Here is a 72,089-nt window from a genome sequence, read left to right on the forward strand (position 1 = left end):
TTAGGTATATGAAGGGAACAATTGACTATGGATTATGGTACCCATACAACAATGATTTCAATCTGAAAGTGTTCACAGATGCTGATTGGGCAGGTAATGTGGATGACCAAAAAAGCACAACCGGTGGTGCATTCTTTCTCGGTGGTAGACTGGTCTCATGGATGAGTAAAAAGCAGAGTTGTATCTCTCAGTCTACAGTGGAAGCGGAGTATGTTGCAGGCTTCATGAACTACACTCAAACAATTTGGATGAAGCATGTACTGGAAGGCTTCAAGATCCCTGTATCTGAACCGGTAAGTATATTCTGTGATAACACAAGTGCTATGAATATATCAAAGAATCTGGTTTTACATTCTAGAACCAAGCATTTTGAGCTTAAGAATAATTTCTTGAGGGAAAAGGTTCAGAATAAGGAGATTGCACTCGAACATGTTTCCAATAAGGAGTAGTTAGCAGACATATTCACCAAGCCTCTCCCAAAGACTACATTTGTGCACTTGAGAGGTGAATTAGGGGTATTGCTCCTTCAGGAGGTGAACTAAAAGTAATTGTTCCACATCAGTCAGGTATTGCAAAGTCAATTTTTTGTTGATTGATGTGTTGAAGGATGCTACTCCTCAGGGGGAGCAGTATGATGGAACAAATATGCTTGTGCCTCCACTTTGGCATTGTTGTCAAAGGGGGAGAAGGAGAGAAGCGAAAAGATATCTGCAACAAATGGGGAAGAAGATGTGAAGCAGAGAAGATATCTTTGTTTATTGCGATCAATGCCAAAGGGGGAGATTGTTGGCATTATGTGAACCAACATGAAGACATAATGATATTGTATGTTGTCATTAATGTCAATATGTGACATGGTGTGAACCAGCACATGTGATAGGTGAAAAGAGAGAGGAACTGACATATGTATGAACCAGTTTATATGCCAAAGTGAAGCGGCATATTTGTTCAAGATGAACCAGCATGCAGTTATGGGAACCGACACATGGAAGCATTGTGTTACTACCAGTTGGTAGGTAGTTTCCACTTCAGGATTTCCGGTTGGAGTATCTCAAGCCTGTGTGACTCAATCGGTGATCTTTTTGTGATGAGTTAGCAGTATAATGGAGAACAGATCGTGTTGCCACGTAAGCTCTGTGCACGTGAAGGATCTTGCATGAAGAAGACTATTCCTAACTACCTCAGGAATGTGCGAAGTTTGTCAAATGGTGATAATATGTGATGGGTTATCAGCCGCCATGAAATCAGTGGAAAATGGACGATGGAGAATGTCTTGAGATCGATTCAAGATTGTTGCATTTAATGCAGTATGATTCAACGGTCAGGATTGAACCGCTTGAATTGCTTAACCTAACAGGTTTAGGGTTTAGGGTTTTTGCTATCGACCTGTCTATTTTCTATAAGGTCGATGTTGTGTTTTTTTCTAAGGTTGTTGGCAAAAGTTGTGAGTGTGTATCCAAGGGAAGTGATACGTGATTCTTGCCAGACCGAAGTAGAGAAGAGATACCTGCAAAGTGAATGTCGAGAAGGAGAAGAGGAGCCAAAACATATCTGCATTAGCATTGAGTGTTGTTATCAGATCATTGTAATTCCTGTTGATCTCTAACCACTTCAACTGTTGTGAAATCCCTTAACAGGGTAGCCTTAACTGGGCTTGATGCAAAATCCCCTAACAGGGTAGTCTTAACTGGCTTGATTCAAATCCCTTAACAGGGTAACTCGAGGTTAATGAGTTCTGAGAAGCTATAGAGCTCTGGAGATCCTTTAGCTATTGAGTTCTTGAAATCCTCTAACAAGGTAACCCTAACTGGGTTTAACCCTTAACCGGGTATTATAGCCATCGCTTAACCGGGTGATCCCTAACAGGATCGATTCCTAGCAGAACCTATTGTAATTTCTTTAACCAGACAAGGCTCCTAACAGAGCAGACTTCAAAAGAGTTCAAAAGCAACTTCTGGGTATTCATCTCCACCATGGTTTTTCCCAGTTGGGTTTCCACGCAAAAAATATGTGTGTCATGTGTAATGCTTTTATCTTATGATGATTTGTTTTTACTAGTTGAGTATATGTTTTATGTTTGTCTATAAAACATATTGAACTCACTATTATGAAGATCTGATGTTATTTTTCTTGTTCATGCATGAGAGCATAATAGTACTATATGTTGGCATTATATTAGACAAGAAGAAGGTTGGAATTCCAATTACAATGAGAGATTGTTGGCATTTCAATAAGGATATTGAGAATGTTGTTGATGATAATGGATATAATTGATTAAGGATGATTGCTGTCTTAATATTATTATTTTGTCATTGATGTCAAGAAATTGATTTCCTAATTCAGTATGATGTAGGAATATCTACAGCTTAGATTGAACCGCAATACCCTAACACAAGTTCCAAGGTGAATATGCAAGTTCCAAGGCGGGGTAAAACATTTTCAGATCAAAGGATACATTGAACCTAGACAAGATTGAAGATCTAATCATGGGAAATGTGATCAAGGAGATTAAGCAGTTAGAAGATTGTTTATAAATAGGAAACTGTTGATAAACAATGTATGCAAGAAAGTGTATGCACAGGGATGCGACATAGTGATTACCGAGCACAGAAGCTTGAAGACCTGTTTTGATAACAGAGTATAGAGCCCAGTAGAGGGACAAGATAAGTCCTATGAATTGATTGTATTGAGCAAATAAGAATCTGCTTTAGCATTTTTAGATGTGAAGTTGTAGACATATTTTTATTACTGTTATTTTGAGAAGTAGCAGAAAATCTCTTAACCGAGTGGACTTAACAGTATTATTTGTAAAATCCTCTAGCAAGGTGACATTCTTATTGAGTGTTTGAAATCCTTTAACAAGGTCACTTCTAACAAAGTGAAGATCCTAACAGATCTGAGGGAAATCCCTTAACCGGGTCACATCTAGCAATGTGTTTGTAATCTTTAACAGGATTTCCTTTTAACCGAGTATACTCTAGAAGAGTATATTTCTTAGTGGGTCCAAAATCCCATAGTGGTTTTTCCCTATTTGGGTTTCCACATTAAATCTGGTGTTATGAGGTTTATATTGTTGATATGTTTTTGAGTTTGCATGTTTGACAGTTTTGGTTATATGACTAATATATATGTTATCGAGGTTGAGTCTGATGTTTTTATGGATGATTAAGTTTGTATGATTCACCCCCCCCCCTCTTATCTTGTTGGCTATTGGATCTGTACTTACATTAAGTATTAGAACTATCAATTGGTATCAGAGCTCTCGACTCCGGAAGAAAAGTTTAAAGGCACTTGAGTTAAAGATCCAAGATGTATAAGAGGGATGCATCGAAGCTAAACAAGTCAAGTTTCTCCACATGGCAAAAAAGGATGAAGCTACATCTATCAAGAATTAGAGAATATGTTGTCTATTATCTGGAGAATGATTTTATCACACCGAGTGCCTATCCATTGACAATGAAAGAGATAAAGGCAAAGCAAGAACATATTCAAGCAATGATTGAAATAACATCTGCATTGACCGACTCAGAGTTTAATGAACTAGAAGAATGTACTGATGTAAAGGCAATGTGGACCAAACTCATATCTATGTATGGTGGAGATGAACATGTTCAAAGAGAAAAAGTGGATACTCTAAGAGGACAACTTGAATCTATGAGGATGAATGAAGGTGAGAACATAACCCAGTATAGTACAAGACTAAAGGATATTGTAAATCAAATCAAAGGAGCAGGAGGAACTATTGAAGAAAAGGATGTAACAAGTAAGTTGTTAAGAACCCTTCTACCAGCTTATGCAATCCGAGTCTCTGCAATCAATGAATTAAGGTATATACCCAATATGCCAGTTTCTTTAGATGCTACTATTGGTAGGCTACATGCATTTGAGTTAAGTAACTTTGATAACAGTGGGTCATCGGTAAATAAAGTTGAATCTGCATTCAGTTCTTTTCATATTGATGAAACTGATAATTATAATGATAGAAAGTATAAGTACTCTGAAGTGAATCACAATGGAGCAAGTGAAAGATTTCACAAAAACATGGAGGAGGTACACAAACTATATGAGGAAATCAGAAAGCAAGAAGAGTTTGAAGCACTATTAGCCAGAAGGCTACCGAGAGGAAAAGGTAAGTATAAAGGAAAGCTACCTTTAAAATGTTTCAATTGTGATAAGATAGGACATATGGCTTCTAACCATCCTGACAAAGAATCTAGTGAAAAGAGAGATTACCGAGATGACAGACAGAAAGATAATCATTACAGAGGATGTCGAGACTTCAGGAGAAGAGATAAAAAGACATGCCTAATAGCTGATGAGGAATCTAATGATGATAAATAAGAAGAAACTGATACAAAGGAAGTTGTTTATGTGGCAATTAAAGATGGATTAGATGAAGAAAGGTATGAAGAAAAAGCTTTAATATCTCATATAAATACTAATTATTTTTGGATCATAGATAGTGGTTGCTCACATCACATGACAGGTGATAAACACAAGTTTATTAAATTAGATGATTATGATGGAGGCTATGTAAGATTTGGTAATGATGCACCATGTCTAGTAAGAGGTAAAGGATCCATAATACTTCTTGATAATGCAAGATGCAATGATGTTTATTGGGTTGAAGGTTTGAAATACAATTTGGGAGAGTGTAGCACAGCTAAACAACACAGGTTAGGAATAGAGTTTGAAAAAGGAATTGTCAAAGTTCATGACAAGCATGGAAAGTTAGCTGCTACCGGGACACAAACAAGAGGTAATACATTTCATCTTGACTCAACTCAGAATAAATGTCTATATGCAAGGATAGATGATACTTGGTCATGGCATAAAAGGTTTTGTCATGTTAATTTTGATAATCTAATCAAAATAAGTAAGAAGCACCAATTAAGAGGTCTACCGAGTCTTGAAAAACCTGAGAATGCTATGTGCCGAGGATGCCAGATGGGTAATATGACAAGATCAAGCTTTACAAGTAAGTCCTACACTTCTAAGGGAATTTTTGATCTTGTGCATACTGATCTTTGTGGTCCTATGAAAGTTCGGAGTTATTATGGTGATAAATATTTCATATTATTTATGGATAATTACTCAAGGATGATGTTAGTAATGTTTTTAAAAGAAAAATCAAAAGCTTTTCAAATGTTTAAATGGTACAAGGCTAGAGTTGAAAATGAAATAGGAAGACAACTGACATGTCTCAGATCAGATAGAGGAGGAGAGTTTACTTCTGATGAGTTCAACTTATTTTATAAAGATCATGGTATAAAAAGACAAGTCTCTGCACCGAGAACTCCATAGCAGAATGGGATAGCTGAGAGAAGGAACAGATCTATTGTGGATTGTGCCAAAACCTTGATGATTGAAAAGAAAGTTCCACAAACATTTTGGAGAGAAGCAATAAGCATAGTTGTTTACACCTTGAACCGAGTTCAATTGAAGAAAGGTACTTTGAAGACACCTTATGAAATCTGATATGACAAGAAACCTAATGTAAGTTATTTTGAAATCTTTGGGAGTAGATGCTATGTTCACAAAGATGATAGAAATGGTAAGTTTGATCAGAAAAGTGAAGAAGGAATGTTTCTAGGTTATTCTTCTAGAAGCAAAGCATTTAAATGTCTGATCAAATCATCTAACAAAATAGTAGAAAGTGCAAATGTGAAAATTGATGAATTTGCAGAAAGAAATGATGAAGGAAACTCCAAAGTACCAAGAGATTATGAAGGATTTGTCTATGTGCAACCGAGAAGTCCTACCGAGATAACTATTGAAGAAAATGAAGAAAATATCCAGTTACCGAGTGATGAAGAAGATCATACAGAGCCTACCGAGCCTGTATTAGCCAAGTATGTCAGAAGACATCATGCACCAAGTCAGATTATACGAGATAAGGATGATCCAGTGATGACAAGGAACAAACTGAGACAGAACACATGTCTAATATCTGAATTTGAACCGAGAATAGTGAAAGAGGCATTTAACAATGAAGATTAGATAAATGCTATGACAGAAGAGATTGATCAAATCTGACACATGGACATTGGTCCCAAGACCGAAGGATAAAAATTTAATCGGTACAAAGTGGATCTTCAGAAACAAGCTAAATGAAAAGGGTGAGGTCATTCGGAATAAAGCAAGACTAGTTTGCAAAGGTTATGCCCAAGAAGAAGGAATTGATTATGGTGAGACTTTTGCACCTGTGGCAAGACTTGAAGGAGTAAGAACATTGTTGGCATATGTTGCTTACAAGAATTTCAAGGTATATCAAATGGATGTCAAATCTGCATTTCTGAATGGTATATTAGAAGAAGAAGTTTTCACTGAACAACCTGAAGGATTTGTTGAAGGAGAAAATAATGATCAGGTATGTAAATTGAACAAAGCTTTATATGGTCTGAAACAAGAACCTAGAGCATGGTATGAGAGATTGCACTCATATTTGATCAAAATTGGCTTTCTAAGAACAAGTGAAAACAACAATATGTACATGAAGAATAATGAAAATGGAATACTGATCTCAGCCATATTTGTTGATGATATTATCTTTAGAGGAAATGACTCTCTATGCAAGAACTTTGGAAATGAAATGAGTAAAGAATTTGAGATGTCATTAATCAGTGAGATAAAATATTTTATAGGTCTGCAGATACTGCAAATGAAAGATGAGATTTTCATTACCCAATCCAAGTACATAAAGGAAATCTTGAAGAAATTTGGAATGGAGGATTCAAAACCAGTAAGTACTCCTATGACTACCAACTATAAACTATCAAAGAATGATGAATTTGCATATGTTGATGAGACACTTTACCGATCTATGATTGGAAAGTTGCAATATGTTGTTCACAGTAGGCCAGATATAGCACATGTAGTAGGTATTGTTGCAAGATTTTCTGCAGATCCTAAGGAAACACACATGACGACAATCAAAAGAATTTTCAGATACTTAAAAGGCACTAAAGATTATGGTTTAGTATATCAAAAAGGAAATGAGTTTGATTTAAAAGTTTATAATAATGCTGATTGGGTAGGCAACATTGATGATAGGAAAAGAACAAGTGGAGGAGCTTTCTTTTTAGGAAAAGACTAGTGAGTTGGCTTAGCAAGAAACAATGATGTGTTTCTCAGTCAACAATAGAAGCTGAATATGTTGCTGCAGCACTGAATTGCGCCAATATAGCATGGATCAAATAACTATTGGAAGGTATAAATGAGCAAGTTACCGAGCCAGTAACTATATTCTGTGATAACACTAGTGCCATTAACATTTCAAAGAATCCTGTTATGCACTCTAAGACAAAGTACATCTCTATCAAATATCATTATCTTAGAGAAGAAGTTCAAGAGAAGAAAGTGGTGTTGGAATATGTTAGTACAAAGGAGCAAATAGCAGATATCTTCACCAAGTCACTGCCAAAGGACACTTTTGAATATCTCAGAAGTCAGTTAGGGGTCCTACCCCTATCTTCCATTCACTGACCGAATTTGATGAAAGCATCAATTTGATGACTCTACATAATATCTTTTAGGAGTTGATGCTGATTTACACACTTTAGGAGGTTTTCTAAAGGTGTGCAGGAATTAATACAAAGAATATTACAGGGAATAGGAATTGAAGACAAATGCTCTGACTGAGACTCGGTTGATACACAACAACAGGAAATAACTTCTTACAGAAAGCAACTATGTTTTAGTTCTTTACTTTTTGGCATTGTTGTCAAAGGGGGAGAAGACCAATATAAGGGAGAAGACCTATCAGACCAATTTAGGGGAGAATACCTATGAAAAGGGAGAAGAGCAGACTACAGATTGGAAAGAAGACTGAGAAAATAGGAGAAGACTAATGTATGGGGGAGATCATTTCAGCATTTCAGAATTTCACAGCAATCTGAATCCGACTCAATAAAGTCAAATCAATTGGTTTTGCCATCAATGCCAAAGGGGGAGATTGTTGGCATTATATCAGACAAGAAGAAGGTTGGAATTCCAATTACAATGAGAGATTGTTGGCATTTCAATAAGGATATTGAGAAGGTTGTTGATGACAATGGATATAACTGATTAAGGATGATTACTGTCTCAATATTATTATTTTGTCATTGATGTCAAGAAATTGATTTCCTAATTCAGTATGATGTTGCCATATCTTAAGAAGTATGATTTGATGAGTATAAAGATGTTGGTAAAAGACACAGAAAGAATATGATGAATAAGGGGATAAGTTATTCAATGGGCAACTATTACCGAGTTAGGCAATGATGAGATCATGATGTTTAGATTGTTTTGATATCCTACATATGCTATTGTTTGAAAGGTTAATACTATACTATGTTACCGAGCAAAGAACCTAGTCGGTAAACCCTAAGGAACCTAGTCGGTAAACCCTAAGGTTATCGCTATCGGTTAATGAAGGCAGAATGTCTACCAAGTGAAGTTTAGTATTTACCGAGTTACAACCGAGCTATAACAGAATGCATTAAATATTTACATGTGATATTTAATGAAGGAAGCTGATGAGCTGGAGCAGATTAAATGATTGGTAAGCTGTGTATGAAGATTGTTAAAGAATTTATGGTAAAGAAAGATCGGTAGGAAGATCTATAGCTCAGATTGAACCGCAATACCCTAACACAAGTTCCAAGGCAGGGTAAAACGTTTTCAGATCAAAGGATACATTGAACCTAGACAAGATTGAAGATCTAATCATGGGAAATGTGATCAAGGAGATTAAGTGGTTAGAAGATTGTTTATAAATAGGAAATTGTTGATAAACAATGTATGCAAGCAAGTGTATGCACAGGGATGCTACATAGTGATTACCGAGAACAGAAGCTTAAAGACCTATTTTGATAACAGAGTATAGAGCCCAGCAGAGGGACAAGATAAGTCCTATGAATTGATTGTATTGAGCAAATAAGAATCTTCTTTAGCATTTTTAGATGTGAAGTTGTAGACATATTTTTATTACTGTTATTTTGAGAAGTAGCAAAAAATCTCTTAACTGAGTGGACTTAACAGTCTTATTTGTAAAATCCTCTAGCAAGGTGACATTCTTATTGAGTGTTTGAAATCCTTTAACAAGGTCACTTCTAACAAAGTGAAGATCCTAACAGATCTGAGGGAAATCCCTTAACCGGGTCACATCTAGCAATGTGTTTGTAATCTTTAACAGGATTTGCTTTTAACCGAGCATACTCTAGAAGAGTATATTTCTTAGTGGGTCCAAAATCCCACAGTGGTTTTTCCCTATTTGGGTTTCCACATTAAATTTGGTGTTATGAGGTTTATATTGTTGATATGTTTTTGAGTTTGCATGTTTGACAGTTTTGGTTATATGACTGATATATATGTTACCGAGGTTGAGTCTGATGTTTTTATGGATGATTAAGTTTGTATGATTCACCCCCCCCCCCCCCTATCATCTTGTTGGCTATTGGATCTGTACTTACATTAAGTATTAGAACTATCACTATAGTACTAAGCTAAGAGGAAAGCTTAGTGAGTGACCGGTTTATGACTGTTTGAGCTGTACTGGAGGTTACCAGTTGCACTCTGTTTTTATCAGTATCCCTGTTTGTCAATCATTTGGAGTATTTGCTGTCAAACCGATTTTGGACTGTATTTGTGTTTGTACTGATTCACCCCCCCTCTCAGTACCGGTTTGGTACTAGTGGTTCATCATTGAGTTATCAACCTCAAGTAGGCTCTCCCTACCAGAGACCAATTCCATCCCAATTTATCTGAATGGAAGGAAACCCAATCTTAGATACAAAATTAACATCATTTAAATTTTTTTGTCAACAAGTGGACCAACTACCTCCCTTTGACACAATAAGAAAACCACATCTAGAGCTTAAGAAAGTGACAACTCTAGCTAATCTCGATGCTTTGTGGGACATTTCCTTCCATTAGAAGACCTACAAACAATTGTAGAATTATTTTATTTTACTTTAGAGCTATTAAAGAATGATTTTATTTTATTTTGAGTATTCTTTATATTTATTTAAAGAACTAATTTAATTACTTAAGAGTTGTTTTATATGCTTTAGAACTTTTTAGAAGCATTTTATTCTATTTATATTGTTTACTTAATTCTTATTTGAAGAATTATTTTTATTTATCTAAGAGATTTTTTAAATTTTCTTAAGAGTTTTTTATTATTTTACATTAGCCCTATTTAACAATTATTTTGTTTTATTACATTGTTTACTGAAGAACTTGAGGAAATACAACTTCAGAGATCCCAAGAACACCTACATGCAAATACCTATCACACGAGAAGAATGGAGGCACATAAAGCAAAAAAGCATAAATGCTCTGAAGAAGAAGATTATCATTCAGAAAGGGAATCAATTGAATGAACAAGTACAATGCAATCCTTATAAAAGGATAATAGAAACCCTAAAGATATGCAACCCTAAAGGGATAATGTGTATTTAATAATTAGAATAATTATTAAATGCCTAAGTTTAGCTTAAGCATAGAGTTTAGTAGACTAATAATTAAATAAATAATTATTAGCTAATACAAGATAACTCTAACACCCCCCTCAAGATGAACTTAGGGAGTAGCTAAAAAACTAAATGCATGAAGCAAAAAAATGCAACTACATGATGAAGGCAAATTTGGGTCTCGACAACAAGGCCCAATGAGGCACCCAATCACAACCAAATCTCTATGAACTGAAGAAATAGAGAAAACCACGTGGGAAAAAAACTATACTCCAAAAAGAGATGGAAAAGAAAGAAGAATACCACTGAAGCATGAAATAGATGCAAACACTGTCGAAGAGTAGTTGCTGATCTGAAGAACCTCCACTGAAATAGCACATGACTAGGAAGAGAAGACAGTAATCTACATGAGTGCCCTCAAATGACACTACTCGAATCAGATGGCAAACAAGGGCAAACAACTAAACTCGAAGATACAAATGGCATGAGACACCAAAGCCTGAAGAGTTGATCAATCAAACCATGGAAGCATTGGAACCAACATAACAAACCTCCCCATAATGTTGAAGAGGGAGAGGGACATGTACACTCAAAAGAACAACCAACAAGAGTTGCATGACAAAGAACCACGAACATCGAAGGTGCTGAGAAAGTACATAGTGTCGTGGAAGAAACACTCACTCGACACACATCATGAAGCAAATGTCGTGGAAGGAACACTCACTGGACAAAAGTGGATGGCAAACAAAAGGCAAACATCAACCCCCCCATGGCACTTTAAAAGTAGTGCATGTACAATAAGGCACAAGATGTGCAAGATCCCAAGTAAACAATGCATGATGACACTTTATCTCAGTGTGTTTGCATAAATGAAATGCTATAATGATAAGAAGAGACAGAATTGATAGCAAAAAATGCCAACAAAAAAACAAAATCAAAATTTCAAACCTCCAGATCTGAAGAGAGCTCGAAAAGAGCTTTCCGACGATATAAAGTTTTTGAAAAAGCGCCTTCGTATGACCAAGTTACGACAAAAAAAAAAAAGCCCTCTTTTAGGACACAAAAAGGGTAAAACAAATTTATTTATTTTTTTTGACGAAAATTTTTTGATGCATTTGTAGGGACAACCGTATGGATTTTGTGCCTCGTAAAGCATACCAGTGAAAAAATCATGGCCCAGATGCACTTGTCACCGAAATAGGTCGAACTATATATCAAAATGACTGGAAACGCCCTTCGGAAGCCAACGGTGAGGTTTTTTTTGCCCAAACTATTCTATTTTTTTTTTAAATGATTTTTTAACAAATTTCTCGAAATTCATACCAAAAAAAGGCAAAACCAAAGAAAAAATTTCAGAACCCAAATTTGTCAAAATATGACAAATTTTATATGGAAATGGGGATTTTGGGGTGTTCTGAGCTCAACGGTGAGGTTCGTTTGAGCCCAAAAATGATCAGAAACAAAAAATCTACCCCAAATCCAATAAAAAACTCTGAAAAAACTTGAAACCCTCCTCCAAAAAGTCTACTGAAAAATCAGGAACAAGTAGCAGCAAATGTAGGCTCTGATACCATGAAGAAGTTGAGGAAATACAACTTCAGAGATCCCAAGAACACCTGCATGCAAATACCTGTCACAAGAGAAGAATGGAGGCACATAAAGCAAAAAAACATAAATACTCTCAAGAAGAAGATTATCATTCAGAAAGGGAATCAATTGAATGAACAAGTACAATACAATCCTTATAAAAGGATAATAGAAACCCTAAAGATATGCAACCCTAAAGGGATAATGTGTACTTAATAATTAGAATAATTATTAAATACCTACAATATTTATTAAATGCTTAAGTTTAGTTTAAGAGTAGAGTTTAATAGACTAATAATTAAATAAATAATTATTAGCTAATACAAGATAACTCTAACATTTACTTTATTGTTATTTTCAGAACTATTTTATTTAGTATCTAAATTTAATTTTTAATTATGAATAAATTATCATTCATCTTTTTAAATTCTTTTATTTTATTTTTATTTAAAAAATGTGGTAAATCTTTTTATATGTTACTTTTTTAAAACATTAATTTTCTTTTATCTATTTAAAAAAAAATATGTGAGTTGTGTTTTAGTTTTTATACATATGATAATGACATTAGACTCCTTGATTCCATTATTAAACATCTCTACACAAAATATATTTTCATCGTAGTGTATAAAATATGTTTGTTTGTCCATGGTTCTTTGAAGTATGTTGTATCTTTGATGTTGTAATATTATGGAGTTCACATGTAGAGCCAAACTTATATGTGTGCATGCAAATATAAGTCCTTGACCTCATCCCATTGCATTCCATATATATTTTTCTCTCGACCTTTCAAAAATCAACTTCCTCACCTTATGAAGATCGAGGCAAAAATCTACAAAACTTTACACACACACACACACGCACACACACACACACACAAATATAATGTATTCACATCAAAATTAGAATCAGCTTTTCCCACCAACTTTGAAGGTGTTTAAGGTTGAATGAATCAGTGCATGGCTTTGCATAGCTGTTTCTCTTACCAATTTGCATAGAGTAATTATCATTTACAAATACCATATCAGATATAAGTAAAAATTCTTAATTTTCATGTACACTTTGTATATCTAATTGAAAGGAGGTTATAATTTGAAACAACTTTGAGGCATACAAGAGTCATAGAAGTCTCACTATACCGTAGAGCATGCTTTAATTTTTGATGTAGCTATATATTACTATTTATCTTTAGTTGTCATGGATTTAACATTAGTAATACCCCTTAGGCTAGTAGATCCTAAAGAAGTATAGAATGATCCTCTTTTATGCATTGTCCTATTATTGCTACTATTTGATTGTAAGTGTGGTCTACTATCGTAAGTAAACTTAACTTAGGTTTTTTTTGGGTTCAATATGATTTGTAGAAATATAACCCTAAGAGAAGGAACAAGTGACATCCTTGTGACTTCCAAAAAGTATTCTTTAAATTTTAGTTTCTCCAAGGAAAGCATTTATCCTATCTTCAAGCATCTTCATGAAAGATCAATTATTTGTCAAATCTTGATCAAATGTATTTTATCAAAAAGGTTCATAGAAAAATAATTTATAGAAAATTAAACTCTATCAAATGTGGACTTCCTTATCTATGCTTGACAAGGGTTTCTTTCTTGCCAATATGTCATAATTTATGGTCTCTAGATTTATATGTGCTTAAGGAGGCATTTTTTCAACCTCACAGTAGAGGTTTTTCCATGTGTTCCTATTTGGATTCACATTTACAATTTTCTTACACAAACGAATTTTTTTAAGGTGCTATAAATATTATCCATGGAGATTGAAAATTTGTCAAATTAGATACAAATTAGATGATGCCTATCTCACTTTTTCTAGAGCTTCTATTTTAGTGAGTCTAGCCAAATGTCTCTTTCATTCCATTAGGATCCTTTTGAAACTTGTTCTCTAGCATCAATCTATAAATTATGAAGGAGTTTCATTTCAAAAAAAATTGGTGCACCCACATTGCGTATAAAATGTTTGAATGAACATCAAGGACTTATTCTCTTATAAAGATGTATCTTCAAAAGTAGATCCTGGAATTGAGCAAGCCCAACATTGATTTATTTGGAAAAATCTTATCTATTGCATTTAGACATGAATGGTATAATTTTAGTAAAACTATATAGAGAAATGAAATTTTAATTTTGAAGGTTTATAATACTATATAGTTTTGACTTTATTTCTAGCATTTTGTAGTTTCATCTACTTATGTCAAGGTAATATGGATATCCTTTTGAAGCCAAATTTTTATTATAGGGTAAGGAGGGTTGTCTCAAGATCTTAAGAAGAAGAATTATGGCTTGTTTATAGTGGATGATTTGACCATTTCTATCCCAAACAATGAAACATATAAAGAAAATTATATGACCAAACAAAATAAGGGATGAAAATCTCTATTGAAAAAATTGCAAGATGATTCTTTCATTGGAGATGGCATTGATTTTTCAACTAAAGAAGGATCCAAGGTTTACTTGATAGTAGTTGGTCAAAAAGTAACCATGGAGATGATTGAAAAGGAAATAGAGAACCTCCCTATGAATGGGGTTTTCTTGGAAAAACTTCTTTCATGTTTTCGAGAACCTCTCATTTACTTTTCTCGCAACAAGTATCATGAAGATTGAAAATCAGAAGAAAATAGGCTATAGAAGGAAGCAAAGGAGACCATTGGAGTTAGTTACCAATAGACTAAGTAGGTTATCCTTTCTTGAAGTAGAAGGACACGAGCACATGTAAATTTAATCTCTTTTTTCTCAAAAATAACGATTTTGGTGTACTCTTCCTTAAGAACCATAAATTTGCAATTTTGAAAATAACTTTTATATTATATCCTTTCTTAATTTTAAAGATACTTTTTAACTTTTTACATTAGATATTTACTAAACTTTTCAAATATAAAAGAAATTCCCAATAATTTCTTTTTAATGATCATATCTATATATAACAAGAGACACAAAGTGTCAAGTTCTTGCCATTAGTGTAGTTAGCTTAGAGTAGATAAAAGTAGAGATGAAGATAGAGGGGGATCGAAATAGGGAGAGAAATAGATAGAGAGATAGAGATAGATAGAGGGGGAGATAAAAATAGAAAGATATAAATAAGGAAATACAAAAGGATGATACAAAGACCTAGTGTGAAACTAAGGTTTTTGAAAACTTGTTGTCAAAGGGGTAATGCATTCACATGCAAATATAGCATGAAATTATGATAGAAGTGAGATGAATTTTGAGAGTAACTCAACTAGATAAGGAAACCTCTATAATTTTGTATGATAGATGGATGATAGATTGTAGATCCCAAATAATAAATAATCCTAAATGAGGGGGAGGAAATGTCTTTTATAATTGACTTAACGCATAAATTTAATAGTTTGATGCAAGAAATAGACAATGATTAGCTTGAAAGGAGTCAGATTGAGCCTATATTAAGATTTTAAATTTGAATATTTAAAGGTTGAATTTTGTAGGTATGAAAATAATTGGGTCAAATTCACCAGAGTAGTATTTTATGACATTTTGCATTTATGATAATCTTGATGTGTAGTTTAAATGTGGAGTACAAATGATGTTTTTGAAGAAGCATTGCTTACATTGTGTTTGTCTGAAGATGAGATGTTAGAAAAATTAAATTGCCACTTTATTGTTTTCTCATGATTATATACTTGTCTTAAGTAGAAAATAATAATAATAATAATAATACTTATATTATTTTCAATTATGAAATTTTATTGGTTCTATATGTAGAAAAATTATATATTTAATTATTTCATAGATATATATTAATATATAATATAAACATATTTAAAAAATACATTAATATTTTAATTTAAAATACTTTAATTAAATTCTACTTATTACACTTACTATTTTATTTTATTATAAAAAAATGATTCTTTTTCTTTTTAAATAAAAAATATTTGTTTTTCAAATAATTATTTTTTTGAACAAAGGGGTAAAAACTTTATTGATAATCAGAAACCAACATTACACTAGAAAGCTAGAGCCATAAGGCCCCATAAGAGAAAAACAAACCCAACCATAAATCATCCAACTTCATAACTATCCATATCCTCAACAAAGATCTGATGCAAGTCCTGACAGTAATTAGGGGAAAGATGCTCCCAACCCTCAACTTTCCAAGCATCACCATGTTCTGAAGTCCACTTAGCCAAACAATCCACAACTCTATTCCATTTACGAGGAATGTGGATGAAAGACACCCTCTCCATCATAGCACTAATTTTCAAAATCTGGTGCACAATCCCTGCCAACTGCCAATTAATCCCACTCACCTCCTGCTCAATCAACAGATTAACAATAAACTACAAATCTGATTCATAGGTAACCTTATGCCACCTCAACTCATATGCATGCTCTAGGGCATAGAAAATTGCAAGTCCCTCCATAAAATTATTGGACTGTTGCCCTTTATGAAGTAAAAAGAAGAAAACCACAACCCCCATACAATCTCTACCAACATCCCCAATCCCAACAGGACCTAAATTACCCCGAGAGGAGCTATCGATGTTAATTTTAATGGAATCATCATGAGGAGGTAACCATCTTCCCACCCTTTGAACCTTCTTCTTAGAACGTCTACCTCTTCTGACACAATCAGAAACATGAGACATCTCCTGCAAACCCAACCTACTCACAATATTAGCCTCTTATCTATCCAGAGCAAAACTCACCTCACATTTAGCTTCCATTGTCTCCTGGATCATGCCAATGATTCTATTCCACTTTTGTTGAACTAACAGTTTGACTTCCCTAAAAATCCTCCTATTCCTCTCTAGCTAGATTTGTCAAAGTATGAAAATGGGCCCAATGTGCCAGACAATTTGGAGAAAAGAGGACAAAATAGGAGGCTTGCCCAAACTGCTCCAAAACTCCAACAAAGAATCCACGTGAACAAAGGGGTGCTTCCACACCCCCCACCAGTAATGCCAGAGAAGCAATGAGAAAGGGCATCTAAAGAACAGGTAAGATGAATCCTCCTCTCCATTACCACACAAAACATAGATGGAAGGCTCGTGGAACTCATACTTGTGAATATTGTCCCAGGTTAGACATCTATTCAAATCCAAAGTCCAAGAAAAATAGTTACACTTCAGCCAAGAGACATTGAACATATTTCCACCAGTGCACCTCCCTCCCCTCCAAGCGATGGAACAACAGCTCCTGGTATCCCCTAGCAACAATAAAAACACCCTTAGGATTCGGGGACCAAGCAAGTCCATCCCTATCCTTAAGGGAACTACAATGTCTACTAGCCAAAATGCCATGAAGCTCAGCGTAGTCTTCCTCCATATCAACAGCTGACCATTCATTAGGAACCTTCCACCGCACCATCTCCATTTTCCCACACCTATAAACAAACTTAAAGTCACTCACTCTAGACCACCCTACCTCCAGGAACCTCTGGCAAAGATTCAGTAAATTAGGAAATTGATCAATAATGGGGGGATAACCATCCCAAGAATCGAACCAAAAAGGCATCTCTTCCCCCCTCTTACAAATCCAAAAAAGGCCATCTTTTCTTAGTGTATCCCTTTCTTGCGAGTACTCCAAATCGTAGAGCCCTTTCTCGCAAGTGGATATCTTGATATTTCCTCCTTCGAGATCCTTTGCATATACTTGAAAGACAAAATCCTAGCCCAACCTCAATCCTATTCAACACACCACCTCCAGTATAGTTTAGCCACCAAAGCCTCCCCAAATAAAGAAGTCTACCTTAAGCCAAGTCCACCCAACTACTTCGGGCTACACACCAAATTCCATTTCACAAGACTCCATTTATAGGAGGATAGATATCCTGCCCATAAGAATTGCCTTGCCAAAGAATCCAATTCCTTCACAAACCACCTTGGGGCCACTTGGAGCATACACCTATAAATCGGAAGAGCATGGACCACCGACTGAATTAGTTGAAGTTGCCTAGCAAATGATAACCATCTATGAGTCCAATGTTCAGCCTTCATACAAAATTTGTCGAGAATACCTTGCCAAGAGTCCCTACAAGGATTACCAGTAGAGATAGGAATACCCAGGTAAGTCAAGGGAAGAGAACTGACCTGGAATCTCAAGATATGATCAATCCTCAACTGAATAGTTCCAGGTGTGTTGAAGAAGATAATGGAAGATTTATCCTCATTGATCAGCTGGCCAGAAGTAATAAGATAGACATCCAATATTTTATGTAGATTTATAGCTTCTTTGATCCTAGCCAGTCCCATCAGGATCATATCATCCACAAATTGCAAATGGGACTGAGGAGGTATGACATTACCCCAACTCCAACCATGAATAATACCGAGTCCCACATTATACTTAATCAATCTCCCCAGACCCTCAGCTAGAAGAATGAATAAGTGCAGAGAAAGAGGGTCCCCTTGATGAAGACCCCTGGACGCACCAAACAACTCAGTATGATCTTCATTAATTAGCACAAAGAATGAGTTAGACAAAACACAACTCATAACCCATTGGATCCATTCATCAGCAAAACTAAAGGCCCTGGGAATTTTCTAGAGAAAGGACCATTAGACTCTATCATAAGCCTTTGCCATGTCCATCTTGATAAACATAACTTTTTCCGTGGAAGCTGTTATAGAATGAATGGTCTCAGTAGCGATGACCACTCCATCCAAGATTTGATGGCCCTCCACAAACCCACTCTGCTCTTTAGAAATGAGCCCCCCAAGCCAATTCTTTAGCCTTTACACTCTCAGATTAGAAATAATCTTATAAATCACATTACAAAGAGAAATAGGATGAAACTGGCCTAACCAGACAGCCCCATCATACTTGGGGATGAGCGCAATGAAAGTCACATTCAAAGCCCAAAGCATTTGCTTACTCCTCTAGGACTCTTGGACCACCTCCAATAAGTCTAATTTGATAATATCCCATAATTTTTTATAGAACTCAATTGGAAACCCATCTAGTCTAGGAGCCTTCCCCTTCTTCATGTGAAATACAATCCTCTCAAGTTCATCCAACAAAATAGGTCCCATAAGCTATTCATTCATCTCCCTAGTAACTAGAGAAGGAACACAAGCAAGAACTTGATTTTCCTCTTCCGAATCCCCTTGAGAATCCTCACTAAAGAGGGATTGGAAATACTACATAGACTCCCTAGAAATCTCTTGCAAGGATAAACACTGCTCAACTCTATCATTAACCAGCATAGGGATGAAATTGCCATGTCTTCTTGCTTTCACTGAATTGAAAAAGAATGCAGTATTCTTATCCCCCGCTTGAAGCCAATCAATACGATCTCTCTGTTTCCAGTAGATTTCCTCCCTAAGCTCCCACCCCTCTAAATCCTCGACTGTACTGACTTCCTCCCCAAGCAAGGCTTTTGACAATCCATGCTCTCTAATCTCTCTAGTAATTCCATTCAAATATAATTGAGCCATTGTCTTAGCATGAAAAATATTACCAAAACACTTACAATTCCATCATTTATTCTGAAACTTAACAAATTACAGTTTCTTGGAAAAAGTGTACATGGTAGTGCCAAAGGCTGGCCTCCCTTTCTTCCACCACTCTACAACATGAACCTACAAAGAAGAATCGTGTAACCGCATAAGCTGGATTTTGAATGAAGGAATGCAAGTGACTCAAGAAAAAGAGGACACCAATTTGATGGGTCAGTGGTCCGAACCTTTCCAATCTAAAATCTTAGAGCATGTGGACCATCCCCCACCAACCCAAAAACTAGAAACCAGGAAGCGATCCAGCCTCTCCACAATCCAATACTCCCCTAGACTCCTATTGTTCCAAGTGAATAGACCATTACCAAGCTTGATGTCAACAAAATTCAAGGCTGATATACTATCCCGAAGAAGGAAGGAAGAAGGCTCCGACTACATAACACCACCCTTCTTCTCACTCAATTCTAAGATGGCATTGAAATCACCTGCCATAATCCACAGATGAAAAGGAAAAAGCCCTCGCATAAAATAAATATGAGACCACAAATTCTGCTTACCTTGAATATTAGTGGGGACATAAATGTTAGTAACAAGATATATTCCCCAATCTCAAGACTAGAGGCAACCCCAGATAAAGATGATCTGGAAGAAACCCACCATATAGGACGAATCCTCAAGGGGTTCCAAAGACAAGCCACACCTACAGAGGAGCCAAATGCCCCAATACACTAACATTCGCCTCTCCCCCATAGCTTCGGCACTAGACCCAACATACTTTCCATAGATAATTTAGTTTCCTACAAGAAAAGGACATCTAGAGAATGACTACTAATCAATTCCCAAACAAATTTTTGTCTAGGGCCACTGTTCAAGCCCCTCACATTTCAAGAAAGCACAATAATTTAGGGGGATTAGAAAAATGAGAATTTAGAGTCTTTACTGACCTTGACTCAACCAGGTTCTCCCCCATCAATTTAATCTTATCCAAGTCCTTCTTTCTGCCAACCTTTGAACTCTTCTCCATTGCTCCTTTCTTAATGTCTATCTGAAGAAGACCCAGATGTAAAGAGATCTTATTACTTTTAACCCCAGCAGAGTCCAATTTTTGTGTTGCAGGAGAAACATCCCCACCAGCCATCTTCACTTCAGCACTAGAGATGGGTTCCTTCTGAGCCAATACCTATTGATCCATCTCCATATGTTGAATTCCAACCTCCTCCAGAGCCTGGGTAGGATCCAAGTTCACACTATCAGGCATCAACCCAACTCCACTATGATCCAAAGGAATCATCCCCGGATTCACCTCCTATTGGCTAAGGTCATCTAGGGCTTCAAATTTGTTAAAGGTGTCCCCCTCCCGACTCTCCTGCAAAGACCTCTTCTGACCTCGGTTTCAATTCTTTGTCTTAACTAGGACAAAACCATCATCACCCACAGCCACACCAAAAATGGGAGATTTTCCTTTATCAACCCCATCAAGGTTACAGGATGGCTGTTGAGGCTGATGCTCAGCTGATTTAGACCTAGGGCACTTGTGCTGCAAATGACCATACTCATGACATAGATGACACCAGAAGGAAAAGTCTCGTAATCAAGCTGTTGGACCCAAGAGTAAGAGCCTACACACATATCTATAGCATCTGGAAAAGGCTTACTAAGATCAATTTCAACACAAATGCGAGAAAAAGTCATTAGATTTCTCCCCAAGGTTTGCATTGAGGATCCAGTAGGCTTCCCAAGTAGTGAGGCTAGCATATGCAACACATCCTCCTGACAACATTCCACTAGAAAACAAGGTAATCAAACTCACAATGGGACCCGATTCAGGAGCTCCTCCAGAGGGTTAAATCCCGTATGGCAAGGTTTGATAAATAACCCCACCTGGTTATAAAAATAAGGGCCTCCCTCAAAGATCTGATTGCGATCATCCATGCAATTAAAAGTGACCATGAAGTAATTGTTTGCCAACAACATAACATCCATTTCCCCTTCCAGCGCCCAAGTCCTCTGAGCTCAATTCTCCAAAAACTATAAAGAAACCCTCATCCCCAAAAATTTGGAGTATAACAAGTGCTTAGAGAAATATTCAACATCTTCAACAATCATCTCAGGTAGAATTACCAATTTCGGTCACTCTTTGCATCTCTCAAGACAACCATTAATCTTTGAAATCCGAGCTCCATTGGACAAACTAGCATTCACGATACTCGGATCTAGATCAAAAAGATTATTATCAAAGGCCTTAGAACCTTTAGATGGTGATTTCAAGCCCAACGCTGCTTGAAAATCCATACTGGGTGAAACCCCCGAGGCATCACTGCCAGCAAAAGACATCGCACCCAATTGCCAAACCTCAACCCTAACAAAACAAGCTCCCCCCACGCTGCCGCAAATCCAACCCAGCCCCCCCCGCAGCCACCAGAATCAGACACAACCACCAAAGGATCCGCCTCACCCTGCAACCAACCCCACTTTCCTCCCCACCACACACAGACCAAGAACAACTCTCACGAGCTAGGGCTCGGATGCCCTAGCTTGACACCAACAGCCTCCCTAAAATGCAACACCATTATTCCCCCGTTTTTAAAATATTATTAATGAAATGGTTTTATTTTATGAAAAAAAATACATGACACAATAACAATAAAGTAACTAATAATAAAAGAGTAAAAATGAACACGTCACAATACATGTTTTTATCTTCAACCAAAAAAAAGACCATTGTCTTATTAAGGATGCTTGAAATTCAATAGGTTTGGTAATGCAATCAATACTATTTGTTGAAATTCAATAGGTTTGGCAATGCAATCAATACTATTTGTCTTATTCGAAAATGACACAAGGAGTTTTAATACTGAAAACTCTTTGTAAGATAAACTAGATGTGAGTTGAGACTTCACATAAATAGTTGTCATTATGTGAACCATCTATGTGTGGTAGCATTCAATCATTTAGATATGATATTCTCAACAACTATCTTGATTATTGATGATAGATAGTTTTGTTGTTATGTTATATTTTTATTGTTATGTTAGGGTTGTTTCAAGAATTTATATTTGTTTTGAATAAAAAATATGTAGTAAATTCATGTTAGTAGTTGAAGTGTGTATCTTTCGATACTATGAAAAGGTAAGATTCAGTCGTTGATCTCTTCATTTCTTTTCATTGTTGAATCTATATTTCAATTTGCTTTTAACACAATAAGTCATAATCTTGGTCAAAGTCATCTCGCGTGATCATAGCAAAGATATTTTAGTGAGCAACATTTAATGCAAATCTAATAATCCTAAAAAGATCTCAACAACACTTTACATTTAAATTTAAACTTTTTAAGTTGTGAAAATTTTACTTGTCAAAATATAAAATGATGGAATAATCCTAGCTTAAGAATGATCTACATTCTATAATTAACTAATAGTTGAAATATATGTATATTTATTTTACATCGTATTAAATCGAAATCTTATTTTGAAAATAATCAAATTGATTTTTATAAGACTTATTGCAAAAATATTTTTAATTTCAATTAATATTTTTTATTAATTAAGTTGATGTATAATAAATGTATATTTGACAATGCTACAAAGAGACACAATCAAATTGCGTAACATAACTTGCTCAATAAATTTTTAAAACAAGGAAAGCATACCTATTATTTTGTGCTGCAAATTGATAACAACATCTAGTATTATTAGCTAAGAGACAACAAGGAATCTCATATCAAATTTACATATATTTAAAAATAAAATAATTATAAAGTAAAATAAAATAATTGTTAAACAAATTATAGTTTATATGTTCATATATGTATATAGTAAATTAGATGGTTTTAAGTAAAATAAAGTAGGCTTTATGTAAATTATGTGTATAAATAATGTATCTAACAATAATATCAGTTTTGAATTATTTTAATTTATTTTAAAATCATATAATTTTATTTATATTGTTTACTTTATTTTTGAAGAGCTATTTTTATTTACTTAAGAGATTTTATCTTATTTATTACAAATTTTATTATTTCAATAATTCATTTGTTTTTTACTTTGAAAATTGTAGTAAATATTAGATGTTTATATGTTACTTTTCAAGAGTTTAATATATTTTTTTAGATAAATGTATTTAAAATATATATTTTAATTATTATTATTTTTTTCATATTTGAACAATCAATAAAAACTTTAGAAAAAGTACATGTCATTACTTTCTCACATAAATATTATAGTATTTTTTTTCTAAAAATCTTATTATATTAACACTAATAGTTATAGTTAAGGGAGCCTTAGTAAAACCCTTGTGCATGTGAAAGACGTTGGCCTTTTTTGTCATGGCTAAGGTTGGAATGTTGGTTTTTTATGATTATTTATCTTGGCAACGTTGTATTGTGGGTTCTAGATACTGGTAAAATCTGAGGGTTTCGGGTCCCTCCAAAACTTTTTGCATGGGGTTTTGAGTCCCCTCGAAACCTGTTTTAGCCTTAATAAAAAACACTAATAGTAATAGTTTTGTTTTTACATATAATCATTATAATATTAGTTCTAGTAATCTTAGCATCTATCACATAGAAAGAATAATATTTTTCATCTAAAATTTGAATAGAAAACTAAGTATGGAACAAATATTGAAAAAATAGATGGAAAAAGGGTGAAACGAGTGAAATAAGCATTAAAAAGCATATATTGTAGTAGAATTATGGAGGTATCATTAGAAACTAAAAGGGGTGTAAAGGAAAAAAGAAGACAAATAAGATGCAATAATCTTCCATCAACATCGTAGGTCAAGAGGAGGGAAGGAATGTAATTAAGATTCATGCAAATACCAAGAGCTTTGAAGATTATTGATTCAGTGGATCAATAATCTTCAAAGCAATATAACAAGGAAAGGAAGTTGCATGAACCTAGATGCAAGAATTGCAATATATTAGTTTTCAATGTTACTGTGGAGGTGGAACTTGGCATTCCTTGCATCAATATCCTAACTATTTTTTATGCAAATAATGGATAAACTAAATAAAATAGTTGTGATCACATAGTTAATTGGTATTAGGCCTTAAATAGAAAGAATCGAGGCTTGGATCAAGTTGAAATGTTTGAACTGCTCCATAGCTAAGGTTAATTTTTGGCATTAGGTTTTATTCAAACTATTTATAGTTAGAAATATATTAGAACAAAATTCTTAAAGGATGTCGTTGGTTCATGGGAAACACGTGGCTTTATATTTAGACACATTCACTTGGATTTGAATTGACCAAGGAATTGATTAAGGAAGCACAATTATAGATTCATATGTACAAATTGCCACATGAATTGTGTTCTTTAAGATATTTTATGATGATTAAAGATTCGCTAGGGAAAATTATCTAGAACTCCTTAGCCATAAAACAGAGGCAATTGGCTATGTATATAATAGGATTTATGTGAAAATGGATTTGAGTAAAAATATTAAACAAGCAATTAAATTCAAGTATATTTTAGGGGATTGGATTCAAAATTTGGATTACAAGTGCCTTCCTATAAGGCATTTTAGTTGTTGGAAGGTTGGTCATATTAAAAAATTATGTGCAATAAATCTCGAGGAAAGGATCCAATGAATCCATAATTTAAGAATAAGGATGTGAGAAATAACATTCCTTGTAATTAATCATCACCATGGAAAATAATTGGAGATATGTCCCCTCATTGACTTGAAGGGGATACAATAAAGTTGGTTACTTCTCCTTTCTTGCAGAAAGAAATTGATCTTAAAGATGATGTGCTATATGTTATGGAACTAATAGAAATTGCTAATGGTAAGGAGGTCCCATAGATAAGGGAGGATGAGGCTAAAAGTATCAAGAAACTAGTAAATATTGATGGATATTTGATAAAGGATACATATGAGGATAAAAAAATAAATTTGGACCAGTGTATAGCCACTAGAAGGGGCAAGAGGAATGGAAAGAAGAATCATAAAGGTCATTCAATGGATATAGGGAATAAAATAGACATGTGAACACCTAGAGAATGGTTTGTGTCCATCTATCTAAATATTTTTCAAGAATGGAGATGAGCACCTCCCTACATTCAAGGAATCATGAAAATTATTAGTTTAAATATTCAATGTCTTGATTCCCCTAAGAAACCTAATTTTATTAAGAATATGATCAAATTTAAAGCTCTACATTTCATTTTTCTATATTCAAGAAATATAGATTCAAATGTACAAAAGAGGAGAAGAGTTTGTAGATATGCCAATTTTATGGCATGAAACTATAGTGTTATGTAGGCTTATATCTCACTCCTAAAATTGCATGAATGTGTTGATTAGTGATTTACAAAGGAACATATCTATGGTTGTGTCCAATGTCTATGGGTTGAAACTAGAAGCAAATAGAGTAAGATCCTAGGAGGAAAATAGAAAAATAAGGAAGACTAGAAGTGGATTTTAGGGGAAATTTTAATGCCATTTTGTGTCTAGTGAAAAAATTTATGGGGAAAAACCATTTACAATTGAATCTCCATCCCTTAGGGTGTTTTGTAGTGTCCTCTCACTATTGGATATGTTACCCAAACTTAGCTAGCTTATTCACATTGAGAAACAAATACACTAGGTGAATGCATTATAAGCAGAAAATTCAAATTCTTGCTTATGATCAATGAATCCCATCACTTTTTTATTTACAATCATTCATTTTGGTGGCTTGAATAATCGGCATATAGAGGTGGTAATGCATAGAGATAGGAGACTAATGGGAAACCCTTTTCAGATGGATTTGTTTTCTATTTTAACACCTAGATTTTTAAAATACATTGAAGAGGTGGTGGGTGTTGAATATAAGAGGTTTACATAGATTTAGGATACAAAAGAAACTTTCACATTATAATAGAAGATCTTGAGATTTAAACAACATAGACGCAGGCTTCATATTTTTACAAGCAGTAATAAGGAGGTAGAAGTAGTAATTTCTCAAGAGGGTCTCATTAAGGAGAATGGGTCTACTACAAACAACCTAATGAAGGAGGTGAACACCATCTTGAGAATGGAATAAATTTTCTTGCAGCAAAAACCAAGGGTGAAATGACTATAAGAAGGAAATAATATGTAATACTAAGTTCTTTCATCTCTTTTCAAAAATAACGAGGCATTAAAAACTAATTGTGAATGTACAAATCCCTTTCAGCTCAATGGTGAATGATATCGAAGCTATTAGGAAAGAAGAATTAGATTTATTTAGTGGGGGTTTAGGCACAAGCTCTATTGAGGATATGTAGGTTCAAGAACAATTACCTTAGAAAAATCCTTTAGTTATGGATGCATAAAAAGAGGACTTATTAAAACCTCTCACTTTGGAAAATATTTGAGGTATCACATTTTTGCTAGAGGTGAAGAAGGCTCGCAACCCAAACAGTCTCTAAGTTTGGTTTCTTCCAAAATATTTGGGATTTTATCAAGGAATATATTTGATGAGTACTTGATGAATGTAAGACAAGGAGGTCAATTGTGAAAGGGTGCAACTCAACCTTTTTATCTCTCAATTTTTGAGTGAAATAATTTAATAAAGTTAGACTGGTTTCCCTTTGCAATACAATATATAAAAAATAATCACTATGATAATGGTAGTAAGACTAAAGAAATATAAATGAGATATTACAAAAGAAATAGGTGGTTTGTTAAAAGGAAAACATCTCCTTAATGGGTCAATTCAATCAAGCACAAGAAGAAAGAAGGAAGAATATTGAAGTTGGATATGAATAAGGAACATGATAGGGTGTATTAATAATTTAAGTATTGGGAGTATTTGGTTTCAACATTAAGTGGTCTAGATGGGTTTATAGTTTTTTGGCTTCTTTTTTGTGTTTTCGTCAATGATTCTTCAACCAAGTTCTTTCAAGCTAAGCATATCCTCAAACATGGAGATCCTTTTTTGTTTATAATTATGGTGTAATTCTTGTGAAGATCCTTATAAGTAGAAGTGGTTTTGGGGAATCTAAAAGGAACCTAGGTTTCTCCTTAGGTAGGGAATTTAACCTATTCAAAATTCATAAATGAAAACATTATATTTGTTGAGTCCTTGGATAGGAATTATATAATTCTAAAGGGTACTTTGGAGAAATATGAGGAAATTGATCAAAAGGTTAACCGTCACAAATATAAATATTTTTTTTTGAAGGGTCATTTTTTGGAAGGTTTTGAAATCCAAAGAAATTGAGTGATGTTGTGGATAAATTGAGAAAATATATGGGGATGCCACTTTTGGATAAAGGAAGCTTGGACATAAAATGAATATCAGTGGTAGAAAAGATTTTAAGTAATATATCTATGTGCAAAGGGAAATAGATTTTCCTTGCTAGTACACTTGTTCTCATCAAGCCTCTTTGGCTATTATTTTAGAATATTTCATGACTATTTTCAAAATTCTAATTAAGGTCACAAGATGATGGAAGCCACATGGAAAAATTTCCTCTAGTGTGGATTAGTGGTAACTTAGAGAAATTGTTTGGTCAAATGGGATGATGTTTGTAAGATTAAGTAGATAGGGGGATTGGGCTTTAAAGATTATAGATTGATGAATAGGGTCGACTACACTCATAAGAACACATCATAAGGGAGTTTAAGGTTGAAGGAATCATTATGGATTTGCATATATATTTCTTTTACAAGTGTTCATAGAGTGAAATTCTAATGTACAAAAATCACATGGCATATAAGTAAACACTTCTTAAGTTGCATGAACACTTTTCATATCTACTTGAAAGGGGATTATGATATAAACCAACACTGAGGCCTTCTTGAGAGTCATAGGAGTCTCACAATGCAATAGGGAATGATTTACTTATTGGAATTGTTTGACATTGATGTCAAGATGGATGAGCAAGATGATTATTGAAATTTGTCATTGATGTCAAAAGGTGAATTGTATTTGATGTGATATGAAAGTTATGGATGAAATATTTTAGAATAGATGCAACTATGACTGTAAATCATTCAATACTCATGAACAAATACACTTAAAACATCATAACACATTTAACACCAGCTTTAATGTGGAAACCCAAATAGGGAAAAACCACTGTGGGATTTCAGACCCACTAAGAAATATACCCTTCTAGAGTATGTGCGGTTAAAAGCTAATCCTTTTAAAGATTACAAACACATTGCTAGATGTGACTTGGTTAAGGGATTTCCCTCAGACTTGTTAGAGTCTTGCACTTTGTTAGAAGGGACCTTGTCAAAGGATTTCAAACACTCATTTAGAATGTTACCTTGCTAGAGGGTTTACAAATAAGACTGTTAAATCCACTCAGTTAAGAGATTTCTTGCCACTTACAAAATAAATAACAGTAATAAAATATATTTGCAACTTCACATCTAAAATGCTAAAGCAGATTCTATTTGCTCAAAACAATCTTGTCATAAGACTTATCTTGTCCCTTGTTGGGCTTGCTGGGCTTCTCATTATGTTCTTCAATCAGATCTTCAAGCTTCTATGCTTGGTAAACATTATTGTAGCATCATTGTGCATACATTTGCCCACATACATTGTTCATCAACAATTCCTTATTTATAAACAATTTCTAACCGCTTAATCTCCTTGATCACATTTCCCATGATCAATCTTAGCCATCAGATCTTCAAACTTGACTAGGTTCAATGTATCCTTTGATCTGAAAAATGTTTTACCTCGCCTTGGAACTTGCATTCCTTCCTTGGAACTTGTGCTAGGTTATTGCAATTCAATCTGTGCTGTAGATCTTCCTCTTGATTTTCCATGTCATTGATCCTCAACAAACTTCTTGCGTGACATACCAATCATTTATTCATCTCTTGCTCATCAGCATCCTTCATTAAATAATGCTTTTATTCATCCAATACGATCTATTATAACTCAGTTGTTACTCAGTTAATACTAAACTTCACTCAGTAGACATTCTGCCTTCTTTAACCGATATTGATAACCTTAGGGTTTACCGACTAGGTACCTTAGGGTTTACCGACTAGATTATTTGCTTAGTGACATAGTACAGTATTAAACTTATAATCAACAACATATGTAGGATATAAAAACAATCAAAACAACATGATCTCATCATTGTCTAACTCGGTAATAGTTTCCCATTGAATAACTTATTTCTCCCCTTCATTATCACATTCTTTTTGTGTCACTTACCGACCTCTTAATACTCATCAAAACATACTTCTCAAGATATGGCAACATCATATTGAATCAGAAAATCAATTTCTTGACATCAATGACAAAATAATATTATTAAGACAATAATCATCCTTCTTCAGTTATATCAATAATCTCCAACAACCTTCTCAATATCCTTATTGAAATGCCAACAATCTCCTTTCTATTGTAATGCCAACAATCTCCCCCTTTGGCATTGATGGCAATACCAACTTTAAATGGCAATACCAACTGATTCGGATTCAGATTGTTGCTTAGACTTCTCCAGTTATCCTTGAGTTGTTTAAACCTTCTCCCGAAGTCTTCTCCCCTTGTCATTAGTCTTCTCCTAGCTTCTTCATTTAGTCTACTCCATTTAGTCTTCTCCCCCTTTGACAACAATGCCAAAAAGAAAAACTAATTCATGATTTCTTCCTTTGTGAAGTAATTTCCTTGCAGTCTCATTCACGGTCAGAGCGTCTTTGTCTTCAATCCGTTTTTCTTTGTACAACTTTAGGCAACCTCCTAAAGTGTGTAAAGCAGCATCAACTCATAAACAGTTATCCTTTAGATTCATAGAATTGATGCTTTCACCAAACTCTGTCAGTGAGTACTAGATAGGGGTAGGACACCTAACTGACTTCTGAGATACTCAAAAGTGTCCCTTGGCAATGGCTTTGTGAAAATATCTGCTATTTGTTCCTTTGAACTGATATATTCGAGCACAACTTTCTTCTCTTGAACTTCTTCTCTGAGATAATGATACTTTATAGAGATATGCTTTGTCTTAGAGTGCATTACTGGATTCTTTGAAATGTTAATGGCACTAGTATTATCATAGAATATAGTTATTAGCTCGGTAAATTTCTCATTCATACCTTCCGACAGTTGTTTGATCCATGCTATATTGGTACAATTCAATGCTGCAGTGACATATTCAGCTTCAGCTGTTGACTGTGAAATGCATCCTTGTTTCTTGCTAAGCCAACTTACTAGTCTATCTCCCAAAAAGAAAGCTCCACCACTTGTGCTTTTCCTGTCATCAATGTTTCCTGCCCAATCAGCATCAGTATAGACTTTCAAGTCAAAAAAATTTCTCTTTTGATACACTAAGCCATAATCTTCAGTGCCTCTCAGGTATCTAAAAAATTCTCTTGATTGCTTTCAAATGAGTTTCTTTGGGATCTGTAGAAAATCTTGCAACTATACCTATTGCATGTGCTATATCTGGCCTACTATGAACCACATATTGCAGCTTTCCAATCATAGATCAGTAAAGTGTCTCATCAACAGATGCAAATTCATCACTCTTTGATAGTTTACAGTTGGTAGTCATAGGAGTACTTACAGGTTTAGAATCCTCCATTCCAAATTTCTTCAAGATTTCCTTTATATACTTGGATTGAGTAATGAAAATCTTATTTTTCATTTGTAGTGTCTGTAAACCTATAAAATACTTTATTTCACCGATTAATGACATCTCAAATTCTTTCCACATTTCATTTCCAAAGTTCTTGCATAAGGAGTCATTTCCACAAAAAATAATATCATCAACAAATATGGCTGAAAGTAGTATACCATTGTTTTCATCATTTTTCATATACATGTTGTTTTTGTTTGTCCTTATAAATCCAATCTTGATCAAATAAGAGTGTAGTCTTTCATACCATGCTCTAGGTGCTTGCTTTAAACCATATAATGCTTTGTTTAGCTTACATACTTGATCTTTATTCTTGTCTTCAATAAATCCTTCAGGCTGTTCAATGTAAACTTCTTCTTCTAGTATACCATTCAAAAATGCAGATTTAACATCCATTTGATATACCTTGAAATTTTTGTAAGCAACATATGCCAACAATGTTCTCACTCCTTCAATTCTTGCCACAGGTGCAAAAGTCTCACCATAATCAATTCCTTCTTCTTGAGCATATCCTTTGCAAACTAGTCTTGCTTTATTCCGAATGACCTCTCCTTTTTCATTTAGCTTGTTTCTGAAAATCCACTTTGTACCGATTACATTTTTGTCCTTCGGTCTTGGGACCAATGTCCATGTTTCATTCTTCTTGATTTGTTCAATTTCTTCTATCATAGCATTTATCCAATCTTCATTACTAAATGCCTCTTTTACTATCCTTGATTCAAATTCAGATATCAGACATGTGTTTTGTCTCATTTTGTTCCTTGTCATTACTAGATCATCCTTATCTCCTATAATCTAACTTGATGCATGATTTCTTCTGACATATTTTGATAATATAGGCTCGGTAGGTTCTGCATGATCTTCTTCATCACTCGGTAACTAGATATTATCTTCATTTTCTTCGGCAACTTTCTGTTAGAGTATTCGGGTATTTACTTGATTAATTAAACATTCTTTGTTTAATTATTTAAGTTCCCTTTATCTCTTTTACACTTAAGCTAACTTTAGGTGCATATAATTAATTATTATGTCCAAACCTAGGTTTTCCCTTTTTAGAGTTTCTTGACCTATTAAAGGTTGAGTTCTTTCTTTTCATTGTAAGAATCACATTACATATTTTTGTGAATATTGAGCTCTCTCTTTTTGAGCATATTCTCTGTGTTTTGTATGTTCTTCAGATTTTGCTTCATTGCTTCTCCTTGTAACAGGTTATTCGGCTTGCAGAAGATCTTCAGGCTCCTATGGTGTTGTATTTTCTCAACTCCTATATGGTATCAGAGCTTCAGATCTGTAGCTACTTGTTCTTGTTTTGAGATTTTTGGCTTTGGAAGCAGATCGGGGGATTCAAGAATTTTTTATGTACCTAGGGTTTGAGATTTTTTTTCTAAGAACTTTGGGCCTAAACAGACCTCACCATCGTGCTCAGAAGGCTCGAAAACCCCTATGGTCATATAAAATTTGACCTATTTTGGTTCTTGAACCTCTGGGAGCAAATTTTTTCTCAGATCCAGGGCATACGGCCTTGGCACACAGATCGAGAAAAAATTTTAAAAAAACTAAAAAATTTGCCTTTTTACGGCATGCAGTCCGAAATTTGCTTTTAAAAAAATTCTTTCAAAAAAAAAACCATTGTCTTATTAAGGATGCTTGAAATTCAATAGGTTTGGTAATGCAATCAATACTATTTGTCTTATTCGAAAATGACACAAGGAGTTTTAATACTGAAAACTCTTTGTAAGATAAACTAGATGTGAGTTGAGACTTCACATAAATAGTTGTCATTATCTGAACCATCTATGTGTGGTAGCATTCAATCATTTAGATATGATATTCTCAACAACTGTCTTGATTATTGATGATAGATAGTTTTGCTATTATGTTATATTTTTATTGTTATGTTAGGGTTGTTTCAAGAATTTATAGTTGTTTTGAATAAAAAATTTGTAGTAAATTCATGTTAGTAGTTGAAGTGTGTATCTTTCGATACTATGAAAAGGTAAGATTCAGTCGTTGATCTCTTCATTTCTTTTCATTGTAGAATCTATATTTCAATTTGCTTTTATCACAATAAGTCATAAATTTTTAAAACAAGGAAAGCATACCTATTATTTTGTACTGCAAATTCATAACAACATCTAGTATTATTAGCTAAGAGACAACAAGGAATCTCATATCAAATTTACATATATTTAAAAATAAAATAATTATAAAGTAAAATAAAATAATTGTTAAACAAATTATAGTTTATGTGTTCATATATGTATATAGTAAATTAGATGGTTTTAAGTAAAATAAAGTAGGCTTTATGTAAATTATGTGTATAAATAATGTATCTAACAATAATATTAGTTTTGAATTATTTTAGTTTATTTTAAAATCATATAATTTTATTTATATTGTTTACTTTATTTTTTAAGAGCTATTTTTATTTACTTAAGAGATTTTATCTTATTTATTACAAATTTTATTATTTCAATAATTCATTTGTTTTTTACTTTGAAAATTGTAGTAAATATTAGATGTTTATATGTTACTTTTCAAGAGTTTAATATATTTTTTTAGATAAATATATTTAAAAGATATATTTTTATTATTATTATTTTTTTCATATTTGAACAATCAATAAAAACTTTAGAAAAAGTACATGTCATTACTTTCTCACATATATATTATAGTATTTTTTTCTAAACAATCTTATTATATTAACACTAATAGTTATAGTTACGAGAGCCTTTGTAAAACCCTTGTGCATGTGAAAGACGTTGGTCTTTTTTGTCATGGATGAGGTTGGACTGTTGGTTTTTTATGATTATTTCTCTTGGCAATGTTGTATTGTGGGTTCCAGATCTTGGTAAAATCTGAGGGTTTCGGGTCCCTCCAAAACTTGTTGTATGGGGTTTTGGGTCCCCTCGAAACCTATTTTAGCCTTAATAAAAAACACTAATAGTAATAGTTTTGTTTTTACATATAATCATTATAATATTAGTTCTAGTAATCTTAGCATCTATCACATAGAAAGAATAATATTTTCCATGTAAAATTTGAATAGAAAACTAAGTATGAAACAAATATTGAAAAAATAGATGGAAAAAGGGTGAAATGAGTGAAATAAGCATTAAAAGGCATATATTGTAGTAGAATGATGGAAGTATCATTAGAAACTAAAAGGGGTGTAAAGGAAAAAAGAAAACAAATAAGATGCAATAATCTTCCATCAACATCATAGGTCAAGAGGAGGGAAGGAATGTAATTAAGATTGATGCAAATAGTAAGAGCTTTGAACATTCTTGATTCAGTGGATCATGAACCAAACAAGGAAAGGAAGTTGCATGAACCTAGATGCAAGAATTGCAATATATTAGTTTTCAATGTTAATGTGGAGGTGGAACTTGGCATTCCTTGCATCAATATCCTAACTATTTTTTATGCAAATAATGGATAAACTAAATAAAATAGTTGTGATCACATAGTTAATTGGTATTAGGCCTTAAATAGAAAGAATCGAGAGTTGGATCAAGTTGAAATGGCTGAACTGCTCCATAGCTAAGGTTTATTTTTGGCATTAGGTTTTATTCAAACTATTTATAGTCAGAAATATATTAGAACAACATTCTTAAAGGATGTCGTTGGTTCATGGGAAACACATGGCTTTATATTTAGACACATTCACTTGGATTTGACTTGACCAAGGAGTTGATTAAGGAAGCACCATTATAGATTCATATGTACAAATTGCCACATTAATTGTGTTCTTTAAGATATTTTATGATGATTAAAGATTCTCTAGGGAAAATTATCTAGAACTCCTTATCCGTAAAATGGAGGCAACTGGCTATGTATATAATAGGATTTATGTGAAAATGGATTTGAGTAAAAATATTAAACAAGCAATTTAATTCAAGTATATTTTGGGGGATTGGATTCAAAATTTGGATTACAAGTGCCTTCCTATAAGGCATTTTAGTTGTTGGAAGGTTGGTAATCTTAAAAAATTGTGTGCAACAAATCTCGAGGAAAGGATCCAATGAATGCATAATTTAAGGATAAGGATGTGAGAAATAACATTCCTTGCAATTAATCATCACCATGGAAAATAATTGGAGATATGTCCCCTCATTGACTTGAAGGGGATACAATAAAGTTGGTTACTTCTCCTTTCTTGCAGAAAGAAATGATAGTTTTGATACTTAATATAAGTACAAATCCAATAGAAAACAAGATGAGAGGGGGGGGGGGTGAATCATACAAACTTAATCATCCATAAAAACATCAGATTCAACCTCGGTAACATATATTTTAGTAATATAACCAAAATTGTTAAACATGCAAACTCAAAAGCATATGAACAATATAAACCTCATAACACCAGATTTAACATGGAAACCCAAATAGGGAAAAACCATTGTGGGATTTTGGACCCACTAAGAAATATACTCTTCTAGAGTATGCTCGGTTAAAAGCAAATCCTGTTAAAGATTACAAACACATTGCTAGATGTGACCTGGTTAAGGGATTTCCCTCAGATCTATTAGGATCTTTACTTTGTTAGAAGTGACCTTGTTAAAGGATTTCAAACACTCAATTAGAATGTCACCTTGCTAGAGGGTTTACATATAAGACTGTTAAGTCCGCTCGGTTAAGAGATTTTCTGTCACTTTCACAAAATAACAGTAATAAAAATCTATCTACAACTTCACATCTAAAATGCTAAAGCAGATTCCTATTTGTTCAATACAATCTAGACATAGAACTAATCTTTTCTATCTACTGGGCTTCTATACTCTGTTATTAACAGGTCTTCAAGCTTCTGTGCTCGGTAATCACTATGTAGCATCCTTGTGCATACACTTGCCCGCATACATTGTTTATCAACAGTTTCCTATTTATAAACAATTAGGTAACCGCTTAATCTCCTTGATCACATTTCCCATGATCAATCATAGCCATCAGATCTTCAATCTTGTCCAGGTTCAATGCATCTTTCGATCTGAAAACATTTTACCCCGCCTTGGAACTTGCATAATAGTCTTGGAACTTGTGCCAGGGTATTGCAGTTCAATCTGAGGTTTAGATCTTCATGCCGACTTTCCTTTGCCTTAGATTCGTTAACAAACTTCTTCCATGACTTACCAATCATTTAATCCACTCCAGCTCATTAGCTTCCTACATTAAATACCGCATGTAAACATTTAATGCATTCTGTTATAGCTTGGTTACAACTCAGTAACAACTCAGTGAGTACTAAACTTCACTCAGTAGACATTCCGCCTTCATTAACCAATAGCGATAACCTTAGGGTTTACCGACTAGGTTCTTTGCTTGATAACATAGTATAGTTTTCACCTTTACAATTTACAACATATGTATGATGTTGAAACAATCTAAAACATCATGATCTCATCATTGTCTGACTCAGTAGTAGTTGCCCATTGAATACCTTATTCATCTCCTTATTCATCATATTCTTTCATGTGTCTCTTACCGACATCTTTATAATCTTCATATCATACTTCTCAAGATATGGCAACATCATATTGAATTAGAAAATCAATTTCTTGACATTAATGACAAAATAATAATATCAAGATAGTAAAACATCTTTGATAAGTTATATCCATAATCATCAACAACCTTCTCAATATCCTTAAGAAATGCCAACAATCTTTCATTGTCTATTATAATGCAATATTGCCAACAATCTCCCCCTTGGCATTGATGGCAAAACCAATTGATTTGACCTTAAATGATTCGGATTACTGTGATTCTAAAATGCTGAAATGCTCTTCCCCATACATTAGACTTCTCCTGTTTTCTACAGTTTTCTTTCCAATATGTAGTCTTCTCAGTTTTCTCTTAGTCTTCTCCCCTGATAGGTCTTCTCTCAGACTTCTCCCTCTTTGTAGGTCTTCACTTCATTATAGTAGTCTTCTCCCCCTTTGACAACAATGCCAAAAAGTAAAGAACGAAAACATAATTTCTTTTTGTAAAAAGTGATTTCCTGTTGTTGTGTATCAATTGAGTCTCGGTCGGAGCATTTGTCTTCAATTCCTGTTCGCTGTAATATTTCCTGTATTAATTGCAGTACACTTTTAGAAAACATCCTAAAGTGTATAACTTAGCATCAAATCCCAAAAGATATTCATTAGGGTGATCAGATTGATGCTTTCACATCTGTCAATGAGTACAAGATAGGGGTAGGACCCCTAACTTACTTCTGAGATATTCAAAAGTGTCCTTTGGTAGTGGCTTTGTGAAGATATCTGATATTTACTCCTTTGTGCTAACATATTCCAACACCACTTTCTTCTCTTGAGCTTCTTCTCTAAGATAATGATATTTGATAAATATGTGCTTTGTCTTAGAGTGCATAACAAGATTCTTTGAAATATTAATGGCACTAGTATTGTCACAGAATATAGTTACTGGCTCGGTAACTTTCTCATTTATACCTTCCAACAGTTGTTTGATCCATGCAATGTTTGTACAATTCAATGTTGCAGCAACGTATTCAGCTTCTGCTATTGATTGTGAAACACATCCTTGTTTCTTACTAAGCCAACTCACTAGTCTTTCTCCTAAAAAGAAAGCTCCTCCACTTGTGCTTTTTTTGTCATCAATGTTGCCTGCCCAATCAGCATCAGTATAAACTTTTAAATCAAAATCATTTCCTTTCTGATATACTAAGCCATAATCCTCTATGCCTTCCAAGTATCTAAAAATTCTTTTGATTGTTGTCATGTGTGTTTCCTTAGGATCTGCAGAGAATCTTGCAACTATACCTACTGCATGTGCTATGTCTGGTCTGTTGTGAACAACATATTGTAGTTTTCCAATCATGGATCAGTAGAGTGTCTCATCAACAGATGTAGATTCATCATTCTTAGATAATTTACAGTTGGTAGTCATAGGAGTACTTACTGGTTTTGAATCATCCATTCCAAATTTCTTCAAGATTTCCTTTATGTACTTGGATTGAGTAATGAAAATCTCATTTTTCCATTGCAGTATCTGTAAACCTATAAAATTCTTTATCTCACCGATTAATGACATCTCAAATTCTTTGCTCATTTCATTTCCAAAGTTCTTGCATAAAGAGTCATTTCCACAAAATATAATATCATCAACAAATATGGCTGAGATCAGTATTCCATATTCATCATTCTTCATGTACATGTTGTTGTTCTCACTTGTCCTTATAAAACCAATCTTAATCAAATAAGAGTGCAATCTTTCATACCATGCTCTTGGTGCTTGTTTTAAACCATATAAAGCTTTGTTCAATTTACATACCTGATCTTTATTATTGTCTTCAACAAATCCTTCAGGTTGTTCAATGAAAACTTCTTCTTCTAATATTCCATTCAAAAATGTAGATTTGACATCCATTTGATATACCTTGAAGTTCTTGAAAGCAGCATAGGCCAACAATGTTCTTACTCCTTCAAGTCTAGCAGCAGGTGCAAAAGTTTCACCATAATCAATTCCTTCTTCTTGAGCATAACCTTTGCAAACTAGTCTTGCTTTGTTTCGAATGACTTCACCTTTTTCATTTAGCTTGTTTCTAAAAATCCACTTTGTACCGATTACATTTTTGTCCTTCAGTCTTGGGATTAGTGTCCATGTGTCATTCTTCTTGATTTGATCAATCTCTTCTGTCATAGCATTTACCCAATCTTCACTGTTAAATGCCTCTTTTACCATTCTCGGTTCAAATTTAGATATCAAACATGTGTTATGTCTCAGTTTGTTCCTTGTCATCACTAGATCATCCTTAACTCCTATAATCTGACTTGGTGCATGATGTCTTCTGACATACTTGGCTAATACAGGCTCGGTAGGATCTGTATGATCTTCTTCATCACTCGATAACTAGATATTCTCTTCATTTTCTTCAACAGTCTTCTTGGTAGGATTTCTTGGTTGAACATAGACAAATTCATCATAGTCTTCTAGTTCCTTGGAATTTCCTTCATCATTTCTTTTTGCAAATTCATCAATTTTCACATTTGTACTTTCTACTATTTTGTTAGATGATTTGATCAGACATTTAAATGCTTTGCTTCTAGAAGAATAAACTAGAAACATTCCTTCCTCACTTTTCTAATCAAATTTGCCATTTCTATCATCTTTATGAACATAGCATCTACTTCCAAAGATTTTAAAATAACTAACATTAGGTTTCTTATCATACCAGATTTCATATGGTGTCTTCAAAGTACCTTTCTTCAATTGAACTCGGTTCAAGGTGTAAACTATTGTGCTTATTGCTTCTCTCCAAAATGTTTGTCGCACCTTCTTTTCAATCATCAGTGTTCTAGCACAATCCACAATAGATCTATTTCTTCTTTCAGCTATTCCATTCTGCTATGGAGTTCTTGGTGCAAAGACTTATCTTTTAATACCATGATCATTGCAGAATAAGTTGAATTCATCAGATGTGAACTCTCCTCCTCTATCTGATCTAAGACATTTTAGTTGTCTTCCTATTTCATTTTCAACTCTTGCCTTGTACCAGTTAAACATTTGAAAAGCTTCTGATTTTTCCTTTAAAAACATTACTGACATCATCCTTGAATCGTCATCCACAAATAATATGAAATACTTATCACCATAATAACTTTGAACTTTCATAGGACCACAAAGATCAGTGTGCACTAGATCTAAAATTCCCTTAAAAGTGTAGGACTTACTTGTAAAGCTTGATCTTGTCATCTTACCCATCTGGCATCCTCGGCACATATAGCATTCTCAGGTTTTTCAAGACTCGATAGACCTCTTACTCTATGCTTCTTACTTATTTTGATCAGATTATCAAAATTGACATGACAAAACCTTTTATGCCATAACTAGGTATCATCAATCTTTGCATGCAAACACTTATTCCGAGTTGAGTCAAGGTGAAATGTGTTACCTTTTGTTTGTGTCCCGGTAGCTGCTAAATTTCCATTCTTGTCATGAACTTTGACAATTCCCTTCTGAAATTCTATTTGGTAACCTGTGTTGTTTAGTTGTGCTACACTCAACAAATTGTATTTCAGACCTTCAACCCAATAAACATCATTGCATCTTGCATTATCAAGAAGTGTTATAGATCCTTTACCTCTTACCGGACATGGTGCATCATTACCAAATCTAACATAGCCTCCATCATAATCTTCTAATATAACAAACTTGTGTTTATCTCTTGTCATATGATGTGAGCATCCACTATCTATAATCCAAGAATCATTAGTGTTTATGTGAGATATTAAGGCTTTTTCTTCATACCTTTCTTCATCTGAGCCATCCTTGATAGCCACATAAACAACTTCCTCTGTATCAGTCTCATCTGATTTATCATCGTTAGATTCCTCATCAGCTATTAGGCATGATTATCTTTCTATCTGTTGTCTCGGTAATCTCTCTTTTCAGTAAAATCTTTGTCAGAACAGTTAGAAGCCATATGTCCTATCTTATCACAATTGAAACATTTCAAAGGTAGTTTTCCTTTATACTTACCTTTGCCTCTCGGTAACCTTTTGGCTAATAGTGCTTCAAATTCTTCTTGCTTTCTGATTTCTTCATACAGTTTGTGTACTTCTTCCATGTTCTTCCAAAATATTTCACTTGCTCCACTATGATCTCCTTCAGAGTACTTATACTTTCTTTCATTGTAATCATTAGATTCATCAAGATGAAAAGAACTAAATGCAGATTCAAGTTTATTTACCAAAGATCCACTGTTATCAAAATTACTTAACTCAAATGCATGTAGTTTACCAATAGTAGCATCCAAAGAAATTGGCATATTAGGTACAAACCTCAATTCATTGATTGCAGAAACTCAGATTGCATAAGCTAGTAGAAGGGTTCTCAACAACTTGTTATATCCTTTTCTTCAATAGTTCCACCTACTCCTTTGATTTGATTGACAATCTCCTTTAGTCTTGTACTGTACTGAGTTATGTTCTCACCTTCATTCATCCTCATAGATTCAAGTTGTCCTCTCAGACTGTCTACTTTTTCTCTTTGAACATGTTCATCTCCTCCATATAATGATATGAGCTTATCCCACATCACCTTTGCATCATTCCAGCCTTCTAGATCATTAAACTTTGAATCGATCAATGCAGATGTTATTTCAATCATTGCTTGAATATGTTCTTGCTTTGCCTTTATCTCTTCCATAGTCAATGGATAGGTGCTCGGTGCAACAAAATCATTCTCCATATAGTATACAACATATTCTCCAACTCCTGATAGATGTAGCTTCATCCTTTTCTGCCATGTAGAGAAACTTGACTTGTCCAGCTTCGGTGCATCCCTCTTATACATCTTTGGATCTTTAACTCAAGTGCCTTTAAACTTTCCTTCCAGAGTCCAAAGCTCTAATACCAATTGATAGTTTTGATACTTAATATAAGTACAGATCTAATAGCCAACAAGATGAGAGGGGGGGGGTGAATCATACAAACTTAATCATCCATAAAAACATCAGATTCAACCTCGGTAACATATATTTCAGTAATATAATCAAAACTCTTAAACATGCAAACTCAAAAGCATATGAACAATATAAACCTCATAACACTAGATTTAACGTGGAAACCCAAATAGGGAAAAACCACTGTGGGATTTCGGACCCACTAAGAAATATACTCTTCTAGAGTATGCTCGGTTAAAAGCAAATCCTGTTAAAGATTACAAACACATTGCTAGATGTGACCCGATTAAGGGATTTCCCTCAGATCTGTTAGGATCTTCACTTTGTTAGAAGTGACCTTGTTAAAGGATTTCAAACACTCAATCAGAATGTCACCTTGCTAGAGGGTTTACATATAAGACTGTTAAGTCCACTCGGTTAAGAGATTTTCTGTCACTTTCACAAAATAACAGTAATAAAAATCTATCTGCAACTTCACATCTAAAATGCTAAAGCAGATTCCTATTTGTTCAATACAATCTAGACATAGAACTAATCTTGTCTATCTGCTGGGCTTCTATACTCTGTTATTCTAAAAGGTCTTCAAGCTTCTATGCTCGGTAATCGCTATGTAGCATCCCTGTGCATACACTTGCCCGCATACATTGTTTATCAATAGTTTCCTATTTATAAACAATTAGGTAACCGCTTAATCTCCTTGATCACATTTACCATGATCAATCATAGCCATCAGATCTTCAATCTTGTCAAGGTTCAATGCATCTTTTGATCTGAAAGCGTTTTACCCTACCTTGGAACTTGCATAATAGTCTTGGAACTTGTGCCAGGGTATTGCGGTTCAATCTGAGTTGTAGATCTTCATGCCGACTTTCCTTTGCCTTAGATTCGTTAACAAACTTCTTCCACGACTTACCAATCATTTAATCCACTCTAGCTCATCAGCTTCCTTCATTAAATACCGCATGTAAACATTTAATGCATTCTGTTATAGCTTGGTTACAACTCAGTAACAACTCGGTGAATACTAAACTTCACTCGGTAGACATTCCACCTTCATTAACCGATAGTGATAACCTTAGGGTTTACCAACTAGGTTCTTTGCTTGATAACATAGTATAGTTTTCACCTTTACAATTTACAACATATGTATGACGTTAAAACAGTCTAAAACATAATTATCTCATCATTGTTTGACTCGGTAGTAGTTGCCCATTGAATACCTTATTCATCTCCTTATTCATCATATTCTTTCCTATGTCTCTTATCGACATCTTTATAATCTTCATATCATACTTCTCAAAATATGGCAACATCATACTGAATTAGAAAATCAATTTCTTGACATCAATGACAAAATAATAATATCAAGATAGTAAAACATCTTTGATCAGTTATATCCATAATCATCAACAACCTTCTCAATATCCTTAAGAAATGCCAACAATCTTTCATTGTCTGTTATAATGCAATATTGCCAACAAGAAATTGATCTTAAAGATGATGTTCTATATGTTATGGAGCTAGTAGAAATTTCTAATGGTAAGGAGGTCCCATAGATAAGGGAGGATGAGGCTAAAAGTATCAAGAAACTAGTAAATAGTGATGGATGTTTGATAAAGGATACATATGAGGATAAAAAAATGAATTTGGACCAGTGTATAGCCACTAGAAGGGGCAAGAGGAATGGAAAGAAGAATCATAATGGTCATCCAATGGATATAGGGAGTAAAATAGACATGTGAGCACATAGAAAATGGTTTGTATCGATCTATCTAAATATTTTTCAAGAATGGAGATGAGCACCTCCGTACATCCAAGGAATCATGAAAATTATTAGTTTAAATATTCAATGTCTTGATTCCCCTAAGAGACCTAATTTGATTACGAATATGATCAAATTTGAAGCTCTACATTTCATTTTTCTATATTCAAGAAATATAGATTCAAATGTAGAAAATAGGAGAAGATTTTGTAGATATGCCAATTTTATGGCATGACACTATAGTGTTATGTAAACTTATATCTCACTACTAAAATTGCATGAATGTGTTGATTAGTGATTTACAAAGGAACATATCTATTGGTTGAAACTAGAAGCAAATAGAGTTAGATCCTAGGAGGAAAATAGGAAAATAAGGAAGATTAGAAGTGGATTTTAGGGGAAATTTTAATGTCATTTTGTGTCTAGTGAAAAAATTTATGGGGAAAAACCATTTACAATTGAATCTCCATCCCTTAGGGTGTTTTGTAGTGTCCTCTCACTATTGGATATGCTACCCAAACTTAGCTAGCTTGTTCACATTGAGAAACAAATACACTAGGTGAATGCATTATAAGCAGAGCAATCAAATTCTTGCTTATGATCAATGAATCCCATCAGTTTTTTATTTACAGTCATCCATTTTGGTGGCTTGAATAATTGGCATATAGAGGTGGTAATGCATAGAGATAGGAGACTAATGGGAAACCCTTTTAAGATGGTTTTGTTTTCTATTTTAACACCTAGATTTTTAAAATGCATTGAAGAGGTGGTGGGTGTTGGATTAAGAGGTTGACATAGATTTAGGATACAAAAGAAACTTTCAAATTTTAATAGAAGATCTTGAGATTTAAACAAGATAGAGGTAGGATTCATATTTTTACAAGCAGAAATAAGGAGGTAGAAGTAGTAATTTCTCAAGAGGGTCTCCTGAAGGAGAATGGGTCTACTACAAACAACCTAATGAAGGAGGTGAACACCATCTTGAGAATGGAATAAATTTTCTTGCAGCAAAAACCAAGGGTGAAATGACTATAAGAAGGAAATAATATGTAGTACCAAGTTCTTTCATCTCTTTTCAAAAATAATGAGGCATTAAAAACTAATTGTGAATGTACAAATCCCTTTCAACTCAATGGTGAATGATATCGAAGCTATTATGAAAGAAGAATTAAATTTCTTTAGTGGGGGTTTAGGAACAAGCTCTATTGAGGATATGTAGGTTCAAGAACAATTAATTTAGAAAAATTCTTTAGTTATGGATGCATAAAAAGAGGACTTCTTAAAACCTCTCACTTTGGAAAAGATTTGAGCTATCACATTTTTGCTAGAGGTGAAGAAGGCTCGCAACCCAAATAGTTTCCAAGTTTGGTTTCTTCCAAAACATTTGGGATTTTTTCAAGGAATATATTTGATGAGTACTTGATGAATGTAAGACAAGGAGGTCAATCGTGAAGGGGTGCAACTCAACCTTTTTATCTCTCAATTTTTGAGTGAAATAATTTAATAAAGTTAGACTGGTTTCCCTTTGCAATACAATATATAAAAAATAGTCACTATGACAATGGTAGTAAGACTAAAGAAATATAAATGAGATATTACAAAAGAAATAGGTGGTTTGTCAAAAGGAAAACAACTCCTTAATGGGTCAATTCTATCAAGCACGAGAAAAAAGAAGGAAGAATATTGAAGTTGGATATGAATAAGGAACATGATAGGGTGTCATAGGAATTAATAATTTAAGTATTGGGAATATTTGGATTCAACATTAAGTGGTCTAGGCGGGCTTATAGTTCTTTGGCTTCTTTTTTGTGTTATCATCAATGATTTTTCAACCAAGTTCTTTCAAGCTAAGCATGTCCTCAAACATGGAGATCCTTTTTTATTTATAATTGTGGTGTAATTCTTGTGAAGATCCTTATAAGCAGAAGTGGATTTGGATAATCTAAAAGGAACCTAGGTTTCTTCTTAGGTAGGGAATTTAACCTATTCAAAATTCATAAATGAAAACATTATATTTGTTGAGTCCTTGGATAGGAATTATATAATTCTAAAGGGTACTTTGGAGAAATATGAGGAAATTGATCAAAAGGTTAACTGTCACAAATATAAATAATTTTGCTTGAAGGGTCATTTTTTGGAAGGTTTTGAAATCCAAAGAATATTGAGTTATGTTGTGGATAAATTGAGAAAATATATGGGGATTCCACTTTTGGATAAAGGAACCTTGGACATAAAATGAATATCAGTGTTAGAAAAGATTTTAAATAATATATCTATGTGCAAAGGGAAATAGATCTTCCTTGATAGTACGCTTGTTCTCATCAAGACTCTTTGGCTATTATTTTAGAATATTTCATGACTATTTTCAAAATTCTAATTAAGGTCCCAAGATGATGGAAGCCACATGGAAAAAAAATTTCTAGTGTGGATTAGTGGTAACTTAGATAAATTGTTTGCTCAAATGGGATGATGTTTGTAAGATTAAGTAGATAGGGGGATTCAGCTTTAAATATTATAGATTGATGAATAGGGTCGACTACACTCATAAGAACACATCATAAGGGAGTTTAAGGTTGAAGGAATCATTGTGGATTTGCATAGATATTTCTTTTACAAGTGTTCATAGAGTGAAATTCTAATGTACAAAAATCACATGGCATATAAGTAAACACTTAAGTTGCATGAACACTTTTCATATCTACTTGAAAGGGGATTATGATATAAACCAACATTGAGGCCTTCTTGAGAGTCATAGGAGTCTCACAATGCAATAGGGAATGATTTACTTATTGGAATTGTTTGACATTGATGTCAAGATGGTTGAGCAAGATGATTATTGAAATTTGTCATTGATGTCAAAAGGTGAATTGTCTTTGATGTGATATGAAAGTTATGGATGAAATATTTTAGAATATAATTACATCAGACTTTATGAGAAGACATATATGAAGTTTGTGAGAAAATTTAAGTAGAACTTTTGAGGAAACTTTATAGAAGACTTAGAAAAGCTATAGAGGCGAATCATACTAGTATATAAAGTCAATATATGTTAGTCTATTGAGGCAATTTATATTAGCATTTAAGAAGAGATATAAGGAAATCTCACAAAAACCATTCTAGTAGTTTTGTAGAAAAAATTAAGGTACAATCTGGATAAAAAATTACATCATTTTGGAGTAGATTTTATTGCAAACTTAGGAAGATTTAGACAATGAAATATATGTAGACTAAGTATAGATAATATACAGATATAGAAGGTGATGAATTTAATTAAATAGTACTCCTTTGGGCCAACCTATTTTTATCATAAATAAATCAAACTAATGTTGACCGACCTTGTGAAAACATAATTAAATATGGGCTGACCCATGTGCCTTGGTGCCAAGAATGAAATTAAAATTAAAATTAAATTGTATACTTCAAAGGATGACTACCCTCCTTGAGTCTAGTGCCCACTTTGGGCAGTGAAATAAAATCAACAAAAATATATTAATGCCTTTCTTGGACGACCACCTTGGAGAGGCATATCTTTTGGTGAAAGGGTGCATATTGAGGGGTATAACTAGAAGACCCTTGAGGATTATTTGAACCAACCCTTTCATTGAATCTCATTCACATTCATAAAAAATATAGAGAAGACCTTTTAAGAAAAAAATTGAAGAGTATGAATGAATCCTGAGATGAATTATGTTTCTTATAAATATGAGAAGATTTTTTAAGATATATAAGAGAAAATATGAGAGTGCATAAGAGTATATTTGAGAAATATATGTCTATATTTGAGGGGATAAAAGGTGTAGATTTGAGAAAAAAGATAAGTACATATTTGAAAGTACATAAGTGTAGAATTGGAAGATAATAAGGGCATATTTGAGAAGATAAATAAGTGCATATTTGAGGAGGTTTGTTTTTAGAAGACAAGCTATTAAATTAAATAAATATATTTCTACTTATGATGGCTAGCCTGCATTAGGAGGATGTACCTCTCGCTAAAGAGGTGTTTTGGAAGAGATATGACCATTTGGAGAAGGTGTATGTGAGGTATTTAAAGAAGTCTTTTGGTACTCCATTAGCCACTAATTCATTGCAAAATAATTTTGATTTTTAGAGTAGACCTACTTGTGTATGAAGGGCAAAAAGAAAGGTTTATTGCAACAATATTCATCATATACTTGAGCATATTTATGAACACATGTTTGTGAAGATATTCAAGGTGATACTATGTAAATTGTGTGAAGACTATATTGTGGATGCATAAAATATTATTGAAGAACTTGATGCATATTTATGTGAAGGAATAATCTAGATTCACAAGCATGTGATTTTGGCAAATTATTATATTGTGGAAGAATTCAGCAAGGTATATTTGAGCAATTTTGTGTGAAGAAATTTGAGGTGGATCTAATCCAGCTTTGACCTCATTTTCGAGAGATTGGTGTCTCTTGCAAAGTTGGTGCTTTGTGGTGGGGATTGGTGTCTCTTGTGGGTTGGTTCCTACAAAGCTATAAGTTTTTTTTTATATAAAAGTAATATTTTGTCATGGTTTTCTCACACAATAGTTTCCACGTAAAATTATGTGTGCATCTTTGTTCTAATTTTCTATATCTTACTTGTGTGGATGTCTTGATTATTTCTTAAGGTTGCCAAATTTATAAATTGAAAAATTGTGTTTTTATGTTGATTCACTCTCCCCTATCTGTATAAATGTGTGTGTTTTCTTCATTACTTTTCAAGGGTGGCTATATTATTATTTATCTTTAATTGTTATAAATTTAACTTCAAGTAATATAGTACTCTCGGGCTAGTAGATCCTAAAGAAGAATAGACTAGCCCTCGTTTATGCATTGCCCCATTATTACTACTATTTGATTACATAAATGTAGTCCACTATCTTAAGTTAACCTTCCCTAATATTAGATTTTGGTTTTGTTCTATAGGATTTGTAGAAATATAATTCTAAGAAAACAAGTGATTCCCTTATGACTTGCAAAGGATTATTTAAAACAATCTTGGGTAGAATTATTTATTGAGTCATTGGTAGATGATCTTCTATTAAAAAAGTTCATATAAAAATTTAAGGAAAATGGAACTCTATCAAATGTGGACTTCATTATTCATGCTTAACAAGGGTTTCGTTCTTTCCATCTTCTAATCCTCGAAAGGGCAAAATTTAGTTTTGGACAATATGTCACATTTTAATGGTTTCTCTAGATTTATATATGGTTGTTGACACATTTTTTTGGACCTATTAGTATAAGCTTTTTATGTGAACTCCTATATGATTCACTTTTGCATTTTGCAAACATTTATGAATTTTTTTGAGATGCTAAAAGTATTGTCCATAAAGATTAGGAATTTTGAAAATTAGATACAACCTAGATGATTCCCATCTCACTTTTGCTAGAGCTTGTATTTTACTGAATTTTGCCAAATCTCTCTTTCATTCAATTTGGATCCTTTTGACACTTGGTCCCTAGCATTAATGTATAAGTTATGCAGTTTTCCCATTTCAATAGTTTTTGGTGCACCCATATTGGATGTAAAAGATTTAAATGTCTTTCATTAAAGGATTATTCCACTATTAAGATGCATCTTCAAAAATAGATCATAAAATTAAGCAAGATTAACAATGATTTTATTTAAAGAAATAACAAATCTTTTATGACTAGGTGAGCTATGGATTTTTTTATGTATCTCTTATATGAATGGACCAATTTTGATAAAAATATATAGATAAATGAAAGTTTAGTTTCAAAGATTAATAACACCCCTATAGTTTTGACTTTATTTCTAGCATTTGGCAATTTGTTCTAGGTATCAAATTTATTTTATGACTTAATCAAAATAGCATTTCAAATTTAAATTCATATCATCAATTAAATTGATTTATAAAAAAAGTATATTTGACAATATAACAAGGAGACATAACCACATTAAATAACATAACTTCCTCAATAAAATTTTAGTTAAAAAAAGATTTTGGAATGGATTTTGCCTTCATTGTCAAGTTCATTATCCAACTTGTATCCTCTTTCCCACTAAGATCCAAACACCATGCAAGAAATAAAGAACAAATATCCACATTTGTGTGATATCTATGTTCTACAATCGTATACTCCTCTCCCAACTAGAGAAAACTTTAAGAAACCCCCCCTCGGACAAGGAGTAAAAACCTGGCGAAAGGTTATAATTGTCGAGAAAAATATTAATTTTACTGACAAAATTTTGTGGTTTACAGAGAAAAAATAATAATCTTCATTGGCGAATCATTCGTGATCGCTCAAAGTTTGTGAAAAATCCTAGCGAATTGTAATGTTTTTAAAACCAAAAAAATATTTGCATGGGCGAATTGTAATGTTTTTAAAACCAGAAAAAATATTTGCATTGGCGATTTCAACCTATTTTCAAACCATAAAAAAAAATATTGGCGATTTCAACCTATTTTCAAACCATAAAAAAAAATATAGACGATTTCAACCTATTTTCAAACCATAAAAAAAAAATATTGGCAATTTCAAGCTATTTTCAAACCATAAAAAAAAAATATTGGCGATTTCAACCTTTTTCCAAAATGTAAAAAAATATATTGGCACCTCAGCAGTCCCCGTCAAGTCATTAAAACACGTGGCACACAGTTGTCAATCCTTTGCCTGAAAGACTGCCCATTAGAAAATCTCGCGGCCTAGTGACAAGCCCTTACAACTCTATCTCCAACTCGCAAGCTGAAAATGTAATGCCCCTACCCTAGTCGGCCTTGTAAAACCCATTTGACCTTGGTTGACTTCCTATGTGGCATTCTTGAATGGTTGGTTAACCATGATGCAATGTTGTAGATTAGATAATATAAATAATTGTACATACCTATTATTGTGCTTTTGCATCGATTCTTGTGTAAATGTAATTGTTTCCTAATTCTTGTTATAAATCTCGAGCTAACGCCTTCATTGAATATGTATATATATGTATGCTTGCGTGACTCATGGTTGCAGGAGATTGCAGGTACTATATCGCCTAGGTGTGAGGTTCATCTCCTTTAGGATTCGCAGGGTTGAGTATACCTCCTTCATCCTTAGAATTCGGATTAGGTGGTCATAAAACTCTCGTCTTGCCTTAGCCATGATCAGGTGAGCGTCGTGTGAGGTCCGTAGGGTTCCTTTGTCGTTTGGGTTGCGTGTTGTGTGATTGGTGGATTTCTTGGTTTGTGTGCCTTGCGTGTGGGGAATGGAGTATTTTATCCTAAGTATTTAATTCAATTTAATGTGTGGATGTACGCATTAGTAATTGAGAAATTTAAAATAGATAGTTTTCTTTTATATGATTAATCGTTAATTTAAGAGATCGCTTTATTTATATTTAGCAAGCTTAAGTATTTAAATTGAATTAATGTGTTCATTTACGCATTAGTAGTTGAGGAATTAAAATAAATAGGTTTCCTTCATGAGAGTAGTCATTTATTTAAAAGATCGCTTTATTATGTGTAGCGAGTTTAATTTAATAGTTAATTTTAAATAACGAATTTAATTAGTTTATGCGTTTTAAAAAAAAGGGAGATTTAAAAGTCATTTGGAAATAGAAATAATTTAACCACTTTTGCATTTTGGAAATGAAAGGGTAAATTTAATTATTTAAAGAAAATCATTTTTAATTTGTAAAGTTTGATATAGTGTAAAAGGTTGATTTTGGAAAGTAATTTAATTTAAATACTTTACCCTTGTCAATAGTTCGAAATATAAATATTGTCTTAATTAATATTGAGAAATTAAAATTAAGATCAAAAAAAGAGAGAAGTATATTAATTAAAAAATCAAGTTAAATCAATTTAATAGTTGAAAAGAATTATCATTTCTTTTTATTTTTAAAAGGGCTTAATTTTCAAAATTAGAAGTTAGGTCAAAAGGGGTTTTCCGTTTAACCTAAGTTGAAAAATATTTTGGGGGGGAAATTTTTGAAAAAAAAAAAGAAAAAGATGGGGGGATGGAGATTTGGAAAAAAAAAAAAAGGATGGATTTCTACAGCTGCAGATTTGGGGGCTCATCTTCAAACTCTTCCGAAAATGCGATAGAGGTAGGATTCGAATGCACCTCTAGTTTCCTTTTTGAATTTTGGGTATATCTCTGAGATTTGTTCTTGAAGATTTCTTGCTCAAAAAAAAAACCCCATGATTGTTGTTTAAATGTAGTATTCAGTTTTTAAAATATGGGTTGTTCTTGAATCAAAATTTTCTTAATGGATTTGGAGTTTTAAACTTGCTGAGAAAATATTTTCCCATAATGAGGGTTTTGGTAAAATTTAGAAAATAATGGATCTGTGATAAAAAAAACTAAAAAATGGGGGATTTAGTTTTCTTGGCTTCTTCTATACCTTCATTCTAAATTTTTTTTTTCTTCTTTATACTATAAATCGAATTTAAAAAAAAAAATAACTACAAAAAAAAGAGAAAAAAAAACAAAAGGGAGAAAATTATATTGGGGGTTTCGGGGGGGGGGAGCCAAAGCTCAACCCGCCCCTCCCCACGGCGCTGCTGCAGCTCCTCCCGGTTCCCACACAGTGGGGGGCTGGAGGGGACTGCGACTCCTATGGAGGCCGCAGCTCCTCCCGGCTCCACTATGTGGGGGTCAAAGGGCCTGTGACCCCACGGCAGCCACAGTATCCCTGGCTCCACTATAGGTGGAGACCGAGGGGCCTGCGTCCTCCGTGGAGGCCACAAACTCTTCAGTAGGGCACGACCCGCCCTAGGGTTTTGTTGCCTAGGGTTTTGGGCCACCCTCCATATGTTATCTTTTTTTTGTTATTTGTTATTTTATATATATTTAAAATTTAAATATGGTGCCTTCTTGTATGTTTTTTTTAAAAGAGAAAAAAAAAGGGGGTTATATAATAATGAAATTATATTATAAGTAATATATTTTTTTATTATTAAAGTTGGGTTGGAATTTAGATTTCTAGTAAGGAAATATAAAAACAACAAAAACAAAGGGGTAAATATATATATTATATATTAATCATTGGATTTAATAAAGTAATGATTTCCATTGATTTAACAATTGATGAAGTTTGTATTTTATTTTATTATTCATTTATTTATTTAAGCTAGTGAATGTTGGGACTCATATATAGGTGCTAATGAAAAAATTGAATGGTGTAAAAGTACTTATTTTTAGAATGTATGCAAGGGAATCTTAAATTAGCTGGGAGATGATTTTCCCATTTCCTTATTTACTTTAATGTAGTTTGTTCTTTATAGTAAAGGGTAATGTTGGTGTTGTTAGAAAAGAGACTAGAGTATTGTTGTAAAACCAACTTGCCATTGATGCATATCTAAGGATTAAATAACTTATTTAGATGCCTAAAACAACATGAGAAAAGATTGTATTTACCCGTTAATGCTTGTGCTTGGTTTAATGTTTTTTGTAATCGCTATGTCTATAATAATAGCACGTCCTTGTTAGGTTTGTTGGGTCCCTATCGTCTGGTTGCTTATGTCTGGTCATAGTCGATCAAGTCTCCATTTAGGGTACCGACAGTTAAGTAACCCTCGTATTTGCTTTTGATGTATTCAGTAGAATCCGCTTCAAAAGGGATCATTATGTAATTATTGACCGAGGTGGTTGTTGTATAGTGGTTGTGTTCGCCTATGTGGCAAAGATGTAAAGGACATGAAATTTATGTAATCCTAACTATATTAAATACCAGAGGGGTCTTGCAGTTGAGAAGACCCGGAGATGTAGCCCTCTAGGGGTGAACTCTGAGATCATATCTGTGTTATGCGATGCCTTTGTCACTCTTACTTCATAGTTTAAGTTATCATGTATGGATGCATTACGTAAGTGTATAATGGGAATTTTTCATGAAACTAAATCTCAAGTGCATGAATTTAGTCATCTTGTTAAATGTAGTAATTAGGGTCATAAAAGATTGTGAATATGATTATGGAAAAGTATTTTGTTAATATTAATAAAAAGAAGTAAGCATGGAAATAAACTCTCTAGGTACAATTATTGGATTAACTTGTCTTAAAGCTTGTAATTTAGATCGTAATGAATGGATAACAAATATTGGATTAACTGTCATGTTACCTAGATTGAAACCTAATGGAAGCACCTCATTTGGGCATTTACCTTTTTATCTTAGAAAATGAACATGGTCATGTTAGCTATATTTCACTAAATTGGATGAATTCATTTAGCATTTACGTTTTATTCTAAACAAATAATCCTCACCAAATTAGTTGAATAATTGGATGGACTCAATTGGTTACCCACATTTTACCCTCTCTAAATGATCTTCGTCATAATAGCTATAATGGAACTAAAAGGGGAGAACTCATTTAGTTGTTTAAATCTTACCCATAGAAAATGTATTCCTTCATATTAACTTTATTTTAAACTAAAGAGAGTGAACTCATTAAGTTAGTTATATTTTAATCCTAATGGATGATCGTCACTGTGTACTTATAATTTTAATCCTAATCGAATGAATATCATCTTGCTAACTATATTTTAATTAAAGGGATGAACACATGTGGCTATATACCATTTTCACCTTAATGAATTGATCTCCATCTCTTAGTATTATTTTAACTTCAATGAAATAACTCTATGGCTATTTACATTTTATCCTCTATAAATGAACTACGACTCATTAGTTGGTTATGTTTAAAACCAAATGAAGGAACCTCATTTTATTTTTTACAACTTAATTCTTAATGAATAAATCTCATCTTATTAGCCATACTTTTAACTATAAAGGATGATCTCATTTGTGGTTGGTTACTTTTAAACCTAAATGAAGGAACTTCATTATATTAGTTGCATTGTATCTAAAATGGATGGGCTTGTCCAATTAACCCTACTTAAACCTTAATGGGTGAATTCTTAAGTTAATTATGTTTTAACTTCATTGAGTAAATATCCTCTTGTTAGCCTCATCCCTAATCATAATAGATGAAACGCATCCTAGATTCTAAAATGTCAAATCATCGAACATAACATATCCATGTCTTAAGCATTAACTCGTAATTGAGATACCCAGCTTAATTGGATCAATTGTCGCGAGTTGAGTTAGGTGTAAGGTTACGTAATCGCGTTGGGAAACTCCTTAGGTTCGTTTAGTCTTCCGCTGTGTTATCTAAGCATTAGATAACTTCAATGTATCTTAATGATGTGTCATATTATAAACACTCTTAATTATTATATATATATATATATATATATATATATATATATATATTTACACTCCATTTGAGTGTTTTTAACTTAAACCCTTTGGGGTTTCCTGGCGGGGCATTACAGAAAATGCTAAGCCTTCATAACCTCGAGATCTAGCGACTAAGGGCAACTGAACTGCCACTCACCAATTCTCGACAACTAAATGTTAAGTCCTCATCACCGCAACGACTTGGAGATAGTGGAAACTTTAACCCTTGTCGCGTACTCGCCAACATACAATTGTTTATCTCTTAACCACTAGCATTTCACTCGCAAGCTCACATCTTGATCACATCTTCAGACATTTAACCTCGCGAGCTGGCGATAACCATAAAACTTAACCACAAACTATGTAGTTGCTAGCTCACAACCTAAAAATGCTAACATTAAACAAACATGAGAGCTAGCGACAACTGTATGAAATGAGTTACTCTCTAGCTCTTGTGGCTATAATGTATGACATCAGACCAACTCAAGACCTCATGACCAAAGCAATTTCATTATAAATCTCTAGCTCACTGACATAAAACACTAACACCCAAAAAGCTAGAGACCTCGCGATGTAAACCCAAACCAACTTGTCGCCAGCTTGCAGCTTGATCACGTCTTCAGATATTTAACCTCACGAGCTAGCGATAACCATTAAACTTAACCACAAACTATCTAGTCACTAGCTCGTGACCTAAAAATGCTAAAATTAAACAAACATGAGAGCTACCGACAACTATGGTGGCAAGCTAATATGTATGAGGAATTTTTAAGGTTTGGATGCCGACTCATTCTTGAGGAACTATTTTGAAGGTTTCTCCTGAGTCGAGGTTGATCAGACAAGCAAGAATGACGGTTTCAAAGGCATAAAAGGATTGGATAACTTCTGAGATAGAGATGGGAGATCATGGATTTCTCTGAGAAATCAGAGGTTTCTTGTTGTCAGGGATTCTAAAGTAGATTTTGTACAATCAAGGAGGAATAAAATCGGAACAAAATCATTCACATAAGATGAGCCTTAGTAGGATGCAGTGGATTTGATAGGCATAACTTCTAGAGTCTAGAGTCACATTGAAAAACACCCAAATGATGATTTTTCACGTCAATGAGCATCACCAGATGAAGTGTTAAAAAGTTATAAATACAATGGAGTGGTGACTTAATTGGTAGAAGAGAAAAGAAACCTTTTTCATTTTTTAAGAGTAGTTTTTTCCTCAGAAAGGAAGATGATGTTATAGCAGGATCGTGCATGGAGTTGTTGTGTTCTCTGTGATACCGGATGGGTATTTTTTTTCCTCCTGTGTGAGTTTGTTTATTGTCAAAGGGGTTGGGAAAGTGAAAAGGATTGTGAGAGGGGGCATGAAAGCCTTTTCTTATCATGAAAGGCCATGCATGGCACATCCTTTGCTTCTACTTTGCCACTGGATGGAAGGGGGTTCGAAGAAGGAGCCCGCATAGGAATGAAAGAAGGATTTGTTTGGGTGGGGAGTGGAAGACAGTCATCTTTGTGATGACATGGAAGCTGCGACCCCTCCCTAGCATATTATGTTTACCCTAAAGCTCCTCTTTCCACTTTCTCTGATCCTAGGCATGAAGGCTCAAGTTCCTCTTTCCATTTTCTCTGATCCTGGGCATGAAGGTGAAACTCCTCCTCTAATTTAGGGGTGACTTTACTTCTTGCCAAGACCCAGTATCCCTTTCGATAAGGGAAATGATCTGTTGGAAAGAACTTAACATCTCATACTCCATCTGAAGGCATCAGGGTGATAATGGCATGGCTAAAGAAGTTTTGCTTCTACCAATTTCAATTGAAAATTTTGATTCACGACCAGCACATGGATAAAGAATATTTTTGTAATAGAATTGCATATGGCCTTTTATGCCTAATTGATAAGAGTAAATGTTCTATTGACATATGTCTCTTGGCCTGAAGCTTTTTGCTCCCTTTTCTTCTATAAAAAGGGAAATCAAGGCCATTAGAAGGGTTCCTTTTGGGGGGGTCTCTTGAGGGTTCCAAAATTCTGGTGCCTTTGGGATTCCTTTTCTAGTTCCAGTAGTGAGCCTAGACTCTAGGTGAAGGGAGCAAGTTGTATAGTCATTTACAGAGCAAATGAAAAGTATTTAGTGTCAAGCTTTGTGCAGGTTCTTGAATGAGTTATATGTAAATTTATTTTGTGATGGAAGTAGTAATTTTATTCAATAGAAATTAAATTCTAATCAAGAGTTTTTTCATTTGTCGCATTGTTATGGTGTGTGTAATTTTTCATTTAATGCTTCCTATTATGACCAAGAATGTAGAATTTTTGTTGGTTTGGAATCATATTAAGGACTCGCCTCATTGTAATTGGTGGGTGAATTACTTAAGGGAAGAGGGTTTTGAGGTCCCAGAAAACTTGTTGAACATACCGATGCATAAGATACAGGAAATCTTGAATGTTCATAGAGGAATATATATATATATATATATATATATATATATATATATATATATATACAAAGGTTGAGATACATGTTGATTATAGGTATGAGGAAATGCCAACTTTATGGAGGAGGGAAAACATGTACATTATAGAACACCTCCATAGCATATAAAATCATAAGATTATGAAGAATTAAAGGATCAAACACCACAATAGATATGAATACAACATAATTAGTAAAACATGCATGCAACTCAATTAAAGGGAAACTTTTGAGGATCCAATTCCATGATAGATGTTATAAACAAAGAAGTAAGAACATAGTCTAAGTTTGGGTAGGTGAGATCAAATATATACAACACAATGAAAACCCAAACCCTAAACAAGATGTAATAATGAAACACAAATGAGGGTAGATCCAAAATCTAATCGGATCTAATATAAAAAGAGTTCAATCATTAAATCAGATCTCAAAATAAACACTTTCATAATCAAAGGCAAACAAGAAAACATATTCACCCATAATGAATCAACTATTATAATTGGAAGGTCACTTCATCAAGACAACTGGCCAGTGCCTTATCCTAGGGCATAGAGTCACTTACAATTCCAAGACAACCTGATAATAAACTTCAATAAGATTCATTTGTAGATAAACAAGAATGAATATGCCTTTACATACATAACCCAAATTCATACAAATGATATAATCATCAGATTTGTATTAAAAAAAAATGATTTTATTGAAACTGCCCCAAGAACTTTAATTCTTTCCTTGAAAGAAATCCTAGAACAATTCCATAATCCACCTTGCAGACACGTAAATTGAAAAACCCTTTACCATTCAATTCACAGTGAAAACATAAATTCAACACAAAGACAATTATATGAAGATCTCAAACTACAAATGCTATTGATATTATATTCATAATGATATCAAAAAGTAAATTCAAAATGCGATTCAGCTATGCACTTATCAAATTTTTGAACAGTTGAACTATTATAACTGTATCAAATTTTTCAACATCAATAAAAGTGGCCAACTGGCCATCCCTCTCTACCAATCAAAAAAAAAAAAGTGGCCATCCCTCTCAAATTAATCTAGGAATCCTTCTGGGCATTGCATGCTTCTTGATAACACCTTTGTATTTTTCATAATCCTCTGCAATCTGCTCCAAATCTATATCTATACATGCAGCATCAGTAATCTGGAAAGCTTCAACGAAGCTAGCTCTGTTAATTGAAACTAGGGTAAATTGGTTCTTTCTTCTGATTACCCTAGATACTGGGCAATAGCGTTTGGCCAACTCTTTGATCAAATCCACGTCAACATACACATCTAGCACAATTAACTTTGCCATATTTAAATCCGAAGGGTTTGACATCGGGACACCCTTAACCCTATTATTCCCGAAATAATGAAACAGAGTAGTACCAACCATATGAAGCGTGGTCGGGTTTCTGCATTGGCTCCATAAATCTTTCCATGTCATTTCATTTGTATTCAAAGCAATAGAAATCCCTGGCAACAAATCTACAAATTCTTTTTTGGATTTCTTATCATTCATTTCCTCAGTGGCCTTCGGCTTGGAACCTCCACTTGTCGTGGTCTTGGGCTTGGAACCTCCAATTCCACTTGTCGCCTTGCTCATTTTAGCTGCAGGAGAAAAACTTAACCAATTTTCTAAAATTTTCCCACACCCAACACTCTAAATTCTCCAACGTTGCTGCAGAGCTCAATTCACTGGACTACCTCAAAGATAGAATCATAGAATGCAATTATACAAAATCTCAACTTGATCATGCAATTTATGGTATTTGGGCGCCGTCACTTCTCTCATTAATTGGCACACTTGCATGAACTAGCTACTGTGGTATTAATTCAAAGCTGAAATACTGGAGCAAAATTTGAATTCATGCCCTTCTATTTAATTGCCATTCAAAACATTTACAAAACCCGACAAACAAGTCCACGTGTCAATCCCTGATTGCTTATTAACCGGTTAAAATAATTTGGAAAGTAATTGCCTAATCGGTGAGTTACCAACATTGCTACCAAATCCTCTTAATCGCAAGCTCGCAACCCATTTTACAAATCCTCAAAGAATCTCACAAGTGAGTGACAACCGTTGATCTTCATCAAGCCCTCAGTCGCAACCTCGCAACATCATTTGTAATATTCTTTCTTTACCTGCGAGCTATCAACCACTGCAAATCTAACAAAACAACTTATTTCATTGTAAGCTCGCAACTCAAAACTTAACTTGACTTAAACCCTTGCGAGCCCGTGACAACAAGACACTTAACCACCATCGCATGCTCGCAACACTTTTTAACTTAAGACTTACAAACCTACGAGCATGCGATGACCATAAAATCAAACCAAAACTTACCTGTCGCCAGATCGCAACATAAAATGCTAAACAACTTCAAAACCTGTGAGCAAGCGACGAAACCAACTAAGCTGCAATACCAACTACATCGCATGATCGCAAATTAAAATGACTTAACCGTGAACACCTCGCGACCTTACGATAACATAAAATCACACCCAGTCGCAACCTCACAACATAAAATGGTCAAGTGCAAAACATCTTGCGAGGTAGCGACAACTAAAATCTCCCAGTAATCGCAAGCTTGTGACTTAAACTGACTTGATGATAAAGGACCTATGAGCTAGCGATAACCATAAAATCTCAAATTATTTATCTCTTGACCACATCGACCCAACGACTACCAACAAAAATTGATGTTTTATGTTAATTATCTTCATAAACAGGCGCGAGTAGTGGCACACAAACCATTAATGACTTACTTGCTAACTCTCATGGCTATAATGCATGGCATCAAACCAACTCGAGACCTCGCGACCAAAGCAATTTCATTAACAATCTCCAGCTCGCTAACATAAAATGCTAACACCCAAAAAACTAGAGACCTCATGATTTAAACCCAAACCAACACTCGCTAACTCGCCACTTAAATTGTTAAACATGAAATTTATTTGCGAGTTAGAGATGAAACATTAAACATGTCACATTGTCTAACCAACCGTTTGACCACACTTGACGTTGACATGGACAAATAAAGAGAGGACAACTTAGATTTTTAATGCACAACAACTTTAGTTTACTAGCCAACTAAGACAAAAAAAACAAACACCAAACCCTAATCGCCATGAACATCATGTTAAGCATTTAATGTAGAACAATAGAAAGGTTCTAATAATAATGCAATATGAATAATTTTATGGATCTTGTGACACAAATTGTTGCATTTCATGTTCAACATAATGTGGAACCAATTTACTAATAATTCAATTGTTTACTAATAATTCAGAAACTAAATTCTAATTGTTTACTAATAATTCAAATTCACAATTAAAAATATGAAATAAGTATCGGTTGTCATTGACAAATTCAAGGAATACAATATCAAAAATCATCAATGACAAATATAGTATTGCAAATTGTAATATGAATCAAGAACTGTAGTATAAATACCTATAAACTGACTGCTAATTCACTTCAGTGACTCAGTCTAAGGCTTCTATATCCCAAATGGACTCAAGATCTAGAAACTGACTAGTACTAACAGGTTCATCTTCATTCTAAGTCGGGTATTCAAAAATTTCTTCATCTTCATCCTGACTCTGAGTCTGTGATCCATCATTTGTCTGAGCACTAGTAGTAGCACCTCTATCTTTTAAAGTGTTGCACAACCCCTGTCTTTCACGCATGGAATTCTAGATTGCCAGTGCCCTATCATATGGAAAATCTCTAACATTATACTAAGTTAAAAACAACCTCAAGAAAATTTCCAAATTTTTGTCTAATTTGTTTCTGATCTTTGATTTCAAAACCCCTAATGCAGTGGAAACTCTCTCATCTTCCACCGACCCAATATCATTGTTTGACATAAATCACCAAGTTTGAAATATTCTGGTATTGCAATATGCAATACTTCACTCTGATCTATCCTTTTCCAAAGCCTTGTGAATGATCCGAGTTTAAACAGATTCTCCAAGTTATCCAACTACTATTTCATACACAATGCAAAGCATTTACATTATTTTTTAAGATGATTTGAATTTAAAATTCCTTTTATTGTCTATCCATTGCAATATGCATATTTTCAAAATGTCAATATCAATTCCTGTAGTTTTTTATGAAACACCTTTGCGTCATTTGGATTATCTCCATTTGAATGCCAAAATTGAGGATACACACAACCCATGGCTTCAAGTATTTCTTCTTGAGGGAATCTTTCACAAATCTTAGTTGAAAGTTCGTATGCAATAGACTTCAAATTATCACTAACAGATTTAACAATCCTATCAAAATCTTCCTTTTTAACTGGTGGTGCTCTGTCTCGCTTGCTCGTCTTAGATTGGTGCATTGGTATCTGAAATCCTTGTACAAAGACACATAACTCAATTTTTGCATTGAAATGTAAAAAAAATTCATCATGATTCAAATCTGTAATTATCTGCCACCTAAAAAAATTTGGGCTTTGCCCTGTTAGATCTGAATATAGACCATCCAGGCCCAAGCATGTCATTTTACGTAGAGTTATATAATCATTGATATACATAGTTTTGTCTTGGGCTTTCTTAACAAGTTTTTTCATCGAATCCAACATGGGGAGAAGACTAGCTAAAGTTAACAGAGTCTCTATATCACTTAACTTATGTAAGAGATCAAGAGCTTTGTCTACTGTGAGGTGTTGCTCATACATTAGTCTGATCAAGGATTGATATTCTATTAGAACTCATTCCACTGGTCCATGAAAGGAGATCCATCTGGTCTCAACATCCCTGGGAAGCTTGTTTCCTACTATTACTCCCTCAGCAAAAATCTGAAATTCTGCAAAACGTTTAGGACTTCGGCAGAAGTATGAGTGGAGCTCGTGGACTAGATCTTCAACTTTTTGACACCATAGGGAAGTTTCTTACAATTCTATATGCTAAATTCATTTGATGGGCCATGCAATGAATGCCAACCATGTATGGTGCAATACTAGTTTATAATCTTGCGCAAAGACCGATCCTTTGACCTTGCATTACTGCAACTCCATCAACTCCAACACACACCATCTTCTTGGAAATTGTTAAGTCATCCATACCAGAAATTTCATTCGAAGCTCTTAACTTCCAACTATAAATTTTCTATTGTTGAATTGCCCCTCATTATACTAACACAGAGTAGATGAGCTCGGCGGACGTGTTCTTGTATCGTACACACATGCTTATAGACCCAAACAATGTTATCTACCACATTAAATTCATCTATGGATAATGAAATGAATTTTGACTCTTTTACACTCTCTTGTAAATTTATGTTTTGCACCTCAGTGAAACAGTTTGACATTTCCCATCCAGTGTTTATTGACCAATGTGACATGGGATAGTGAGGAACATTCAAAAAAGATAATAAATTACTATATTTTGGGAAATCTTTCATAGGACGCCCTCTCGACAGAATATGAAAAATAACACTCATCTGAATAGTCTTTGCCAGGTTTGCATCTTTTGTTGCATGTTCAAGCCCAGCCTTGATTGTATTTCTACTATTACCAATCAATGGCATTTTGTGGTTATGCTCTTCATATTTTGTGGCATACTTAACATGAAGACATTCTTCCTTTGATTTCCATCTTACAACTGGGGTTTCCTGTCCTTCTATGATCTATTTTTCATAAACCTTACCAATATGCTTTTATATGGTGTCAAGCTTTAGTTGCATCTTCTTCTCTCTTTTAGTTTTCCAACTACAAATCTTACACCTACATTATGTTGGTTGTTCATCATTATTTGGGACTGGTTCAATGAATGGGTGCTTTTCTACCCAATCAATCTTAAAACTCCTTGTTATTTCCCACTCCCACCCAAGTTTTGCTTTCATTTTTCTTTTCTTCCTACCAACATCATCTTCAGTACTAGCATTTGCATCCAAGTGAATTATCTCATTGTGTGTATCCATTAGAACATATTTTTCCATGTTGGTATTATCATCCTCATTTGATGCATTTAACTCAATGACAATCCCACCTTGTGGTGGTGGTGAGCTACTATGAATGACTTATGCAACTGCAGAAGTTGATGGACCAGAAACTTTGCCAATTCCAAAGTAAGACTTTATGGTAGTATCTTTAAGTTTTGGGCATTTTGATGGCCTCCCAATCCCTTTAGTTTTACCACCCTGGGGAGTCTTACCCTTGTCTAACATCCCAATTCCTTCACCACCCTGAGGAGTCTCACTCTCATCCTTGTCTGACATCTCAATCCCTTCACCACCCTAAGGAGTCTCACCCATGTCTGACATCTTGAGTCTTGACCTCTCACTATGAATTAAAACTAATACTATCAAGTATGAAGAAATGATTACTCACCTTTATGCCTTCTCAATTATCTGAATTAGGAATAAAGAATGCATGGGCCCTTGTTACAGGATTGTAACTCTAGCCCTCCACCCTATAATCAACTTTGATGTTCCAACTCAAATTGCGGAATGTGAATTGAGAGCTCCCAAATTTACTAATCAGACATGAACGAATTGTAAGAAAGAGTGTTTCAAACTTTCAATTGTATTTATATCAATCTATGATTGCATCTTTGGCGAATTTCGCGGGCGTTTCAAAATGCATCTTGATTTAAGCAGGGCAAAATGGGTCCTCGAATGCTTATAATGTTTTAATTAATATTGGTAAATTGGACCTCATTATGCTTAACATAAAATTTAACAATAGGCAAAATTGGCTGACGCGTGCAATGAACATTTAATTTACCGTTGGCGAAATAGGTTCGGGTACAGGGTCATTTTACTACTTCTATAGAATAACGAAGGTGATCTAATACCCACATCCGAGTGATTCTAGGCAAATATTATGGGCATGCACGTCGAACGATGTATGGTCAATGGCGAAGCCAGAATACAGTGGACCGTTAACCCCAAAATTTTGAGCGATTTGACCACTATGTTGCCCCAGACTATTCCCCATTTCCTCAAAACAAAAATGCGGAATTTGCCAATTGGCGAAGATTTGCCACTAAAAAACTCTCTGCTCCCAACATCATTTTGATAACTTAGAAGAGCATTGGATCATCAAATTTAAAAAAATATTCTTTAAATGGTCATCCATGATTCTACCCGTGAATGTAAGTTGTTGTTTCTTTGTTCTTAAATTGAATTTGGCCTCCATCTCAGCTTTGCAACACATAATTGACCACTTCCTGCTGTCAAATGAAATGACATCTTTCTTCATCAACTTTGACTCCATAATACCTCTCTCACATGCTTTGAAGGCCTTGGAAATATCATTACACTCAATGCTTTTCAATTGCTCTATCCTTTGCAATTCACACCTCTTGAAAATACTCCATATCATTCCATCATTACCTATGCTTAATGCTATTGCCCACTTTGATAGGGTGTCTCCCACCTTATTGCCTTCTCATCGAGGGTGTGTTATTTTGAAATCAAAAAATGTATTTAATTTTGATATTATTATTAATCTTCCAAACCTATTCTTTTCCTTTTATAATTAAATTACAATTATTTGAGAGTCCCCTTCCAAATGTAACTTTCGAAATTGATAATTTGCTTGCCAGGTTTATGACAAGGAAAGTTGCCTTGGCCTCTACTTTGTTTTTTTATCTTGCCCACAAGCTTTTGAGCTATGATTACCAAAATGCTCCCCATCCAATCCCGAGTAACACATCCAACTCTTGATGGACTTGGGTTTCCTTTAGAAACCCCATCAATTTTTTTTTTGTCCATCCTTCTTCTAGTCTGATGTAATCTAGTTCCTTTGTTTTGGAGAGAAACTTTTATTTTCTTAAGAGTTATTTTATTTCTATTTGAGAAATTGTTTCTTTATATTTAAATTTTACTTAAAAATTAAATTGATCATTTCAATAATTCTATTTTTTTACTTTGAAGAGTGTAACTTAGATATAAGATGTTTATATGTTATTTATTAAGATAAGCAAGGTTTTTAAAGGGCCCTAAATCTTGTACAAAGAAAAGAAAAAATATTGAAGCACAACTAGGCAACAATGATAAAAAAGGTAACCACAAAAACATTGCTAAGGACAAAGGTTTGATAAAATAAAACAACCCACCCTAAGTCTAGGTGGTGTAAATAAATCATCAAAACAAATTCTCTAAATCTTAAAACAAGGTTCCTTCCTCCAAAATATAACCTTTTTGAGACAATGATCCATTAAATCACTAACAAAACCATCTGCAATCCCAAATCATTAACTAAGGAGTCCATCCTTGAAGATCCTCTCTCTCTCTCTCTCTCTCTCTCTCTCTCTCTCTCTCTCTCTCTCTCTCTCTCTCTCTCTCTCTCTCTCTCTCTCTCTCTCTCTCTCTCTCTCTCTCTCTCTCTCTCTCTCTCTCTCTCTCTCTCTCTCTCTCTCTCTTTAGGCATTGCCTCATTCATAATATCACAATGGGTTTTTATTTCCTTTTCCCCTTTCAAAAGTTCTTGTGCCTCCTTCACATTTGGGTGATTGCTCCAAGGTTTCTGCATTTATCTTGGTAACATTTACTTCATCAATAAACTTAGATTTTGTTTTTCTTTCCTTTCTCTTGTATTTCCTTTCAATTTGATTTTATATATTTTAAAAATAATATGTGAGTTGTTTTTTAGTTTTTATACATATGATAATGACATTAGATTACTTGATGCCATTATAAAACATCTCTACAAAAAATAGATTTTCATCGTAGTGTATAAAATATGTTTGTTTGTCCATGGTTCTTTGAAGTATGTAGTATCTTTGATGTTGTAATATTATGGACTTCACATGTAGAGCCCAACTTATATGTGTGCATGCAAATATAAGTCCTTGACCTCATCCCATTGCGTTCCATATATATTTTTCTCTTGACCTTTCAAAAATCAACTTCCTAACCCTATGAAGATCGAGGCAAGAATCTACAAAACTTCATATCCTCTCATCATACACACATACATATATATAAAATTTATTCACATCAAATTTAGAATTAGACTTTCCCACCAACTCTGAAGGTCTATAACACACAATAATAAACCATAATGGTGTTTAAGGTTGAATGAATCAGTGCGTGGCTTTACATAGTTGTTTCTCTTACAAATGTGCATAGACTAATTATCATTTACAAATACCATATCGGATATGAATAAAAATTCTTAATTTTCATGTACACTTTGTATATCCAATTGAAAGGAGGTTATAATTTAGAACAACATTGAGGCATACAAGAGTCATAGAAGTCTCACTATATTATAGAGCATGCTTTAATTTTCAACATAGCTATATATTACTATTTATCTTTAGTTGTCATGGATTTAACATTAGTAATACCCCTTAGGCTAGTAGATCCTAAAGAAGTATAGAATTACCCTCTTTTATGCATTGTCCTATTATTGCTACTATTTGATTGTAAGTGTGGTCTACTATCGTATGTAAACTTAATTTATGTTTTTTTTTGGTTCAATATGATTTGTAGAAATATAACCCTAAGAGAAGGAACAAGTGACATCCTTGTGACTTTCAAAAAGTATTCTTTAAATTTTAGTTTCTCCAAGGAAAGTATTCATCCCATCTCCAAGCATCTTCATGAAAGATCAATTATTTGTCAAATCTTGATCAAAGGTATTTTATGAAAAAGGTTCACAGAAAAACAATTAAGGAAAATCAAACTCTACCAAATGTGGACTTCCTTATCTATGCTTGACAAGGGTTTCTTTCTTGCCAATATGTCATAATTTATGGTCTCTAGATTTATTTGTGCTTAAGGAGGCATTTTTTCAACCTCACTGTAGAGGTTTTTTCATGTGTTCCTATTTGGATTCACATTTACAATTTTCTTATACTTACAAAAAAAATTTAAGATTCTATAAATATTATCCATGGAGATTGAAAATTTGTCAAATTAAATACAAATTAGATGATGCCTACCTCACTTTTGCTAGAGATTTTGTTTTAGTGAGTCTAGCCAAATGTCTCTTTCATTCCATTAGGATCCTTTTGAAACTTGGTCTCTAGCATCAATCTATAAATTATGAAGGAGTTTCATTTCAAAAAAAATTGGTGCACCCAAATTGCATATAAAAGGTTTGAATGTCCATCAAGGACTTATTCTCTTATAAACATGTATCTTCAAAAGTAGATCCTAGAATTGAGCAAACCCAACATTGATTAATTTGGAGAAATCTTATATTTTTTTATGGCTAAGTGAGCAATGACTTCTTCTCTATTGTATTTAGACATGAATGGTCTAATTTTAGTAAAGCTTATAGAGATAAAATTTTAGTTTTGAAGGTTTACAATACCATATAGTTTTGACTTTATTTCTAGCATTTTGTAGTTTCATCTACTTATATCAAGGTAATATGGATATCCTTTTGAAGCCAAATTTTTATTATAGGGTAAGGAGGGTTGTCTCAAGATCCTAAGGAGAAGAATTATGGCTTGTTTATAGCAGATGATTTGACCATTTCTATCCCAAACAATGAAACATCTAAAGAAAATTATATGACCAAACAATATAAGGGGTAAAAATCTCTACTGAAAAAATTGCAAGATGATTTTTTCATTGGAGATGGCATTGATGTTTTAACTAAAGAAGGATCCAAGGTTTACTTGATAGTAGTTGGTCAAAAAGTAACCATGGAGATGATTGAAAAGGAAATAGAGAACCTCCCCAGAAATGGGGTTTTCTTGGAAAAACTTCTTTCATGTTTTCAAGAACCTCTTGTTTACTTTTCTCACAACAAGTATCACGAAGATTGAAAATCAGAAGCAAATAGGCTATAGAAGGAAGCAAAGGAGGCCATTGGAGTTGGTTACCAATAGAATAAGTAGGTTCTCCTTTCTTGAAGTAGAAGGACATGAGCACATGTAAATTTGATCTCTTCTTTCTCAAAAATAACGATTTTGGTGTACTCTTCCTTAAGAACCATAAATTTACAATTTTGAAAATAACTTTTACATTATATCCTTTCTTAATTTTAAAGATACTTTTTAACTTTTTACATTAGATATTTACTAAACTTTTCAAACTATAAAAAAATATTATAAAAGAAAGTCCCAATAATTTCTTTTTAATGATCATATCTATATATAACAAGAGATGCAAAGCATCAAGTTCTTGCCATTAGTGTAGTTATCTTAGAGTAGATAAAAGTAGAGATGAAGATAGAGGGGGATTAGAACAGGGAGAGAAATAGATAGAGAGATAGAGATAGATAGAGGGGGAGATAAAAATAGAAATATATAAATAAGGAAATACAAAAGGATGATACAAAGACCTAGTGTGAAACTAAGGTTTTTGAAAACTTGTTGTCAAAGGGGTAATGCATTCACATGCAAATATAGCATGAAATTATGATAGAAGTGAGATGAATTTTGAGAGTAACTCAACTAGATAAGGAAACCTCTATAAGTTTGTATGATATATGGATGATAGATTGTAGATCCGAGATGATAAATAATCTTAAATGAGGGGGAGGCAATGTCTTTTATAATGGACTTAACACATAATTTAATAGTTTGATGAAAGAAATAGACAATGATTAGCTTGAAAGGAGTCAGGTTGAGCCTATATTAAGCTTTTTAATTTGAATATTTAAAGGTTGAATTTTGTAGGTATGAAAATAATTGGGTCAAATTCACCAAAGTAGTATTTATGACATTTTGCAATTATGATAATCTTGATATGTAGTTTAAATGTAGAGTGAAAACGATGTTTATGAAGAAGCATTGCTTACATTGTGTTTGTTTGTAGATGAGATGTTAGAAAAATTAAATTGCCACTTTATTGTTTTCTCATGATTATATACTCGTCTTAATTAGAAAATAATAATAATAATAATAATAATATACATATTATTTTCAATTATGAAATTTTCTTGCTTCTATATGTAGAAAAACTATTATTTAATTATTTCATAGATATATATATATATATATATATATATATATATATATATATATATATATATATATATATATATATATATATATATATATATATATATATATATATATATATATATATATATATATATATATATATATATATATATATATATATATTTCAATAAAAGTGGACAAGACACTAAACTATATTTTATTAATATTGAATTTTTATTTTTTATTTACAATGGGTTCAAAGGGCATACCGGCAGGAAAGAACCCGCAAGAAAACCTCTGGTTGTGGCCCAAAAAAGCAAAAATTAAATAGCTCGAATATCCCAATTACAAAATCAGTCTGGAATTGACCACCCATTACATAGCTTTAGAGATATACATATCAAATGTCCAGACATCGACAAAAAATGAGAGAGAACCACACAGCCTCAATAGGTCATGCATCCATAAAATTTGATCTATAGAAGCAACCTCACAGCAAATAACCAAGCTGCATCAAAGCCTCTCAAGATCGCAAAAATTCGAACAGTTCATCAGTTAAAAAACCTGCATCAAAAAGGATATTAACCAAGAGCTTGAGCTCTCATCAAGAGGCTCCTTGTCCTCTCTCAAAGGAGGGACAATTTGCAAGGGGAATTCTAGCAGTGGAGGTGTTGAAGCCAAAAAACCAAAAGAGAGAAACGAATGTAAACCCATAAGAACAACCAAAGCCTTATCCACAAACTGAGAAGGAACCCTATCTAGTAAGATTTCAAATGATTTCAAAGTATCCCCCAATCTATCACATATTAAACCCATTCTCGATTCAAACAATAATTCCCCACACAGCCCATTGTCCAAAAGATCAGAACAAGGAAGAAAGCCCCCATAATAAAAAGAACCCAGCTCAAAATGATAGCTATCCAGTGCAGACCTAACAAGCTCCCAAGTGCATATCGAGGGAGGAATGAATGTAGAAACCAAGAGTTGGAGTAAACCCTCATCAAGTAAAATGTCATGGAAAACAGTAAGAAATCAAGACAAAATCTCAAAGCCAGAAAAATTAGAACCAGTCTGCAATGAAGAGCTCCCCACAAACCTACGTACCTCAAAATCCACCTGAGGAGATAACAAATGAAACACTTTTCCAAGCATCTCAGAACTATTTCCTGAATCCTCATTGGAAGCCTCAAAATGGCATTCAACAATAACCCTATATCGTGAAAGAGCAGAGGCACTCGACATATGTATATCCTAAAAAGAACGAGACAAAGACTACTACAAGATTCAAAAATGATATCGGCTTTTAAAGACATCTGCCAACAAAAACGTGAGTGAGGAGAACCACAACACTTCATGATTACAAATGAAGGCAATGAGCAAGATTAAAACTCATGAGAGATAACAACATAAATGAAAGCATAATATCCAAAAACTTCCCACGATGTGTCGGCAGAAAAGTAGTACATAAAATCCCATCCAATGCAACCAAAGAGATTCTTACCCAAACATGATCACATCATAAGTACCATGACAGATTGCTTCAACTAAGCAATCCCTGTAGTACCCCTGTCCTAATCATTTTCTAATCTCGGTTTTATCTTGTTCAGTTTATCTTAATATTATGTTATAGTCAGATGTTTGATTTAATGCACAACTATTGATGTGGTTTTCACACTAGTTGTATGCAAGTTGTTCAGTGTTCCTATTTAGTGGTATTAATATCGGGCTAACGCTTTCATTAAATTTTATATATGTATGCATGTATGACTCTTGGTTGCAGGAGATTTCAGGTACAACGCCGCATGAGTGCGAGGTTCGTCTTCACCTGGATTTGCAGGTTTGAGTGTACCTCTTTAATCCTTAGAGTTGGATTAGGTGGTCGTAAGACCCTAGTTGACCTTAGTCATGCTCAAGTGAGCATCGTCAGTCGCCGTCGGTAATCCCTTTTTGTTCGGGTTTGCGAGTCATCTGTTTGGTTGACCTTCTCGATTTGCATGCTTGGTGTGTCTGGTTAAATTGATTAATTAGTCCTTAGTAATTATTTTGATTATATATGTGTTTGTGCATTGAAGATTAATGGACTAAATTAATCGGGATTTCGTTATGCGATTATCGTTGATATTGGATTGCTCGCCTTAAATTGGGAGTAAGTTCAATTAAATGGTTGATTTTGAATATTAAATGCATTTTGTATATGTTGTTGAAAAAGAAAGATTTAATTTTAATTGAAATAGAATTAATTTTATCTTCTTGGCATTTTTGATATAGAAAGGTTAAATTTCAGTTGAGTGAGAAAATCAATTGTGAATTGAAAACAATTTAATTTATTGTAATAGTTAGAAAAGAATTAATTTTGAGAATTATTTTTAAATAAAAATTTTAATTCCAAAAATGGAATTTTGGTCAACTCTTCCTTATAACCTAGACTTTTGGAAAATTTTAGGGGATGGAATTTTTTGTTGGAAAATATTTTTTGGGAAAACATTTTGGATGAAAATTTGGGGGTTTTGGAGGAGGAGAAATTTCTTGAGCCTACAGGTTGGGCTCCTCACTGAATCTTTTCCAGGATTGCTATAAGAGGTAAGATTCTGGTTTATATTTTGGTTCTTTGCTTATCAGAAATTGTTTTGGATTTTGAGGAAATCTATTTGTGGAGATTAAAAATAAAAATCTCAGCTATTGGGGAAAAATGATACAGTTGTGTTTGTAATTCCCATCCAATCCCTTCTTGTTCTATTTCCATTTCAATTCTGGATTATGGTTGCTCTAGTTGTTTTTAAAATTTAAAAAAAAAAAAACTTGAGAATGGTTGTTCTTCAATGAAATTTGTTAAAATTCTAAGTTAATGCTTTCTCATTCAAGTTTTAAATCATAAATATCTGCCTGTTGGTTGATATATGAATGTTAATCAATTTTATTTGGCAACTATGCTCTTGGTTTTGGAGAAATTTTCCCCTTCCCTGATCTAGGTATTTTAAAATTTCAATGGGAGGAAAAAAAAAAAAAAAAAACTATTTTAGTCTCTGTGAGACTGTGTTTTTTTTTGTTGCTGTGTATGAATTTTTTCTAACAACAAATTTTAAAAAATAAATAAATTAATAAAATAAAAAAAGAATTTAATTGATTGTCATTGGTTGGGAAGCTGCGTATCCCATTGGGACAGCAGCGCACCCCAAGGGGTGCTGCATGCTTCCCTTGGGAACAGCAGCACTCCCTTTGGGGAGAGCTGTGTGCTCCCTTGGGAAGCAGCGCTTCCCCTTTGGGGGCTACGTGAGCTTCCCATGGGGACCACGTGGGGTCCACGTGGAAACCCCCCTCCCCCTTGTTAATTTGTAATT

This window comes from Cryptomeria japonica, chromosome 9 (genome assembly GCF_030272615.1).
Source record: "Cryptomeria japonica chromosome 9, Sugi_1.0, whole genome shotgun sequence".
In the NCBI taxonomy this organism is placed as follows: Eukaryota; Viridiplantae; Streptophyta; class Pinopsida; order Cupressales; family Cupressaceae; genus Cryptomeria; species Cryptomeria japonica.